The sequence below is a fragment of the Lathyrus oleraceus genome, chromosome 3 (assembly GCF_024323335.1).
Source record: "Lathyrus oleraceus cultivar Zhongwan6 chromosome 3, CAAS_Psat_ZW6_1.0, whole genome shotgun sequence".
NCBI classification, from domain to species: Eukaryota; Viridiplantae; Streptophyta; class Magnoliopsida; order Fabales; family Fabaceae; genus Lathyrus; species Lathyrus oleraceus.
The window spans coordinates 436,920,742-436,992,830 of record NC_066581.1 but is presented as its reverse complement, the minus strand read 5'-3'; positions in this window follow the sequence as shown (position 1 = coordinate 436,992,830).

The following is a 72,089-nucleotide window of genomic DNA, read 5'->3' as shown; positions in this document are numbered from 1 at the left end:
GCTTCCCCTATTTAACCATCTCAGACCGAGATGATGACGACGATGAGTCTTCATCTTCTCGTGGATAAGATGATTAAATATATAGAGGAATCCTAATTTTGACCACGAAATCAGCATACCCTGGGAATGAGCAAGGACTGAAAAGTCCTTAGCTCCATCAACATCTGAACCATCCTATGGTGGAACCATAGTGCTACCTTGTTGGTTAATTTCAGCCCGTCTGGGTGAAACTTGTGTATGATTTCCAAGCTCTTACATTCATATTACGGGAATTAGGTAGGAGTTTGACGATCCTCCAGTTGTTGTTTGATGTAACCTTAGTAGAATCCCTTTGATAAAACCCTGAATAGAAATCTGATAAAACCCCTATGATAAATTCTGATGAAAAACCTGAGTTAAACTCCTGAGAGTATTTCCTAACGAAACTCTTGTTGGAACCCCTAGTGAAACCTTTGATAATTAGTCTCAACCTCTTCGGGTGAGAGTTGCATATGATTTTTATGGTTCTAAATCGTGTAGGACCCTAGTGATACCTTGATCACTCATAATGGAACCCCTTGATAAAATCCCTTGACATAAAATCTTGATAAAAATCCTTGATAAACCCCTTGGTAAAATCCTTGATAAACCCATTGATAACATCAATTGACATAATCCATTGATAGAACCCTTTACATTGATGAAACCCTGGTGTGTTAGAACGTATCCCGCCTGTGGGACATGTTGGTGAACTAGGGAATGTGAGAGGTGAAGACCTGCTCACTGGTTGATAACGGTCATTCAGGATGACTGGCTACTGGATAGATTCCTCTTAAAGATTCCTAGCGAGAGAGGTTGCTGGATAAGTCCTTTAATGAAAAGTGCTTATGGGAGCGTTACCTACTGGGGGAGGTTAGTAAGTGTTCCCACTTGGAGAAATGTATTGGTATAGTTGGGGATTGAACCTCTAAAAGTGGTCACAAATCCTATGCCATGTATTATGTATTCATGTTTACGTGTATGTATATTTTGAATTGATGTATGTTAGATGCATGACGTAATTTTTTTTGGGCTAACGTTGTAGCGGTAAATTCATGATCATCAAGCTATGGATAAGCTAGACATCAAATAATAAGAGTCGCCACCGCACTTTTATTGTTTCTAAGGGAAAAGGGAAAAGTACGAACAAAATCCAAAAGTAAGAAGTTTTCATATCAAAACTAATAAAATTCCAGAGATTACAGATAAGGGGGTTGGTTACACAGAGGGAAGGTGTTAGCACCCAAAGTGTCCTAGGTACTCTTAGGGAGCCCTTTTTTTTGTGCATGTGTATTTTGTACAAATGATGTTGCAAGCAAATAGAATGGGGGGATGAGAAAAGAATTCATTAATTATATTTTTGTGTTTGACAAGACCTTCGGACTTGTGCGTACGTACCAATATAAAAATGAGGGATCAAAACCTCGTAGTTCGTGGTATAAATTTCAAAGTGGATACATTGCTTTTAACAAAATTTAAGTTTGAAAGGTACAAAGGCCTAAAAAATGGTTTGAATGAGTTAGTTCTTTTTGGCTTTGGAAAATTTTAAGTCAAGTATGGTCAAGTCTATTTACAAGTTTGATTAAGAAAAGAAGTTTGAAAATGCAATGGCTTAAAGCCAAAGTTTCTAGTTTGCAATATGGTCTATGTTTGGAAAAAACAAGCACAAACAAAGAAGTTTTTTTTAAAGGAGGGAAAGATTTTGAAGTTTAAGAAGTGGGGAAGAGATGAAGAGACTAATCCTAAGCATAAATTTAAAAGTTGAGAGTTGAAAAGATCTGAGTTATGGGTTGCAATCCAATAGACAAGAATGTCATATAGAAACCCAAATTCCCTTGGACATTAGAATCAAGCAAAAAATAATGCACAAAATATCAAATTGAAGAGCAAGGCATAAAATAAAGATAGACACATCCAGGCTTAGCAAGTCCATGATATTTTTCAAATTTGCCCATGTAGCAGATGAATTCTACAATGCCACAAGTCACAGGTTCAAAATAACAACTTCACAATGATCATGTTGCAGATGAACTCAAATGGATCTTCAATGATGTATTAGATGAAGTTTCAAATTACAAGCACTTGGTTACATGAAAGTTGGCATTGGCCAAGTCCTTTGCATAGGGAGTATTGCCTAAATTCTAAGTCCAATAGTCTCAAATCTATCCAACAGTCCACACAAGGTGTTTTTTTTAGGGTTTTTGTTCTTATTATGTACATTAATGGTCAAAGACCACACAATCAAACACAATATAAACAAACAAAATATATCACAAAATATGGTCCAAATGGACAAAGTAAAAAAATGACATTAACATAAACAATTATAATGATATGAATAATGGTAAATGAATAAGGCTTAAAAAATAAAGTGCATTAAAGTAAATGACTTGAAATTAAATGTTAGTTGTTAATGAGTCAGAAGTTAGTATGCTTTTGCTTTTTTTTAAGTCATTCTTTGGAGAACACTCAACCCACTTACCACAAGCATGGATTCTTGAACCAAGACATCTTCCAAAGGAATGAAAAAAGGTCAAGTTTCCACACAATACCATGAAAGAGGGGAGACTTACAATCTCACTAACTAGAATGCTATGCCCTTTGTGTCAAAATTTAGCACTATATTAAGCAATCGTAATTGGACTTATGTAGAAGTTAGAACTATTTAAAGTCTGGCAATAGAATTTTGGTGTTAATGCATGTTAGAGATATAGTATAATGGACTATGCTCATGAAACATACCACACACAAAAAGAATATGCAAAAGTGGTGTCCTAATCTCATCCATACTTATGTTGATTTTGCAATCAACTAACCTTAGGAAGTAGAGATATCATAGGTCCATGACATGAATGCATAAAGAAGGGGAATGAGATGAAGAGGGAGGGAAGATAGATCAAACTCAAATTGGACAAAGGAGGCCTTTTACCAAATTAAGATCATTCATTCATTTTGGGAGATGGAATGTACATTCCATAAATCCCCTAAATCCAATGATCTTAACCTAGCAAAGTCAAATTAATCTTGACATGGGACTAACAACACAAGTCAAACTTACAAAGTCAACTAAAATGGCTCAACACAATTATTTGGCATTTATTCAATTTAAAAATTCTAAAAAATAATGCATTAAATTAAATATGGTTGGTCAATTTCCTAAAACCTCAACAAAATACCAAAGAAATGGCCATGAGATTTATCATAGGCCAAACAATGTCAAATGACCTTGGAAAAAAAATTTCAGAATTTTGGGAAACTTAAAAGTATTTTTAAACAATTAAAAATAATCATAAAATTAACTAAATCATAAAAAATATTAATAATGATCCAAAAAATAATTTTAATTCAAAATGTGAAAGAGGATTTTATTAAAAAAAAATTGGTGAAACTCTCATATTTTTTGGATAAATGTTAAAATTAATATGAATTAATAAAAATCAAAGAAATAAAATGAAAATCAGAAAATACAAAAAAACGTGGACCACTTGATCTCCCTCATTAATTGAGGTGGAAGATCAAGTGGACACAAACGCGCGTTCCATGATGGAACTTAGTCAGCGTGCCACACAACTGGTCATCCAAACCAACGCTTGTGATTAAAACATTTTAAACTGGATCAATGGTTCAGGACCACGCCACATCATTGCCGGAGCAAAGCGTCGGTCGTCTTCTCAGGCGACCTTGGCCGGACTGGTCCAATCATTACCATGACATAAATGAAAAAGGAGGACATGATCTGAAAGAAAAAATGGCGTAGAGCCCGAATCTGACCTTAATTTTAACTAACTCCAAATATATAGAAAGATATGAGGAGTTGAATTTTGAGGTGTGTCAACTGAGTTGCTTCGATTTGACCTCAAAGAAACTCAATCTTCTTGCCTACATTGGTAGGACTTCAGACCACCAAAGATCCAAGAGAATTGATGATAATTGAGTGAGAATCGAAAAGAAGAAAAAATCTGAAAAATACCTTCAACATTGTGCAGAACTTGATCTCTCTTGCTTCAATTCTTGTTTGATCTTGCTCCAATAGCTTGTAGAAGTGGATTAGGAATGGTAAGAAACTTTGGATCCTGGAGTTTTTGAATCTCCAAACAGTGAGATTCAAACTCAATTTTCAAGTGAAAATTATCAGGTTTTCCTTTGAATTGAGAGGGTTTGAAGAGTGGAGGCGAAGCTGGCACGCAAGGATCCCCTTAAATGAGCTCAAAAGGTCTATATTTAGAGCAAATTCAAGTGTTATTTGCACACTTGCAATTTTTTCCAAATTTGGCAATGTCATGTTCAAGCTTGCATGGGCGTGTACAAGCCCATGAAGCAATACACTAAGGTCCAAAACCAACTGAATAAAGCTTGATTGGCAAGGCAATGTGAAATGATCATTTGAAGTTTTGATTTTACCAATTGATGCAGGCCTGTTAACACCATGCACAGACCTAACAAACTTGATCCAAAATGAATGAATTAGGACTCTTTGGAAAGCTTAGATCAAGAGGAACAACTCTTATGTTGAACACTTTTCTATTTGGAACTTGGGTCATGGTGAATTTTGAGGTGGAAGTTTTGAAATTTCAACATGTTGAAACGTTTCTAAGTGTCAAGTCATATACTTCAATGTTCCATCTTACTAAAAATTTTATGTGAGCTCCAAATGAGAAAAGTGCCTTCATCAAAGTTGTAGTGCTTTCAAAGACCTTCAAAATGGTAACCAATTTGACATTATTTGGATTTAGAATGAGAGAGTTATGCATTTTTGAAGTTTAGGAAACTCACTTGTTCAATGGTATTGGTCCAAAATGACCTATAATGTATCCTCATATCACATGCTCATAAAAGTTTTAGGAGATGGGGTCTAGGGAGACCCAGTTGTGATTAGATGAATTCATATGGCCAACCACCATCAACAAACTTACTAACTTACAATTCTCTTGACTTTTTAGGCTCATGGTAGATCATATATGCATAAGATGATGATTTTTGAAGTGCCCCTTGAGAAATTTGATCAATTGATGTGGAATCTTGTTGAAGAAGTTACTCAAGATACCCAGACAAACTAGGGTTTCCAAGGCAAACCAACTCCAAACTCTTGAAGAAATCTTGATCAAAATAACATGCAAAGATGATTAGGACTCATATATGATGCTTAGAGACATTGTGGATCATTCCTTGGTTGTGCTCTTAGCTATGAGGGTCTTAAACCCTAGATATGAACTTGATAGATCAATGGTGATCACGCCCTACCTACAAAAGAGTTAGGAAAATACAAAGACATATTTTTGGTATTTTGGTTAGTGAAATGATAATATACAAGTATGATACAATCACATGGTGCTTGGTGATCTCTCCCCAAACAAACCCAATGAAATAGGGGTAAGGAGGATGTCAAGGTATGATCCCAATGCTAATGCATATGATGAAATTGCATGAGGGATCTTAGGGTCAAAATTGGGGTCTTACAGCTGCCCCTATTTAAGAACATTCTAATTGAGGAGGTGAAGGTTAAAATCTTCATATCGACTCAGTAGAATGGGCTTAAATAACAACATATAGAAACATATTTTGGTCCCTAAGAGACCTCATGATGCATAGGATATGAATTTAAAAGCAAATTCTCTGTGGGGAAATGTTGCCACAAAGGAAAAGAAATCAGAGCGACCGAAAGTCCGCAGGAGCACAAGCCATTCCGTAAGGAAAGCTCACTGGGGAGACAGAGCTCTGAAGGGATAAAAGGATTATGCGTAGGCCATGCTACGACTTTAAAGTGTTGGGTGACTAGAGGAATTCCATAAAATGGGAAGACTCAGTCGAGGAAAGAAAAACATCTGCAGGGGAAACGAGTAGATCAGGATAAAACTGAAGTACTTGAATCATGCAAGAACAACAATTTCACTAAGGAAATGCGCACTCCACTCAACTAGGGAAGAAATAGACTTCAACACAGGAGGAACAAACATTTATTATCCACTACCGGTTAATGGGTAAGGAGATAATAAAGATCTTACAAAGAGGACACTCGTCATAGGTTAAGATGAACATATCAAGGATGACTCGGTGGGAACCGCCAGGAGGGAGTATTCATTACGGGTTACTCGGTAAGAATAGCCTTGTTGGGGAAAACTGCAGAAATAGGATTTACAACTACTAGTTATTGGGCAGAAGACCAAAGATGAGAATATCTGTCATCGATTAAGGTGAACATATCAAGGATAGACTCAAAGGAAATAAAATCTATCATAGGTTAAGATGAACATATCAAAGATAGACTTGCCTGGGGTTGCCAAGGAGGATATCCGTCATCGGTTAGGATGAACATATCAAGGATAAACCAACTGAACAAAAAGTAGGAATTACATCTATCAAATGCTGGATAGAATGCCATCAAAGGGAAAATCTGTCACCGGTTAGGATGAACATATCAAGGATAGACTCTAGGAGGAGAGAAATAGGAATTACATCTATCAGTTACTGGATAAAACACTATCAAAGAGAAAATCCGTCGTCGATTAGGATGAACATATCAAGGATAGACTCTACAAGGGGAAAGAAAAGCAGGATTTACAACTACCGGTCACTGGGCAAAAGACCGCAAAGAGAAGGAAACTTGTCATCGGTTAAGATGAACATATCAAGGATTAACTCTCTGGGGAATGAAATAGGGATTACAACTACCTTTTACTATGTAGAACACCAAAGATGAGAGTATCCGTCATCGATTAGGATGAACATGTCAAGGATAAACTCAAACAGGGGAAGAAAATATCCATCATCAGTTAGGATGAACATATCAAGGATATACTTCCTAGGGAAACATAAAACGAGTTTGTTGACTCCTCTAGGGAGAAAATAGGGGTACTTTTACCGGGTATTGGGGAAGAAGTAACAAACAACAAACTAAGAAGAATATTACCAGTTACTGGATAATAAACTCTTAGGGGGCCCAAAACATCTGTCTAGGTAAGATCTAGAAAGAAACAGTCAATCAAGACTCCACCCAATGAGGATAATCCTCAAGGGGGAGTGGTTCCATCCAGATAATCAATTGGGGAGGAAACTGAAATAATAATCATCCACGAGGAAATAACTCAATGGGAAAGGAGAAAGGTTAAAGTCTTTCTACTTAAGGGGCTGACACTCTATATTTGAAAAGAGGACAAACTCACCAAACCCGTATGAGGCTAGAGTACCACCATAACAGAGAATAAGAATCGCAAGAATGAGTCAACAAGTGCTATGATGCAATCATGAAATTATATGAATATATATGTATATGTATATGTATATGTATATGTATATGTATATGTATATGTATATGTATATGTATATGTATATATGATGATTATGCTGACAAAATGATCGCAAAGGATACAAGAGTGTCGCAGATTTGAATCATCGATACAATTCTTGGTCATTCCACAAAAGAGGGAAACAACTGCTAGAGAAAAGAGAGATCAACATCCCAAAGGCTCAAACCTAGCCGGGGAAAGAGGCGATCTGCTGAGGAAAGCCGTTATCGAGTCTGCGGGGAATTTTAGGTCAACACCATGTCAAATGGAAGACAACCATGCAGAGGATAAACACAAATAGCTGCTCAGAAACCAGGAGGAAACTCTGACTGGGAGCAAGTCTAAAGTTCTGTCAAAATCATGCAAATTGCCGTAACGAAATGTCCGCACTCAGTTGGGGAACAAATATTCCGCAGGGGATTAATCAACAAACTTGGATGACTACTTTACTGGGGGAATAACAAATAATCAATCATCTGGAGAAATCAACAAACACCGAGTGCTGAACAATGCTGTCAGGGATGAAAGAGAAATTGTACCTACTGCTTGGGGAGAACCAATACTGCTCCACACTAAGGGCTTACTGCTTTCGAACCACTGTTGATATTCCTTTTAAATGAGATCGATTGCTTAAAATCCATGCTTTTATATGTTTGAGAAAACATGTTTTGATTAAAACTTTAATTTTCAAAAATGATCATAATAAAATTTAAAACTATTTGGCTGAAATAAATAAGAGTAGAAACAATTGGAAAAAGCTCAGCTTTATTTAATAGAATGGTAGTCTGTAAATGACAAGACTCCATAGATCTTTACAAGGTTAAAAATGGTAATTTACATGGAAAAGGGTTACATTGAATACCAATGACCACTAATCCCTCCACCAACTCTTGATGTCCACTGTGCTTTTGGCCGCTACTGGGGATGATGGATCACCGTCGACCGTTGTGCTCAAAGTTTTCAAATCTGAAGATCAGCAGGATGCAGTTACTTGCCATAATCCCTAATTTTGCATAAATTTCCCCAAGACGGGGTACTCAATTTATCGGGATAATTCTCTTCTGTTTTATGTCTCTAACTTTTGCCTGGATCGCCCTTTCAGGTTTTCAATCCACCGAGACGCTCATTTTTGCCTAAGCCCCCCTTTCGGGTTATCAACTTAGCGAGTTGTTCTTTTCTTCTTAGGCGAAATATTTCTTGACTGCATCTGCATTCACAGGACGAGTGAACTCTTCACCATCCATAGTTGTAAGAATCAAAGCATCGCCTGAGAAGGCTCTCTTAACAACATATGGGCCTTCATAATTAGGAGTCCATTTGCCCCTATAATCTTGCTTGAAACATAGGATCTTCTTTAGCACAAGTTCACCTTCTCTAAACACACGAGGTCTGACCTTCTTATCAAAAGCTTTCTTCATTCTCTGTTGATATAACTGACCATGACACATGGCAATTAACCTCTTCTCTTCTATCAAATTCAGCTGATCAAACCTAGTCTGACACCATTCTGCCTCAGTCAACTTGGCTTCCATGAGCACACGCAATGAGGGGATCTCAACCTCTACAGGGAGTACTGCTTCCATACCATATACCAGAGAGAAAGGGGTTGCCTCTATTGAAGTGCGGATGGATGTACGATAACTGTGCAAAGCAAATGGTAGCATCTCATGCCAATCCTTATATGTTACGACCATCTTCTGAATAATCTTCTTGATATTCTTGTTTGCAGCTTCAACAACCCCATCCATCTTGGGTCTGTAGGGAGAAGAACTATGATGTGCAATCTTGAAGTCTTTGCAAAAAGCTTCCACCATATTGTTATTCAAGTTCGATCCATTATCAGTAATGATCTTGCTTGGCACACCATAACGACATATAATCTGATTCTTGATAAACCTTACAACAACTTGCTTGGTTACATTCACATACGATGCCGCTTCAACCCATTTTGTGAACTAATCAATTTCCGCCAAAATGAAACAATGTGTGTTTGAAGCTTTGGGCTCAATCATGCCAATCATATCAATTCCCCACATGGAGAAGGGCCATGGGGAGGAAATGACGTTCAACAGTGTCGGAGGAACATGAATCTTATCTGCATATATTTGACACTTGTGTCATTTCTTCATAACTTGCAACAGTTAGATTTCATTGTCAGCCAATAGTAACCTGCTCGCAACATCTTCTTCGCCATTGCATGTCCATTGGAATGAGTACCAAAGTAACCTTCATGGACTTCAGTCATTAATAGGTCTGCTTCGTGTCTATCCACGCATCTGAGCAGAACTATATCGAAGTTTCTCTTGTACAATACATCACCATTTAGGTAGAAATTGTCGGCTAATATTCTCAAAGTGTTTTTATCTTTCAAAGATGCCTCAGACGGGTAAATCTGACTTTGGAGGAAACATTTGATGTTATAATACCACGATTTCTCATCTTTGACCTCTTCAACAGCAAACACATGAGCTGGCCTATCAAGACGCATCACAGTCAAATTGGGAACCTCATTCCAATACTTCACTATAATCATTGATGCCAATGTTGCAAGAGCATCTGCCATCCGGTTTTCATCTAGAGGGATATGATGAAACTCAACCTTTGTAAAGAAAGTTGAAATCCTCCTCACATAATCTCTATATGGTATTAAACCGGGTTGATTTGTCTCCCATTCACCTTTGATCTGATTCACCACCAAAGCTGAATCTCCACAGACATCTAAATGCTTGATTCTGAGATCAATGGCCTCTTCAAGCCCCATAATGCAAGCTTCATATTCTGCCATATTGTTTGTACATTTGAAAGTCAATCTAGCTGTAAATGGAAAATGCATGCCTTGAGGAGTAATAATCACTTCCCCAATGACATTACCATACTGATTAACAGCTCCATCAAATACCATGCCCCAATGGGAACTAGGCTCTGGCCCTTCTTCAAGCAATGGTTCATCACAATCCTTCATTTTCAAGTACAAGATCTCTTCGTCGGGAAAATCATACTGCACGGTAATCTTCAATTGGTTGGTGAGCCAAATGATCAGCTAAGACACTACCTTTGATCGCTTTCTAAGATCGGTATTCGATGTCATACTCTGATAACAACATCTGCCAATGGGCAATCCTCCCAGTTAAAGCATGCTTCTAAAAAATATACTTGATTGGATCCATTTTGGATATCAACCAAGTTGTATGATTCAACATATATTGACGGAGACGCTTAGTAGCCCAAGCCAATGCGCAACAAGTTTTCTCTAGCATAGAATACCGAGTCTCACAATCGGTGAACTTCTTACTGAGGTAGTAAATTGCAAATTCTTTCTTTCAGTCTCATCTTGCTGGCCAAGAACACAACCCATACTATCTTCAAGCATAATCAAATACATGATCAATGGTCTTCCTTCAATAGGTGGAGACAGAATCAGAGGCTCAAGCGGATATTCCTTGATACTATCAAAAGCTTTCTTGCAATCTTCGGTCCAATCACAAGACTGATCTTTCTGTAGAAGCTTGAATATAGGTGCACATGTGGCAGTCATGTGTGAAATGAATCTTGAGATATAATTCAAGCGACCGAGAAAACCTCTGACTTGCTTTTCAGTCTTGGGCGCATGCATCTCTTGTATTGCTTTGACCTTGGCGGGATCAACTTCAATACCCTTCTCGCTGACAATAAAGCCTAATAACTTACCAGAACGAACACCAAAAGTACACTTATTGGGATTCAAGCAGATTTTATACTTCCTCAAACGCTGGAATAGCTTCAGCAAATGCTCAACATGTTCCTCTTCATTAATGGATTTAGCAATCATATCATCAATATAAACTTCAATCTCTTTATGCATCATATCATAAAAAAGAGTAGTCATTGCTCTTTGGTAAGTTGCACTAACATTCTTCAAACCGAAAGGCATCACTCTATAACAGAATGTTCCCCAAGGTGTAGTGAATGTGGTGTTCTCCATATCTTCGGGTGCCATCTTGATTTTATTATATCCGGGAAATCCATCCATAAACGAAAAGACTTTGAATTTAGCAGTATTGTCTACGAACATATCAATGTGTGGCAGAGGGAAATCATCTTTTGAACTGGCTTTATTCAAATCTCTATAATCAACACACATGCAAACTTCTCCATCTTTCTTTGGCACATGCACAATATTGGCCACCCATTACGGATACTCAGCGGTCACACGGAAACTGACATCAATATGCTTCCGCACTTCTTCTTTGATCTTCATTGCCATATCAGGATGCATTCTTCTCAACTTCTGCTTGACTGGCGGGCATTCTGACTTCAACGGAAATCTATGCTCCACTATCTCAGAATCCAAACCAGGCATGTCTTGATAGGACCAAGCAAACACATTTGAATACTCTCGGAGAAGATCAATCAACCCTTTCTTAACTTTTGGACACAGTCGAGCCCCAATCTTGACTTCCTTCACATCATCCTTGCAACCCAAGTTGACTAACTCAATATGTTCTTCGAATGGCTGAATGGCTTTTCCTTCATGCTCAAGAAGACGAGACAATTCATCACTTACCTCTTCATCACATTCCTCCTCAGCCTCAAACACAGGGAATTCAAAATTTGGAGAAGGAGAAGGATCATTGTATTCAATGGGGTTAGAAACCAACCTGCATAATGATTTGATATTTTGATTTTAAAGAGGTGAATTTGTGACCAAATATTATGAAGATGGACAATTATATTGTTTTATTTATGTTTTTGTGATTACCATTTTCAGAATAAAGCAAAAAGTAAAAACAAAAAATCATAGATGTGAATGAATAGAATTAAACTTTATTAATGATCAATTTGAAATGCCCAACAATGTTCACTTCTCCCTTAGGCATAGGAGAAGTATTTTTAAAAACAAATAAAAGTAATTACTTAGATCGATGCATAACTACAGGAATATCAATAGCATTCCAATTGTTGCAAGCCTTTCCATGCGTCACAAAATTGGTGCAGCCTTCCTCCTCGTCATCCTCTAGCACAGCAGCTAAGTGTTGTTCATTGCCATGAATGAACTCTCCGCTACGGAAGCTGAGTTGCATATCCTCTGATCTAGCAGCTGACAACCCTCTTTGGAAACCCAAACCAGTTCTATTCTTATTATCGACGACCTCTACCACTCGCCCCCACTGATCAATAATTCCTTCTTCGACAATCTTCCTTGCATCTTTTAATGAGGACATAGGTGCCCTAACTCTCTTTTCAGAAGAAATAGATAAGGCTTGGAACGGAGTTCCAACCTCATCCTCAGCTTCAACATAAGATAAAGATGACAGGTGGCTAACAAACAACACCTTCTCCCCGCCAACAATGACTAATTTCCTGTTCTTGACAAATTTGAGTTTCTGATGCAACATGGAGGTAACAGCTCCTGCCTCGTGGATCCATGGCCTTCCCAATAGACAACTGTAGGCCGGGTGGATATCCATTACTTGAAAAGTAATTTGAAAATCACTCGGACCTGTCTTCACCGGAAGGTCCACTTCACCTATCACTGTCTTTCGTGAACCGTCGAAAGCTTTGATGATTACACCACTATATCTCATAGGCGCTCCTTGATATGAAAACTTTGATAATGTTGACTTTGGCAGCACATTCAACGAAGATCCGGTGTCAACAAGTACATTGGATAAAGCGTCATCTTTGCAATTCATGGAGATATGCAAAGCCAAGTTATGATTCCTACCCTCCTCAGGGATTTCTTCATCACAGAAATTGAGATTGTTGCAGGAAGTGATGCTAGCTACAATATGATCAAATTGATCATCCACCATAACATCATGTTCCACAAATGCTTGCTCTAGAACTCTTTGTAGTGCTTCTCTGTGCGCTTTAGAATTCATTAACAGAGACAGTACTGAAATCTTTGAGGGGTTTAGAGCAGCTGCTCCACCATATTGAACTCACTTTTCTTTATCAATCCAAGTACCTCATCATCATTGTTAGTCTTCAGATTGCTGGATTCACCAGACTGACGCTTTGAAGCACTAACTGGATCTACTGCAGGCACTTCCACCTTCTTACTAACTGTTGAATCTTCCACATCTTTTGGGAACACCGGCCCAAACACTCGACCACTGCGGGTCACCTTGGTGTAGCGGTGTATTCGTCGCTATATGATTTATTGATTAAACCATAAGCAAAGCATACAAAGAAATCGAGTCGCCACCGCACTTTTATTTATCCAAAGGATTGGCTAAAAAGCGAACAAAAGCCTAAGAAGTTTTACACATAGAAAACTAATGAAAAGATCAGAGAATCTGGGTAAGGGGTAAATTACGCAATGGGAAGGTGTTAGGCACCCATCACGTCCTAGGTACTCCTAGGGAGCCCTTTTCACACTTGTTGTACAAGAAAAAGTTTATTTGTTTATGACATATTGTGCAAACATGAATGGGAAGATGAGAAAGGAATATACAGTTTTTATTATTTTTGTGTTTGAACGGATGAACCCGTTGCCTACGTACCTTCCATCAAAGGTAAGGATCAAAACGCCGTAGTTCGGCTAAAAGATTTCCAAAAATTAGTGAATTTATTTTAAGACACAAGCACTAAGGCTTTTCATTACCAATGGGAGAAAACTCAACCTGAATCAACAATCCACCATGCGAGGACGGCTTCAACATACTAGTGAGGGGTTAACCCTATAATAAGTATGGAAGACTTACAATCAACTCACTAAGGACAAGGTAAGATTTACATCAACCACTATGGTAATTGAAACCTATGGCTAATGTATGAAAGCATATCAACAATGGACGAAGCCACAAAACAATTGAATGGGTGAAGTTAATTGATTATGAGTATTTACAAAAGGATGGTCAAAGTATGATTAAGATTCGATTTGAAGAAGTGTTATGAAATGGAGTTTGAAAAGTCAAGGACTTAGGGTCCAGGTTTCTAATTTGAAAAGAGATGAGAATGTTTGCACAACATGTATTTACAAGTTTTAAAAGTCAACAAGTGAAAAGGGGTTTTGAAACAAAAAGGATGTGAATGGAGGAGTGTAAAACTTCCTAGAAGTTCACCTCTTGGAATCATATAGAAGATGATTCAAGTGTGTCCTTTGGAATGAAGCAACAATGCAAGTAAGCAAAATAAAAGCAAGGTGATACCGGATGCCATCAATGGACTTATACCAATCTCACAAACAAAGGCGGATACCGGATACCAATAAATGGATTTACACCAATCTCCTAAGACAAAACAATGATACCGGATGCCAATAAATGGACTTATTCCAATCTCACAAAACAAAAGCGGATACCGGATACCAATAAATGGATTTACACCAATCTCCAAAGAATCAAGACATGGATGCCAGATGCCAATCTATCTGGGCTTATACCAACCTCCAGAGGATGATCATAGGAATACAAAAGCCAACAACATGGACTTATAATTGCATCCTCACGTACAACAAACAAATAAAGCACTAGGCTAAGAGGACATAAGTGGCCAATGAAATGGTCTTATACTTTATCCCTTCCAAATCATAGGGACAGTGGCCAACAACTGGACTTATAACTGATTCCTCAATGGGCAAACTCAAACAAGTCACAAAGATATGAAATGATGATCATGCACTAATGAACAATTAATGATGATAAACGCACAAAGGCAAATAAGCAAACATGTACAGATGCATCAAGCAATCAATCAAACAAAGTCATTTAGCACACACTATAACCAGGCAATTAGGCTCAGGCAAAGGTTGGACTTTAAAAGTCAACTGGAATGGGTAAGTGGTGCTCTTAACCTTAACATTGAGAGTTAAGGTGAAGCAGATGAAAGGATATGAGGGGTGTGCCTCATTACTCTTATCCCTGGTCAGGGAGAGCATTGAATATCAGAAGGTGTGGGAGTTCAGAAAGTTGGAACTCTCTCCACAAGTTAATGACTCGATAGATCTTGGGTTTTTACTCACTATGCATCAACACATGTGGTGTGAGCAAGGTGAGTGACACACAGAATAGTAGGAGATGGACTATACATCTCTTCTATCTACCAATTGCCTTATTAAAAGGACTTTCCTGCTTGGGGATAAAGATAAACAATCACAAACATTGCCTCTTAAGGAGGACTTCAGACAGGTGCCTGGCCAAGTAACAAGCCAGGTCTTCCAGACTACATGGAGACAAGAGATTCTACCTCAATTCTTAAGCTATCAATCAAAGCAAAAGCAAGTTCACGATGGAACTATAGCAACTAAGGTACCTGAAATCAATCAAACATAATCAGTATACCAATCACAAAGTCAAAACAGACAAGATAAGAACCAACAGTCAACACAATCAATCACATGTGCAAAGCACAAACTCAAATCAAATGATCTAGAGGCCTACAAAACAAATCAAGTTAGTCCATAACAATCAAATAAACCAAACTCAATCAACTTGAATTAATCTCCTTAAAGCAATTGCTTCTTCAACCTGAAAATCCAACTCAAACATGAGAAGCAAACCCTTAGGCCAAAGCCTAGGGTCAAAGGAGGAGAAATAGACCAAAATAGAACATGAACATTAAACAAAATCAAGATTAATCAAATAAGAACAAAGTCCAATTGGTCTCATATCAAAACTATGCACCAAATTCATTTTATAAACAAATCATGTCAAACTAGGCAAGTTGGAACACATTGGAGTAAACAAAATGATCACAAGCATATCAATACCCAAAATGGCTCAATAAATTCCAAGAAAAATAATGCTTAAACAGAACACATTCAATGAGCAACATACCAAAAAACATGGCATTTGGAAATGAGGAAGCATGGAAATTAAATTCACCAAGTCATGGTATGCATATACAAGCTCATACAAGGCCACAAATGGTGCATCAACTTCAAGCAATCATAAAACAGAAACCAAACATGATAAATAAATGAAACCAAAGCCATGGAAAACTTCAAGATGTCTATAATACACATGCCAAATTGTAGGTCCATCCAATAAACACCAAGGATTTCACAAATCATATAAGATCATGACTCACAAAAGGTCCACAATTGGTCAAACAGAGGGAAATTTCTCAAACAAATAGAAAATGCATTCAAAAATTCCAGGAAAAATCACAAGCAAACTTAACATCCATAAGTATCAACATGCAAAAATCCAGAACATTTCAAGTTCAATAGGCATGGCAAATAAAATCAAGAACATGAACAAGAAATGGTGTGACATACATTGTCACACCTTCAAAGATCACATCATAACTCACAATCCAGGAAGGCAAGAATCACAAACCATATACCAAAATGTTCATCAAGGTGTCTAGATTACACATGTAAAATTTCAAGAATTTTGGATCAACCATCATGATTTCACAAATGAAATGGCAAGCCATATGCAAGAAATGACATGTGAACATAAACCCTAGGCAATTATTTTTTCCAACCGTGCACAAATCTGGCAAAAATATCCAAAACATTCTATACATCATGATCAACATTGTGGAAAAAACCTCATGTCATTTGGATAAGTATTTTAGGAATTATGATTTTTTGAATGGAAAGGAAAATTAAAAAAACATAATGAAGTAGTACATGAACATATGAGGTCAATAGACATAAAATGGAAGGGCAATTATTGGAAATGCCACGGAGCAGGATCGAACCACGTTCAAATTTAAATGGTGGCGCTCACTTAATGAAACGCACCGTTTCATTAAGTGAGGTGTCACGTGGTAACTGGCTATATGGCGTACAAACACGAGTTTCATGCAAAAGCAAGGCAAAACGGATCAAACGATTCTTGGAAATCAAAACCCTACGCGTTCATCACACATTCAACCTGTTCATCATCATCAAGAACGAAACCTCACAGAAATGCATGAAAGCTATATCAATCGAACCGGTCTTCATCATACATCACTAATCTAGCATTGATTTCACTTAATTCTAACCACATGCAAAGAATCGATCGAAATAAGTTTTGGCATCAAAAATTCAAATCCACATAACTTGCTCAAATCTTAATGGAATTTCATGATCCAAGTTGCAGTGTCATCTACATGCTAAGATCTACAAGAACCACATGATGATTGTGAGAATTCGAGCAATCGAGTTTTACCTCTATGAAGATGCAGCAACTGATTTTGTTGGATTCAAAGCTTGGAAATATGAAACAGGTGCTCAATGATGCTTGGATGAGTGTGTGGAATCAAGACTTCAGCTCAACAGTGCTTGAATTCGAAGAAATATCCAAATGCCATGAACATGCTCAAGCTCCAACAGTTCCAATTCTTCAAGAATTCTTCACAATTCTTCTTCAACTGATCTTCACAATGCCTGCATATGATGATTAGAGCAAGGAGCAAGCAAGAAAAATGATGAAAATCGATGGAAGAAGTTGAGAAAAATTTGAGAGAATTTGAGATGAAAAGTGTTTGGATCTGAAATTGTGAATGTGTTCATTGCAGAATTCTGTTAGGATTAGGACTTTATACCACTTGTTAATCACACTTGTTAAACATGATTATGCAAAATGGATTGGATTAAGTGAAATAAGCATGTTAATGGAAATTGGCCAAAATGCCCTTATGATCATGTGCCAATGGAACAGTGCGAAAGTCAATTGCAGCAAGTCCAAAATTCTGTTTTAAGGCCATTGCAATTGGTTTGGAGTGAAAATTGTGCATACTTTTCAAAATCACTTTTTCCCATCAAAATTCAAAATGAATTCACTTGAAAAATGCACTTTTTGTATGATGATTTTTGATGAAATGTAATGAATGGTTTGAATAGAGGGGATCAAAAGAAATTTGCTCAAAAAAGAATCACATGAATTGGCCATTTGATGCAAAAGTTATGCCTCCTTGAAGTTCAAAAATTCTTGACAATGATTTGATCATAATTTGCCAACCACAAATGAGAAATGGATGTTCTTGGACTTTTTGGAAAGGTAAGAGCAAGATCTTCAACTTTGATGTTGGACAAAATTTGATTTGAAGCTTGCTTGATGATGTAAGGTTGAGGAGAAGACCTTTCCATTTTTGGCAGTTGGAAATTACAGGTCACTTGCTATTTTTGGAAACTTTTTGTCTGACCTCTAATTCTTCAATGTGGATGTTTGAAATGTTGTATGAGGCTTGTATGGACATGAATGAGACCTTTCCAACCATCTTCCACCATCAAATCCTTGATTAAATGCACAGTTGACCACAATTGACTTTGCTAGGGTTTTGGTTGACTGAGCCATGTTCTGATGAATTTCAAGCCTCTTCCACTTGAGATCTTGATTCAAAATGATGTCACAACTCATATGAACTCTTGATGAATGATCATGGTGCCCAAATTCTTCAGAATGGCCACCATCTATTGCTCAATGAATGCCTTTGACTGGTTTGACCTAATGTTGCTTCATCTGCAAGTAACAAGGTTAGATGACAATATTTTTGTACTTTTGGTTAGTAAACAAATGAAAAGCAATGATATACAAATGCAAAACATGCTTGGTGATCAAGAACCACTCTCAAAAGACAACCCACCCACAGGGAAGCAGGCAAGGTGCACAAAGATCCTTGAGGTAATGATATGATATGATATGATGCCATGAGGGATCTTAGGGACAAAATTGGGGTCTTATAGATGCTCCTATTTAAGGTCATTCAAGCCGGAGAAGTGAAGTTTAGAAATCTTCATCTCGACGCGGTAGAATGGGCTTTAAATAACAGTAATGAGACAAATTTTGGTCCCTAAGAGACCTCATGATGCGGGTGTATGCATGTAAAAGACACAGACTCTGTGGGGACATGGTTCGCACAGAAGAAAAGACGATCCATTGGAGTAATACACTCACCAAGAACAGAGACTCTAACAGGACTCTTATGGGGATAAAAGGAAAAGAAATGCGTGAGCAGGACACGACTCTGATTTAGGGGAAACAGAAAACAGACTGGAAACTTTACTGGGGAAGTAAAGGACTCACACTGGGGAAAAGAAAATTCCAAAGGACGATACATCCACTGGAAAGACACAAGCTGACTCAAACTATCCATAAAGGATACTTCGGATAAAAAATCCGGACTCGGACTAGGAAACGATTCACAAAGAACCTCCCTGCCGGGGAAAATTGCGTATATTGGGGAAAACGCCAATACAGCAAAGGGTAAAAATCACCACGGGATACTCCACTGGAGAATATCTAACAAAGAGACTCTCACGGGGAAAAGCAACAAGGAAATGAGGTGTTACCGGTATAAGGGTAACAAACTTAGGAAGAATGAATATCTAAGACTGGTATAAGGGTGAGAGATATCAATCAACCAAACATCTGAGAAAGACCTGAAAAAGGTACATCAACCCAGGAACATCTGACTCCACAGGGGACCAAAGTCATAATAGGGAGCAGACAGGAAGGAACACCAGGGATACCGAGGCATATAATAGGTGACCGACCGAAACGTGAATTGGTATATATGCCAAAACACTCATCATCCGAAAGGAGGGCTTGAAAAAGCAAATCGACTTACAGGATGGACATTCGAATCCACAAAGGGAAGACGAATCTTACTCAACTGGGGACACAAACCCAAAGAATGCATGAGATATAATATCCATTACCGTCAAAACATGGATAGAATACTCGCATGAGATATATTATCTATTACCGTCAGAACGTAGATAATACACTCGCATGGTAAGAAACACCAAGGATACCGGTTACTGGGTATATAATAGGTGATCTACCGAAAACGTGGATTGGTATATATGCCAAAACACTCATCATCCGAAACACAAACTGGTTAAAGGATGGACATTCGATTCTACAAAGAATATGAATCTTACTCTAATGGGGATAATCAACGAGGGTTCCAACCAAAGAGCGCATGAGACATATTATTCATTACCGGCAGACCGTGAATAATACCCTCGAAAGGAAAAGACACCAGAGATACCGGTTAGGGCATATAATAGGTGACTAATCAAGAAGAGAGACAATTGATACCAAGCCTCAGGGTAAACGAAAGACAACTCAAAGGGATACATTGCAAGCATCCGGCAATTATCCGAAACAACAAATATTCGATTCCGCAAAAGGAAAATAACGAATCTTACTCGACCAGGGAAACACAAAAGGTTTCAACTGAAGAGTGCATGAGATATATTATCCATTACCGTCAGAACGTGGATAACATACTCGCATGGAAGATTATCCATAATCGGTTACTGGGTTAACAAAGGATAAATCGACCGAAAAGAGAGGCATCGGGATACCAACTAGGTATATAAAGATGACCAATCAAAAGGAGCAACAACATTACCAACAAAAGGGTAAATGACAGGCGATCTGCTGAGGATGAATTGCAAGCATCCGGCAATTACCCACAGGGCTAGCTGGGGATACATTGATAAACAATCAATGATCCGGGGAACAAATCACTAGCAAATGGTGAAAAGACCCACTGGCGACTTCAAAAGGAATAACATTGCAAGCATACGGCAATGATCCAGAAGACAACTTGCTGGGAATACAATTGCTAGCAACCGGCAATTATCCACAAGCAAAGAGAGGAATATAAACATCAAATATTGAATGAAGATAACCACAAAGAGTAACCATCATCGGTTAGGATGAACAACAAGGTTAACTCTGCAAAGGGAGAAATTAGGGTTTACAACTACCGAATACGGGGTAGAATACCAAAAATCTGGCTGAGGAAACAAGAGGTTTACCACTACCGACTACTGGGTAGACAACCAAAGACTCAGTTGGGATAAAATTGCAAGCATCCGGCAATTATCCAACTGTACCACAAGGTACAAAACTCCGATGGGGGAGAAAAACCAAAACATGAGATTTACAACTACCGAATACGGGGTAGAAGACCACAGACTCCACTGGGGACAGGGTGAATGAAGGCCAAATACTGAGCACTTATTCAACTTATACCACAGGGAGACACCAAATCTGTTGGGGATAAAACCACAACAACACAAAATCTACCATCAACTAGAACGAACCACAAAAGTTACCTCTGCTAGGGGAAAAGAGATAGGACTTACAACTACAGAATACGGGGTAGTAGCCATACTCTGGTGGGGATACACACGAATTAGGGTTTACATCTACCGACTACTGGGTAGAAAACCAACAACTCCACGTGGGGATGGGAAAAATCACAAATCCGCACGGGAAACAATAATAGGGTTTATAACAAACCACAAACTGCTGGAGAGCAGGCAAACAGGATTTACGACTACCGACTACTGGGTAGAAAACCAACACTCTTGCCGAGGGATAAAAGGTATATAACCACAAATTCCATCAAGAAGAAGGAACATAGGACTTACAACTACCAGTTACTGGGTAGAGGCCCAAAAAAAACTCCGCTGGGGATAAAAAGAATTATTGCCAGTTACTGGGCAGTTCATTCATTTATTCCACAGGGAAGCACAAGAACAGTTGACAAAACGCCAATTCGGGATTAATCCGAAAGGACAGACTGAATCAAAACTCGTCCTATGAGGATATAACTCAATAGGAACATCCATCCCAACCTATGTGTTGGGAGGAAACGGAAGCAACCGTCATCCACGAGGACATATCTCAGTGGGGAACTGCAGAAGGAAAGACAAACGCTTTCTGCTTACGGGGCTGACTCTATATGGAGAGATTAAACACCCAACATTTTGCTTAAGGAGATCTATAAAGAGATCTATATCACCCATAGCAGGAGAACAACAAACAAGAGATATATGGCAAACAATGCAACATGAATATCTGAATATTTTATGAATATGCATAATTTATGTTTGATGAATGTTGACAAAACAGACATATCTAACACAACAGGCCCAGGAATCACACGCCCGGTACTATACTTCCAGGGGAAAACCAACTGGAAAGCCAATCTGCGGAGATCCACATGCTAAAAAGCAAAGATCCGCGAGGAGGCAAAACAAGAGATATCACAGAATCTCTGAGTGATGGATCCATAACCAACCCAACCAGGGTACAGAAAGTCACAACAGGCAAACAGCCACCAAGACCAATCTGTAGGGGAACGAGAGAATCTCGAGATTCTGCAGGGGATCCCAGTATCAATTGAGAAACAAAAGTTCACGGCACAAACAAGAACTGCCGCAAAAGCAACTCCAAACAACTCCGGGGAACAACCTACTGCAGGAGAATCATCCAAGTAGAATCTAACTGCACAAGCAAATCTACTGGGGAAAGCTGTCAGCTATCCTTCTAGAGAACAAACCACTGAAGGAGAAAGCACCACACAAGTAGATTCTGCAACACGCCACTCTACTCGGGGAGAACATACATCCGACGGATCGCACAAGTAGAATCTGTAATAAGCCACTCTACTGGGATCACAAGCAGATCAGGAAATCACTCCAATCTTTGGGATGCTAGAGCCACCAACCGACCCTACTGGGGATTGAGAGAGTTTTCAACAGGCAAAAACTGCCACAACAACCATTCTGCAGACTAAGCTGGGGAAAATGGAAAGCAACCATGCTGAGGAGACAGATAAAGTACAGGGATGTCAACCCACTAACTGAATCTTCCAAAAACAACATCCATGCTGGAGAGAAACTGCTGCTGGAGAAAAACTGGGCCTTCAACAACACTCTGCTTGCGACTATACTGGGGAACAACCCCACCAACAACTCTGCCTGGGGAACACCCCAACAACAAACTCTGCTTGGGGAACAACCCCAACAACAAAGCAGGAGAAAGAGGATACAACCAAGCCAGGAATATGAACAAATGTCTTACCTGTTAGAAATCATGCCACCCTCGGGAGAGCACTGAGAGATTCTTAAGTATCCTTTCATCATTGTGAATGTTCACTTTGTTTAAAACAACAATTTGAAAAAAATTCATTTGTTTAAAACAATGATATTTTATCAATTAAAACATGAAAAAAATTTGTTGAATTGAAACAAATAAGAGTGCAAATAATTGGATAAAAAGCTCAAATTGATTTGATGGAATGGTAGCCTGCAAATGGCAAGACTCCATAGATCTGTACAAATTTGAAATCAGTGATATATATTGGAAGAGGGTTACATTGAACATAATGATCCTTTCTCTACCAATTTGAATCTCGATGTATGCGAAGCTTCAGTCGACAACGAATCGAGAACCTCTGACGAAAAGACAGCTGCGGAACAGAAAGTCTTGTCAGGACGCAGTTACTTGCCAAATCCCTAATTTTTGCCTAGATTGCCCCAAGGTGAGGTACTCAATCTAGCGGGATGCAAATATCTCTTTTTTCAAGTCTCTAACTTTTGCCTGGATCACCCTTGCGGGTTCTCCACCAAGACGCTCATTTTTGCCTAAGCCGCCCTTTCGGGTTTTCAACTTAGCGAGCTATTCTGTTTTTCTTTTGCATATACCTTTTATTTTTAGGCAAAGTATTTCTTGACTGCCACTGAATTCACAGGACGAGTGAAATCCTCCCCATCCATTGTTGTAAGCATCAAAGCACACCTTGAAAAGGCTCTCTTAACAACATATGGACCCTCATAGTTTGGAGTCCACTTGCCCCTGGAATCGGGCACGAAAGACAAGACTTTCTTGAGCACGAGGTCACCTTCTCGGAACACACGAGGCTTGACCTTCTTATCGAATGCTTTCTTCATTCTCTGCTGATATAACTGACCATGGCACATGGCAGTTAATCGCTTCTCTTCAATCAAATTCAGCTGGTCATAACGACTCTGAATCCATTCAGCATCAGTCAACTAGGGATTTGAGGGTATACTTTTCTTTTATTTTTCTTTTCTTTTGAAAAAATTTTCCCGATTTTTTGCTTTTTTTCATTTTTTCACCCTTTTTTTTTTTACATTACATTTGTAATGCCCCAGCTTAACTGTTTTGCTGATTCTCATGATACAGCTGAGTGAGCTTCTCTTTGTGCTCAAGAAAACGGGTAATCTCATCAGAAATCCCCTTCAACATCATCTTCCTCTGCTTCAAATACAAGGAATTCAAAATTGGGAGATGGCATTGGATCATTATGTTCAATGGGTTTAGAAATCCCTGCATAATGATTCTGGATAATGAAAAGCTTTTGAATTTAAACAAGCAAATCATTTATGCAGATGAAAAGATTGCTTTCATTTGTTTTTCAGGGTTCTTTGTGATCACCGATTTCATGCAAAAGCAAAAAGTGAAAACAATTGGAAAAGCAAATGTTTAACAATGCATTAATTGAATGAAATATCATTGTATATGATGCCAGCAATGTCATCACTTCTCCTTTTGGCATGGGAGAAGGGTTTTAAACAAAGTGAACCATTACTCTGATCTATGGATGACCGTAGGAACATCTACAGCGACCCAATTGTGGCAGACACCACCAGATATAATGAAATTGTTCAAGTCCTCTACATCCTCTTCCAAGATAGCAGCAACTTCCTCAGGTTGATCAGCGTGGATGAAACCTCCACTCTTGAACAAACCAAGTTCATTAAATGCCCCAGAACAGTAGCCAATGCCAGCCCGGGATTTATTGTCTTCAAGCTCAATCATCTTCCCTAATCCAGCAACTGCACCACATTCAATGGCCAGTTTCGCATCACGGTAGGAAGCAAATGAAGGGGACTTCTTCTCAATTGGTTCATCAATAGATAAAGCTTGGAAAGGCGTTCCAACTTCATCCTCAGCATCAATGTATGAGAAAGAAGACAAGTGGCTAACCAGGAATAAATCCATCAAAAGCACTCTGTCTGGAAAATTCCTCCTTGAGTTCACAACTTTCTTGCTCAAAACAGTCCATAAATCTGGCAGAGTTGGCTCTGGTGTAGTACCGGCGAAGTGCGTCTCCAAAATAAATGAAGATCACAGGGTCAGACCACAGGACAGGAGACCGGAACAAAACACCCGCTTATGCAAATGATGCATGAAGTGTTTGTGCATATGCTCTGTTTTTATTTCAAAGAAACTCAAGGGCTTGATTTGCAAACTTTGAAATATTAATCCTTTTGATCATATATGAGAATATCTCATCAGATATATCAGGTGAAAATTTTTTCCGGTTTTTTCCATGTTTGAAATTTTTTGCAAATAAACTCCTTTAAGTTCCTTGAAAATTTTCTTTTTATCTGATGATATGGATGCAGATGAATGCATGGATGCATGAATGCAACAATCACACTCAAGGATCAAGCAAGTCACACCAGACAAAGGTCATGGGAAAGCTCATAGTATCCTTAATATCAATCATCCATTTTGGTGGATTTAGGTTTTCACCTTATCAACACCCAAGTTCCATTGATATTAACGGTACATGAACCGGCTCAAACATCCTTAATATCAACCATCCATTTTGGTGGATTATGGTTTAAACCTTATCGATGCCCAAGTTCCATTGATATTAACGATGTCTGAACGACTCAACCATGAATCACGGGTTTGCTGAGAGTCACGAGCATGGAGTCTCGGTTAAGAACCACCCAAAGGGAGTGTACTAGGGTTTAAACCTGCCAGACATGTTCTACCAGAGGTTCCCATAATCATCGTCCCATCTTTCGAATATTGTCGGAGGAACGAATACTCGTATTCCAAAAATATTCTCAAGAGAGACTCTTATGAGTGTAGTATCGCGTAACAATTGCATCAGATCTGACATCTGAACGACCTCCGCACTACGTCCTAAAAATAGGCCAAGATGGGCTTGGTAAACTAAGGTCCTTGGCTTCTAAGGCACATGATTGAAAGAATAATGCCTAACCACAAATAACTTGTGTGACATTATTAATCCAACATGACCTCCACCAAGTGAATGGACTCGCAAGTCAACTGGCTAAGGAATACTCCACACCAGTCAACAAGACTATGCCATTCTCCTATCCTAGAGTGCACTCGAGTTCGGGTATAGAACTCATCTCACAGAGATCACCAAAGCAAACAACAATTGTATATCAAGCAATTCAAACATTACAATCAATACAGTTATCCCAAATCGTACAAAAATATGTCAAATAACACATAAACAAATATCACACAACAAGGGTGAAAAGTAGGCAATACCACCAGGGAAGGTCTAATGTACTCCCCAGCAGAGTCGCCACTTTTCTGTAGCGGTGTATTCGTCGCTATATGATTTATTGATTAAACCATAAGCAAAGCATACAAAGAAATCGAGTCGTCACCGCACTTTTATTTATGCAAAGGATTGGCTAAAAAGCGAACAAAAGCCTAAGAAGTTTTACACATAGAAAACTAATGAAAAGATCAGAGAATCTGGGTAAGGGGTAAATTACGCAATGGGAAGGTGTTAGGCACCCATCACGTCCTAGGTACTCCTAGGGAGCCCTTTTCACACTTGTTGTACAAGAAAAAGTTTATTTGTTTATGACATATTGTGCAAACATGAATGGGAAGATGAGAAAGGAATATACATTTTTTATTATTTTTGTGTTTGAACGGATGAACCCGTTACCTACGTACCTTCCATCAAAGGTAAGGATCAAAACGCCGTAGTTCGGCTAAAAGATTTCCAAAAATTAGTGAATTTATTTTAAGACACAAGCACTAAGGCTTTTCATTACCAATGGGAAAAAACTCAACCTGAATCAACAATCCACCATGCGAGGAAGGCTTCAACATACTAGTGAGGGGTTAACCCTATAATAAGTATGGAAGACTTACAATCAACTCACTAAGGACAAGGTAAGATTTACATCAACCACTATGGTAATTGAAACCTATGGCTAATGTATGAAAACATATCAACAATGGACAAAGCCACAAAACAATTGAACGGGTGAAGTTAATTGATTATGAGTATTTACAAAAGGATGGTCAAAGTATGATTAAGATTCGATTCGAAGAAGTGTTATGAAATGGAGTTTGAAAAGTCAAGGACTTAGGGTCCAGGTTTCTAATTTGAAAAGAGATGAGAATGTTTGCACAACATGTATTTACAAGTTTTAAAAGTCAACAAGTGAAAAGGGGTTTTGAGACAAAAAGGATGTGGATGGAGGAGTGTAAAACTTCCTAGAAGTTCACCTCTTGGAATCATATAGAAGATGATTCAAGTGTGTCCTTTGGAATGAAGCAACAATGCAAGTAAGCAAAATAAAAGCAAGGTGATACCGGATGCCATTAATGGACTTATACCAATCTCACAAACAAAGGCGGATACCGGATACCAATAAATGGATTTACACCAATCTCCTAAAACAAAACAATGATACCGGATGCCAATAAATGTACTTATTCCAATCTCACAAAACAAAAGCGGATACCGGATACCAATAAATGGATTTACACCAATCTCCAAAGAATCAAGACATGGATGTCAGATGCCAATCTATCTGGGCTTATACCAACCTCCAAAGGATGATCATAGGAATACAAAAGCCAAAAACATGGACTTATAATTGCATCCTCACGTACAACAAACAAACAAAGCACTAGGCTAAGAGGACATAAGTGGCCAATGAAATGGTCTTATACTTTATCCCTTCCAAATCATAGGGACAGTGGCCAACAACTGGACTTATAATTGATTCCTCAATGGGCAAACTCAAACAAGTCACAAAGATATGAAATGATGATCATGCACTAATGAACAATTAATGATGATAAACGCACAAAGACAAATAAGCAAACATGTACAGATGCATCAAGCAATCAATCAAACAAAGTCATTTAGCACACACTATAACCAGGCAATTAGGCTCAAGCAAAGGTTGGACTTTAAAAGTCAACTGGAATGGGGTAAGTGGTGCTCTTAACCTTAACATTGAGAGTTAAGGTGAAGCAGATGAAAGGATATGAGGGGTGTGCCTCATTACTCTTATCCCTGGTCAGGGAGAGCATTGAATATCAGAAGGTGTGGGAGTTCAGAAAGTTGGAACTCTCTCCACAAGTTAATGACTCGATAGATCTTGGGTTTTTACTCACTATGCATCAACACATGTGGTGTGAGCAAGGTGAGTGACACACAGAATAGTAGGAGATGGACTATACATCTCTTCTATCTATCAATTACCTTATTAAAAGGACTTTCCTGCTTGGGGATAAAGATAAACAATCACAAACATTGCCTCTTAAGGAGGACTTCAGACAGGTGCCTGGCCAAGTAACAAGCAAGGTCTTCCAGACTACATGGAGACAAGAGATTCTACCTCAATGCTTAAGCTATCAAGCAAAGCAAAAGCAAGTTCACAATGGAACTATAGCAACTAAGGTACCTGAAATCAATCAAACATAATCAGTATACCAATCACAAAGTCAAAACAGACAAGATAAGAACCAACAGTCAACACAATCAATCACATGTGCAAAGCACAAACTCAAATCAAATGAGCTAGAGGCCTACAAAACAAATCAAGTTAGTCCATAACAATCAAATAAACCAAACTCAATCAACTTGAATTAATCTCCTTAAAGCAATTGCTTCTTCAACCTGAAAATCCAACTCAAACATGAGAAGCAAACCCTTAGGCCAAAGCCTAGGGTCAAAGGAGGAGAAATATACCAAAACAGAACATGAACATTTACCAAAATCAAGATTAATCAAATAAGAACAAAGTCCAATTGGTCTCATATCAAAACTATGCACCAAATTCATTTTATAAACAAATCATGTCAAACTAGGCAAGTTGGAACACATTGGAGTAAACAAAATGATCACAAGCATATCAATACACAAAATGGCTCAATAAATTCCAATAAAAATAATGCTTAAACAGAACACATTCAATGAGCAACATACCAAAAATCATGGCATTTGGAAATGAGGAAGCATGGAAATTAAATTCACCAAGTCATGGTATGCATATACAAGCTCATACAAGGCCACAAATGGTGCATCAACTTCAAGCAATCATAAAACAGAAACCAAACATGATAAATGAATGAAACCAAAGCCACGGAAAACTTCAAGATGTCTATAATACACATGATAAATTTTAGGTCCATCCAATAAACACCAAGGATTTAACAAATCATATAAGATCATGACTCACAAAAGGTCCACAATTGGTCAAACAGAGGGAAATTTCTCAAACAAATAGAAAATGCATTCAAAAATTCCAGGAAAAATCACAAGCAAACTTAACATCCATAAGTATCAACATGCAAAAATCCAGAACATTTCAAGTTCAATAGGCATGGCAAACAAAATCAAGAACATGAACAAGAAATGGTGTGACATACATTGTCACACCTTCAAAGATCACATCATAACTCACAATCCAGGAAGGCAAAAATCACAAACCATATACCAAAATGTTCATCAAGGTGTCTAGATTACACATGTAAGATTTCAAGAATTTTGGATCAACCATCATGATTTCACAAATGAAATAGCAAGCCATATGCAAGAAATGACATGTGAACATAAACCCTAGGAAATTATTTTTTCCAACTGTGCACAAATCTGGAAAAAATATCCAAAAACTTCTATACATCATGATGAACATTGTGGAAAAAACCTCATGTCATTTGGATAAGTATTTTAGGAATTATGATTTTTTGAATGGAAAGGAAAATTAAAAAACATAATGAAGTAGTACATGAACATATGAGGTCAATGGAAATAAAATGGAAGGGCAATTATTGGAAATGCCACGGAGCAGGATCGAACCACGTTAAAATTTAAATGGTGGCGCTCACTTAATGAAACGCACCGTTTCATTAAGTGAGGTGTCACGTGGTAACTGGCTACATGGCGTACAAACATGAGTTTCATGCAAAAGCAAGGCAAAACGGATCAAACGATTCCTGGAAATCAAAACCCTACGCGTTCATCACACATTCAACCTGTTCATCATCATCAAGAACGAAACCTCACAGAAATGCATGAAAGCTATATCAATTGAACCGGTCTTCATCATACATCACTAATCTAGCATTGATTTCACTTAATTCTAACCACATGCAAAGAATCGATCGAAATAAGTTTTGGCATCAAAAATTCAAATCCACATAACTTGCTCAAATCTTAATGGAATTTCATGATCCAAGTTGCAGTGTCATCTACATGCTAAGATCTACAAGAACCACATGATGATTGTGAGAATTCGAGCAATCGAGTTTTACCTCTATGAAGATGCATCAACTGATTTTGTTGGATTCAAAGCTTGGAAATATGAAACAGGTGCTCAATGATGCTTGGATGAGTGTGTGGAATCAAGACTTCAGCTCACAGTGCTTGAATTCGAAGAAATATCCAAATGCCATGAACATGCTCAAGCTCCAACAGTTCCAATTCTTCAAGAATTCTTCACAATTCTTCTTCAACTGATCTTCACAATGCCCGCATATGATGATTAGAGCAAGGAGCAAGCAAGAAAAATGATGAAAATCGATGGAAGAAGTTGAGAAAAATTTGAGAGAATTTGAGAGAATTTGAGATGAAAAGTGTTTGGATCTAAAATTGTGAATGTGTTCATTGCAGAATTCTGTTAGGATTAGGACTTTATACCACTTGTTAATCACACTTGTTAAACATGATTATGCAAAATGGATTGGATTAAGTGAAATAAGCATGTTAATGGAAATTGGCCAAAATGCCCTTATGATCATGTGCCAATGGAACAGTGCGAAATTCAATTGCAGCAAGTCCAAAATTCTGTTTTAAGGCCATTGCAATTGGTTTGGAGTGAAAATTGTGCATACTTTTCAAAATCACTTTTTCCCACCAAAATTCAAAATGAATTCACTTGAAAAATGCATTTTTTGTATGATGATTTTTGATGAAATGTAATGAATGTTTTGAATAGAGGGGATCAAAAGAAATTTGCTCAAAAAAGAATCACATGAATTGGCCATTTGATGCAAAAGTTATGCCTCCTTGAAGTTCAAAAATTCTTGACAATGATTTGATCATAATTTGCCAACCACAAATGAGAAATGGATGTTCTAGGACTTTTTGGAAAGGTAAGAGCAAGATCTTCAACTTTCATGTTGGACAAAATTTGATTTGAAGCTTGCTTGATGATGTAAGGTTGAGGAGAAGACCTTTCCATTTTTGGCAGTTGGAAATTACAGGTCACTTGCTATTTTTGGAAACTTTTTGTCTGACCTCCAATTCTTTAATGTGGATGTTTGAAATGTTGTATGAGGCTTGTATGGACATGAATGAGACCTTTCCAACCATCTTCCACCATCAAATCCCTGATTAAATGCACAGTTGACCACAGTTGACTTTGCTAGGGTTTTGGTTGACTGAGCCATGTTCTGATGAATTTCAAGCCTCTTCCACTTGAGATCTTGATTCAAAATGATGTCACAACTCATATGAACTCTTGATGAATGATCATGGTGCCCAAATTCTTCAGAATGGCCACCATCTATTGCTCAATGAATGCCTTTGACTGGTTTGACCTAATGTTGCTTCATCTGCAAGTAACAAGGTTAGATGACAATATTTTTGTACTTTTGGTTAGTAAACAAATGAAAAGCAATGATATACAAATGCAAAACATGCTTGGGGATCAAGAACCACTCTCAAAAGACAACCCACCCACAGGGAAGCAGGCAAGGTGCACAAAGATCCTTGAGGTAATGATATGGTATGATATGATGCCATGAGGGATCTTAGGGATAAAATTGGGGTCTTACACTTGGTAACATCAGCAATCCTCAGAACAGAATTGGTTGTAGGTAATGGAACCTCTTGACCATCCTTCACCATAGTTGCATTATACTGATAAGAAACAGCCTTATCAGATGCATACGGGACTGGACCCGCCAACTGTATGACCAACGATGATACCGATCTTTGGCAGATACTGTTAATGTTGCTTCTATCATACTTAATCACCACTCTCTCGGGATTCTTAAACACGGGAACAATCACATTGACATCGTCATCTATGTGTCGGGATTGAACAATCTGAATCATACCCCCATCCATCAATCATTGAATGTCTCTTTTCACAATCTCACAACCTCTTGAATTAACACTGAAGATAGCACAACCATCATGGTCATACTCACAATTGCTCACTAAGCAAATGTCCTTATGCATCGTCACCAAGGACCTTCAAATGAAATGGATGTCGACCACTTTGAACTCCTCAGCGAAGTCGTCCACCATATTGACAGATGAATTTCCATGGGCTGGTAGTGGGATAGCTTTCACGTTGGGTGCACGGTCCTTAAAGGACACCATTCCACTTTTCATTAGCTTCTAGACTTCATATTTGAGTGGATAACAGTTCTCAATGTCATGTCTGGGTGCTCCTTGATGAAAAGCACAGCGGAGGTCTGGTTTGTACCACCAATGAAGTGGTTCAGGTATTTGTAGAGGATTTCTTGGTTTGAGTAGGTTCTTGAGAACCAACGATGGGTAAAGATCTACATAGGTCATCGGAATCGGGTTGAAAGAGACCTTCTTCCTTTCAAAATGTTGTTGTTGATGATTGTTGGTATTGTTATTGTTGTAGGTGTTTGTTCATTCTTGTGGTTGTTTTTGTTGACGTTGTTGTCGTTGAACTGGTGTTGACTGATTTGCTAAAAACACAGGAATTATTGACGATACCTGATGATGATGTTGACAGGATGATTGACTTCTTCTGATTTGAGGCCTTCTCTGCCTCCCACTGGAAATTGCATTGGTTTCAATGTCCTTCTTCTTACCAAAAATGTTGTCGTACCTCTTGCTGGACGATACTTCCTCCTTAGACAACCGTCCTTCTCTGACACCTTCTTCTAGCCTCATCCCCATATTTACCATTTCGGTAAAATCACCGGGGGCACTGGCGATCATCCGCTCATAGTAAAATGAGCTAAGGGTCTTCATGAAAATCTTGGTCATCTCCTTTTCCTCTAAAGGAGGGTTGATACGAGCAGCGAGTTCTCTCCACCTCCGTGCATACTCCTTACACGTTTCCTTGTCCTTCTGAGACAGTAATCTCAACTTATCTCGATCAGGAGCCATATCAATGTTGGATTTGTATTGCTTTACGAATGCTTCACCCAAATCGTTGAAAGTGAGGATGCTCGCACTATCCAACACCATATACCATCCAAGCGCAGCGCCGATCAGACTATCTTGAAAGTAGTCGATCAACAGCTGATCGTTGTCTGTTAGGGTGGACATTTTACGAGCATCCATCACCAAATGACTGAGCGGATATGTGTTCTCTTTTGTATTTTTCAAAGTTAAGCACTTTGAATTTCACCGGAATCTTCATATTCGGCACCAGACAAAATTCAGCAGCACTCTTCCCAAATAGATCCTTACCTCTCAAGGTTTTCAACTCCTTGCGCAGCTCAAGAAATTGATCTTTCATCTCGTCCATTTTCTCATATACATCTGGGCCCTCAGACGACTCAGAATGATAAATGGTGTCTTTCACACGAGGCAAAGTGTGCACGATAGGCGGTGGCACAAACATGATTGAGCTAGATATCGGCATAGAAGCAAATGTAGGAGCAAAGCCTTCAGGAAATAAGTTCGGAGGCATTCCCTACGGGAATCCAGTAGGCATCGAAGGCACGAAATGAGCAGCAGTTGTAGGAACAGTAGAGATAGCTACCTCTGAAATAACAGTCCTCTAAGGAGGAGGAGTTGCGAGTGCTGGAGAAGATTGGCTATGTGCAGCTATAACTGACTCCATCATGGCAGTCAGGCGGGCGATCTCCACTTTCAAATCTCTATTATCTTGCTCGAGATGTTCCATAATTCTGGAGTGATTGGCGTGAGTATTGTACCGATGAGTCAGCTTGACTGAAGCACAGAAGAAACATCAATGAGACATCTGGAGAAAGAGAAATCTGCTTATGCAAATGATGCGTGAAATGTAATGCTTGATTGTTTTTATTTTATTTTCAAGGAACTTACTATATTATTTGCAAATATGTATATATATATATATATATATATATATATATATATATATATATATATATATATATATATATATATATATATATATATATATATATATATATATATATATATATATATATATATATATATATATATATATATATAAATTTAACAATAATTGCAACAGTTTGATATGACCATAAAATTCTCTTTTATTTATATAATTGGAAGGATTACACTGAGTACAATTTCAGAAACAAAATTAAAAATACAAGAGAAAAGGAGACTAGTCATCCTAAGGATTCCTAACAACAATGTCATAAGATCTGTCTGTAGGCGCGTACTTCCTTTGAATGAGTCGGATCTCTGACTCAAAAGAAGCCTTCATCTAAGTCTTCTCGAGGACAAGCTGATCAACAATCTTCTTCCAAGCAATGGAAGGCTGAGGCATACTAGAGGAAGATAAAACCTCTGGTTCTCTCTGTCTCTTCATCACTCGGTCTTCAAGTAGCTCAATAAGTTCATCTTTGTCCTTAGACTCAAGCTGAAACTCCTCATGCTTTTTGCTCAAAGCATGGAACTGATCTTCCCACATATCCTTCTCTCGCTTCATCTTGGCGAGTGCGTCTTCCAACTCCTCTATATCTTGGTTAGGGAGAGTTAATGGCTCAACCACAACCATAGATATAGGTCTTCCCAAGGATAAGGCATATTCAATTCCAAAGCCCTCTTCTTCACCCAAAGAGTGTAAGCTTCCAAAGCTACACAATTGCACAGACCAAGCTCGAATCATCCTTTCCTATGCACATTATGCCAAGCATGCATAATCTTCAGCTTCAAATGTTGGGGATCTTTACCCTCTTGATAGAAAATACCTCCTAACTGAGTGTTATTAGGCTTGTCTCTCAAGGGGAACCCAAGTTGACGACGAGGCAAAGTAGGGTTGTAGTTAATTCCTCCTTGTGTACCAATGAGAGGCACATTAGAGAATTCACCACAACTATCAATAATCTACAAACTACTCAAAGAAGGATCATACCAAGCTATATCATCATTAGTGAGAGACATAAGTCTCTGAGACCACCCTAGACATTGTTTGTTCTCCACAAAAGCAGGTGGTGAGGTAAGTGCGAAATAAACCACTTGTACAGAAGAGGAATGCAACAGACAATAGTTTCGCCACCCTTAGAATTCCTTAGATGCAAAGATGAGTACATATCACCCAACAAAGTAGGCACATGATTCCCAATCAAGAAGATTCTAATGGCATTAACATCAATAAAACCGTCAATGTTAGGGAACAAAGCTAATCCATAAATGAGCAACATAAAGATAGCTTCAAAAGCATTCACACTACCGGCTTGAGCAAAAGCAGTAGCTTCTTTGATGAGGAAATCAGATGGCAACCCAAACAATCCTCCTTTCTTAACCCAATGAGCCTCAATCTCAGACTTCTTCAAGTGAAGAGCTTCAACTATAAGATGAGATCTAGGAATCTCTTCCAATCCACTAAAAGGCACTTTGCTAGAAACAGTTATTCCCAAAATATGGGCATAATCCTCCAACATAGGCACAAAATGATAATCCAAAAAGTGAAGCAACGGTAGAGAGGATCATAAAACTGAACCAACACACTCAAGAGTCCTTCAACCACATAAACAGACAAGATAGACAGAAGCTTCCCATGGTGTTGTTTGAAGTCCAAGGGATCTAATACAAAAGATGCTAGCTTCCTTAACTCTTTCAAGTCGGAACATCTGAAACTGTACTTCTTAGTATTCCTTCGTCCATAGTCCATGGTCTGAAAATATTTGCAAATAACACCTCAGTTCCTTGAAATTTTTGTGTGATGAATGTGATGATGCACGTGAATCCATGAATGCAACAATCACAAACAAAGGATCACACAAAAGGCAAACAAACAAAGGTCAAGGGATGAATCAAGTCATTGTCAAGATCAATCATCCATTTTGGTGGATTATGGTTTACACCTTATCGACACCCAAGTTCCATTAATATTGACAAGACTTGATTGGATTAACCAAGAATCAAGGGTTTGTTGTAAGTCACAAGCATGGAGTCTGGGTAAGAACCATCCCAAAGGATTGAACTAAGGATAAAAACCTGTAGATCATGTTTTAAAAAGCTCCCAGAGTCTTAATTCCATCTATCGGATATTACAGGTTACGATGACTGGCTCATCAACCCATAATATTCTTAAGAGAAACTCATCTGAGTGTAGTATCGCATAACAACTATTATCAAGTCTACACTTGAATAGTCTCTACACTACGTCCTAAATAGGCCAAGAGGGGGTAAATGTTCTACGGTTCTCAGCTTCTCGGACCCCAAATCAGAGATAGTAATGCCTAACCATAAATACTGGTGTGACATATCCAAATCCAAAAAGGTCTCCACTGAGTAGATGGGTCTCAAGCCAACTTGTTAAGGACTACTCCACACAAGTCGAACATGACTATACCATCTTCCTATCTTAATTGCACTCAAGTTCAGGTTAGAAGTTATCTCACCACTCAGAGATCACCAAGCACAACAAGCAGATTATATCACACAAACAAATATACATACATCAAATATACAATTATAATCACACAAAAAAGTAGGCTAAACCCATTGGAGACTACTCCCTAGCAGAGTCGCCACTTAATTTATGTAGCGGTAAATTCATGATCATCAACCTATGGATAAACTATACATCAAATAACAAGAGTCGCCACCGCGCTTTTATTATTTCCAAGGGAAAAGTATGAAGAAAACCCAAAAGTAAGAAGTTTTCAAATCAAAACTAATCAAATGCCAGAGATTACAGGTAAGGGGGTTGGTTACACAGAGGGAAGGTGTTAGCACCCAAAGTGTCTTAGGTACTCCAAGGGAGCCCTTTTTTATATGCATGTGTATTTTGTACAAATGATGTTTGCAAGCAAATAGAATTGGGGGATAAGAAAATAATTCATTAATTATATTTTTGTGTTTGACAAGACCTTCGGACTTGTGCCTACGTACCAAAATAAAAATGAGGGATCAAAACCTCGTAGTCCATGGTATAAATTTCAAAGTGGATACATTTCTTTTAATAAAATTTAATTTTGAAAGGCACAAAGGCCTAAAAAACGGTTTGAATGAGTTAGTTCTTTTTGGCTTTTGAAAATTTTAAGTCAAGTATGGTTAAGTCTATTTACAAGTTTGATTAAGAAAAGAAGTTTGAAAATGCAATGGCTTAAGGCAAAGTTTCTAGTTTGCAATTGTAAGACCCCAATTTTGGGCCTTAAGATCCCTCATGGCCCATATCATATCATATCATAACCTCAAGGATCATTGCATGCCTTTGCTTCCCTCCTAGTGGGTAGTTTGCCTTGTGAGTTGTTTCTTGATCACCAAGCATACCTTGCATTTGTATATCTTTGCTTTTCATGCGTTTATTAACCAAAAAGTACAAAAATATTGTCAGTCTAACCTTGTTGCTTACAGTTGAAGCAATCATCAGCAATTAGGTCAAAGACAGTCAACAGTCAGTCAAAGCAATGGATGGTGGCCATTCTTGCAGAATTTGGGCACCATGATCAATAATCAAGAGTTCATACATCTTGGGACATCATTTGAAGTCAAGTTCTCAAGGAATTAGGGTTTGGAATTCATCAGAAGTGGTCCAGTCACTCAAAACCCTAGAAAAGTCAAACTTGGTCAACTGTGATTTAATTAGTGATTTGATGGATGGAATTGATTTGAAGGAGCTCATTCATGCTTGTACAAGTCTCATGTATCATGTCAAACCTCATCATGGAAGAATTTGAAGTAGAAACAGAAAATTTCCAGAAATAGCAAGTGGACCTGTAATTTCAACTGCCAAAAATGGAAACTTCTTGATCTTAAACTTACATCATGATACAAGCTTCAAATGAATTTTTGCCCAACATGAAAGTTGAAGATCTTGTTCTCCCATTTTCAAAAAGTCCAAGAACACCCAAATCCCATGTGTGGTTGTCAAGATATGATCAAATCATTTTCACAAAATCTTGAACTTCAAAGAGCCATATCTCTCAAACCATAAGGCCAAATTTGGTGGGGTTTTTTCCTACAAACCACATTTTTCCTCCTCTTTCCAAAAATATAAATTTCATTCATCAAAAACCTACCATTCAAAATGGCATTTTTGGACCTATTTCATTAAAAAGACAAGTTTGACCAAACTTTGACTTTTTGATTCTTTGACTTTTTCTTAATTTGACCAATTGGGAAATGTTTCATATGGTATTTGAAACTTGCTCCAAGTTTAAAATCATGTTCATACCACCATTTTACCTCATTTTGGACCAAAGTTGCAAACTTGGTGTTTTTGCAAATAGTTTGAAAAGAGTAAAAACAAGGTACAACAATTCTTGAAGCAACATAAAACAGCATTTGTAAAGGTCCTATGCAGCCTGTTTCCAAGGCCCAAACGTGCAGCAATACCCCTCCTATCCACTTGTTTCCAAATTAGCAAAATGCAAAATGCTTCATTTTAACAAAACCAGTTTAGCACTTGTTAAACCAACTCTAAACAGACTATATAAGCAACTTTTTCTGTCACTTCAGAACCCTAGAAACAGAAGCAGCCACGACCATTTTTCCTCACTCTCTCATTCTTGCAACTTGGCTCGAGTTGAATTCCTGCCCAAAAGTTCCACAAAACCTCAATCACCCTTAGTTCCTTCATGCTCTAAACAACATTTTGAGCTCGTTTTCACCATCAAATCATAGCTGGAACCTTCTCTTCTCACTCTGTTTTTACCAAGCTCCAACAATGGCCAAGCACGATTTGAACATGTTCATGCATAGCTGAGAAAAAGGCATCAAGCATACATCAATATCAACCACTGTGCTCATCTGTTTTTGTCTGCAACCTCAAAAGAAGCCCTGCATCCATTTTTTCTTCATAGCCAAGTAAGTTTTCGACCATCCTTTTTCTCCAATCCATGACATGTATAGTATAGATCCTAGCTTGCTGAGTCTAATGAAGTTTGTCTCTTGAAATTTGGTTGACTGGTTTGCAAGATATATGAGAATGAAATTTTGTGTCCATTTGCATTTTTGTTCGATTCTACTTCCATGTTGTGTTACACTGAAAAATAATGATGGATTTGCTTTCACCATGCCCTAATGCTTCTATTGATATGCTGTTCATCCATTTCTGGGACTTTTTGTTCATGATCAAAATTTGATGTTCATGCTTTCTCTGCTCGATTCATGCATTTGATTGTGTTGTATGGAAAATGGATGCTGGATTGTTACTCACCATGCCTTGATGAACACATTGCTATGTTTGATTTTAAATTCTGGACTTGAAAAAAATTCGATTTGAATGAGAGGGATGAAGCTTGCGCTGCCATGTTGCCAAACCCTAGTATTGCATGAAAACCCAGAAAATTCGAAGTTGATTGACTGCTGTTTGCTATATGTTGCATGATGCTGTACCAATGCCATGATATTGTGTGATGTTGCTTGAAGTTTGTTTTTATAATGATGAACACATACATGTTGCTGTTGAAACCCTAGAGCCATTTCCCATATTTTCTGGTTGGCTGCTATTGTTCTATGTTGCATGAATATTACATTTGTGTTACCATGTTGGTCTGCATGATTTTGTTTGAGATTTGTTGGCCATGATAATCGATTGAAGTTGAGCATTTGAGCTGCCCTGCTGCATAAACCCTAAGGGTTTCTAAAAACAGAAAATATGAGGTTTCATTGGTGTGTTTACTGTTCCATTGGCTGAGAGCCAATAGGAACATTTCCTTTCCTCCACCCAAAACGCACAGTTTGGTTTAGTGAGCTCAATATTACCAGTTTGCCACTGCGTTGACCATTAGTTGACTTGTTCACCATGTTGTTTGCTCATGTTGCTTCAATTATTTACTCAAATTCACAAATTCATTTCTCTCTCAATTTTCATCCAAAAATCCTGAAATTTTTCCCATCATGTTCATGATTGAGTCTAGTATTTGATTATGAATTTTAATAAATTTTTCATTGGTTGGATTTTTGTTGATAATTGGTTTTCCAACATGCATGCTCAAATGATATCTCTTGCCATTTCAATTGTGAAATACTCATGTTGAATCCAATGAGCTTGAATTTTTTTGTGGTGAAACTAGACTCATTGGCCTTTGTTTCCATATAGAGTTTATGCATTTCCCATTTGTGGTTTGTGAGTTACAAATTTTTGAAGTTATGTGTTGCATTTGATGCTATATGAATGATATGCATTTTTATGAATTTTGTTCACATGCTTCCCTACATCCAAATGACCTCAAATTTTGCATGAATCATCTATCACATGTCTAGTTTGTGTATGAATTTTCTTGGAATTAATCTTGCTGTTTTACATTTATTTTGAGAATTTTCTTCCATGCTTTGTCATTTGTTGACTTTTTGTGCTACACATTGCCATATCCTTTGTGAAATTCTCATATCATATTGTATGTCCATGAAATTTCATATGTGATAACTAGACTTCTCAAGCTTTGTATTGGTGTTAACCTCACTCATTTCTCTTCTGTTTTCAAATTGATATGATTTTTTGAAGTTGACCCATGCTTGTTGACTTTCATCATGCTTACTTGAATTTGGTTTGACTTCATGATTTTACTTGACTGCCTTCCTCTCATCCAAATGCCATGAAATTTTACATGTCTACCATGCTAGATGTTAGGATTGAGTGGGATTTATTTCATGATTTTTGAGAATGTTTGGGTTGACTTTTGAATGAAGTCTTGTTGTTGACCTATTTGTGCTCTTTCTTGCCATGCTTTGCATCCTTTTGCATATGAAATGACATTGATGCATGATTTTATTATGAATCCAATTGAGATTGCTTATTAAATGTTTGAACATGAATTGGGTTGACTTTCCTTTGCTGTTTGACTTTTTTCTTTCACCTTTGACCCTAGGCTAGTCCTAGTGGTCTTTTGAGCTTACAATTGAGCTATTGTTTCAGGTTGAGCACCAATGCCCCAAAGACCTTTCAAATTTGATTGAGTTGATTTGTAAATATCATGTACTAATCTTTGTTTTGTAGGTGTGACTCACATACTTGAGTCTTTGGCTTGTTGCCTTGGCACCTCTGTTTATGGTTGACTGTTGTTTATCCTTTTCTTTTGGTTTGAACTGTTGACTTGTTTACTAATGAGTTTGACTTTTTCAGGTACACTTTAGTTGCTTTAGTTGCTTGCTTTGCTTTTTAGCATTTGCTTTGAGGTATAAACCTTTCTTCTTCATGTAGTCTGGAGACCCGGTCGGTTATTTGACCGGGCAAACTGTCTGAAGTCCTCCTTAAGAGGCAATGCCTGTGTGTGTTTAAATTTGTCCTAAGCAGGAAAAGTCCTCATTTGAGGCAATTGGTGGAAGGTAGGGATAAGCAATCTATCCCCCACTATTCAGTGTGTCCTCTCTTTGCTCCCATTACATGGTTGAAGCATTGAGATAAAAACCCAAGATCTAATCGAGTCAATAATGGGGAAAGAGTTCCATCTTTCTGAACTCCCTCACTTTCTATTATTTGATGCTCTCTCTGATCTGAGATAGAAGCAATGAGGCACACCCCTCATCTCCTTTTCATCTGCTTCACCTTAGCCTCTCAATGGCAAGGTTAAGAGCGACCCTTCACCTATTACAGTGGACTTCCAAAGTCAAACCCTCTTGTGTGAGCCCCCCATTGTTTGGCTATAGAGTGTGCTGTTTGATATTCATTGTTTGATTGATTGCTTCATGTGCACTTGCTTGCTTATATGTTATGCATCTATCATCATCAATTGCCATTAGTGCATGATCATCTCATTTGCTTTTGTGATGCTATCATTGTTGCTTGCCCATTGAGGACAATTGTAAGTCCATCTCTTTTGGCCTTTGCTCCTGTGATATGGAAGGATAGAGTGCAAGACCTCCTTGGTCACTCATATCTCCTGTCATTGCTTTGCTTTGTATGTGAGGATACAGTTATAAGTCCCTGTAAGTTGGCATCTGTTGTCCTGTGATCATAATTTGATCTGTTTGCTTTGTATGTGAGGTTGCAGCTGTAAGTCCCTGCAAGTTGGCATCTGTTTTCCTGTGATCATAAGTTGATTTGTTTGATTGCATGAGAAATTGCAATTGTAAGTCCCTGCAAGTTGGCTTTTGCTTTCTCATCATCTCATGTTGCATAGTTCTTGTATGTGAGGATCCTTGTAAGTCCCTGCTATGTGGCATTGGTATTCCTATGATCATGTGTGTGGGGTTAACCTAAGTCCAGACAGATTGGCAGTTGACTTCCACATTTCATATCCCATTTCTTGTTTTCTTCTGTGGAGATTAGTGTAAGTCCATTGAGTGGCATCTGATATCCCATTCTGTTTTAGGAGATTGGTATAAGCCCAGTGATTGGCATCCGATATCCGCCTTTTGGATTTCATCTTTGTTTGTTTTCTATTATCCATTGCATTCCAAAGGACACACTTGAATCATCTCCCATATGATCTCAAGAAGTGAACCTTCTAAGAAGTTTTATTATCCATCCTCATCCATTCATCATTCATTATGTCCTAGACTTTTCACACTGTACCTTTTAAACTTGACATAAGTGTTGTGCAAACTTCTTCATGTTTTTTCTAACTAAAAACCTGGACCCCAAGTCCTTGACTTTTTTTTAAAACTTCATTTTCATAATACTTCTTTGAATCAATCCTAATCATACTTTGACCTCATTTTCATAAACACAATCAATTAACTTCACTCATTCACTTGTTTTGGCTTTGTCCATTAATCTTTTCATGCATTAGCCATAGGCTTCAATTATCATTGTGGTTGATGTAAATCTTGCCTATCCTTAGTGAGTCGACAGTAAGACTTCCGTACTGAAAACAGGGTTAACCCCTCTAGTGCGTCGAAGCTATCCTCACATGGTGGATGTTGTTCTTGGTCGAGCGTTCTCCCATTGATAATGAAAAGCCTCAGTGCTTGTGTTTAAAATTGAATCCACCAACTTTCGGAAATCTTTTAGCCGAACTACGGCGTTTTGATCCTTACCTTTGATGGAAGGTACGTAGGCAGCGGGTTTATCCGTTCAAACCCAATAAAAAATGTATATATTCTTTTCTCATCATCCCAATCATGTTTGCACAATACATATGTCATAACAAATATTAACTTAGCATAACAAGTGTGAAAAGGGCTCCCTAGGAGTACCTAGGACGTAGTGGGTGCCTAACACCTTCCCATTGCGTAATTTACCCCTTACCCAGACTCTCTGATCTTTTTATTAGTTTTCTACGTGTAAAACTTCTTAGGCTTTTGTTCGCTTTTTAGCCAGTCCTTTGGATAAATAAAAGTGCGGTGGCTGTAGCGGTGTATTCGTCGCTATATGATCTATCGATTAAATCATAAGCTAAGAGATACATTGAAATTTCGAGTCGCCACCGCACTTTTATTTATCCAAAGGACTGGCTAAAAAGCGAACAAAAGCCTAAGAAGTTTTACACGTAGAAAACTAATAAAAAGATCAGAGAGTCTGGGTAAGGGGTAAATTACGCAATGGGAAGGTGTTAGGCACCCACTACGTCCTAGGTACTCCTAGGGAGCCCTTTTCACACTTGTTGTACAAAATTGTTATTTGTTATGACATACACATTGTGCAAACATGATTGGGATGATGAGAAAAGAATATACAAGTTATTAGGTTATTGGGTTCGAACGGATGAACCCGTTGCCTACGTACCTTCCATCAAAGGTAAGGATCAGAACGCCGTAGTTCGGCTAAAAGATTTCCAAAAGTGGGTTAGGTTCAATTTTAAACACAAACCCTAGGTCTTACGTCATCCACGGGAGAAAACTCAACCTTATACAAACAACAACGTCCACCATGTGAGAACAGCTTCAACTTGCCAGGGAGGGGTTAACCCTATAATAGGCAAGGAAGACTTACAATTCAATCACTAAAGACAGAAGGTGAGATTAACATCAACCACTAAGATAAATCAAACCTATAGCTCATGTATGAAAAGATTAATGGACAAAGCCAAAACAAGTGAATGAGTGAAGTTACTGATTATGATTATGAAAATGGAGTCAAGGTATGATTAAGGTTAATTCAAATAAGTATTATGAAATGTAGTTTTTGAAAAAAGTCAAGGACTTGAGTCCAGGTTTTTGGTTAGAAAAACATGAAAATGTTTGCACAACACTTACGTCAAGTTTAAAAGATAAAGTGTGAAAAGGTTTAGGACATAACGAATGATGAATGGATGAAGGATGGATAGTAAAACTTCTTAGAAGGTTCACTTCTTGAAATCATATGGGAGATGATTCAAGTGTGTCCTTTGGAATAGCAATTAATAATAACAAACAAGCAAAGCAAGCAAAAGCGGATATCGGATGCCAATCAATGGTCTTATACCAATCTCCTAAAACAAAACGGGATATCAGAAGCCACTCAATGGTCTTACACTAATCTCCACAGGCAAAGAAATAAAAGCGGATACCGGATACCAATAGATGGATTTACACCAGTCTCCTAAAACAGAAATGGATATCAGATGCCACTCAATGGTCTTACACTAACCTCCTCAAAAGAAAAACAAAGATGAAATATGGAAGTCAACTGCCAATCCATCTGGACTTAGGTTAACTCCACAGTATGGTCCTAGGAAATCCAATGCCACATTACAGGGACTTACAATGGATCCTCACATACAAGAACAAAAGCAACAATATGATCACAGGAATGCAAATGCCAACTTACAGGGACTTATAATTGCAACCTCTCATACAAACAGATAAAACAAACTATGATCACAGGAAAGCAGATGCCAACTTACAGGGACTTATAACTGCAACCTCACATACAAATCAAACAGATCAAATTATGATCATAGGACAACAGATGCCAACTTACAGGGACTTATAACTGTATCCTCACATACAAACAGATAAACAGAAGATATGAGTGACCAATGAGGTCTTACACTCTATCCTTCCATATCACAGGAGCAAATGCCAAAGCAATGGACTTACAATTGTCCTCAATGGGAAAACAACAATAACAAAAGTCACACAAACAAATGATATGATCATGCACTAATGGCAATTGATGATGATGATAAATGCATAACATATAAGCAAACAAGTGCATATGAAGCAATCAAACAATCAATGAATATCAAACAGCACACTCTATAGCCAAACAAATGGGGGCTCACACAAGAGGGTTTGACTTTAAAAGTCCACTGTAATAGGTGAAGGTCGCTCTTAACCTGGCCATTGAGAGGCTCAGGTGAAGCAGATGAACAGGAGATGAGGGGTGTGCCTCATTGCTTCTATCTCAGATTAGAGAGAGCATCAAAGAAAGTGTGGGAGTTCAGAAAGTAGGAACTCTCTCCACATTATTGACTCGATTAGATCTTGGGTATTTATCTCATTGCTTCAACCATGTAATGGGAGCAAAGAGAGGACACACTGAATAGTGGGGGATAGATTGCTTATCCCTACCTTCCACCAATTGCCTTACTTGAAGGACTTTTCCTGCTTAGGACAAATTTAAACACACACAGGCATTGCCTCTTAAGGAGGACTTCAGACAGTTTGCCCGGTCAAATAACAGACCGGGTCTCCAGACTACATGAAGAAGAAGTAAGTATACCTCAAAGCAAATGCTAAATAGCAAAGCAAGCAAGTTCAAAGAACTTAGGCAACTAAAGTACCTGAAAAAGTCAAACTTATTAGTAAACAAGTCAACAATCAAAATCAAAAGAAATGAATCAATAGTCAACCACAGAGGGACCAATTGTGCAAGGCACAAAGACTCAAGTTACATGGGTCACCTACAAAACAAAGGTTAGCACATGATAAACAATTCAACTCAAACAAATTTGAAGGATCCTCAAGGCATTGGTGCTTAACCTGAAACAGATGAACTCAACATAAGCTTAGAAGACCACTAGGACTAGCCTAGGGTCAAAGATGAAAGAAAAAGTCAAGGCAGCAAGGAAAAGTCAACCCAAACCAAGTTTAAACATTCAAGAAGCATTCTCAATTGGATTCATAATTATATCATGCATCATGGTCATTTCATACACAAATGAATGCAAAGCATGGCAAGAGAAGCATACAAAAGTCAACAGCAAAGACTTCATTCAAAAGTCAACTCAAACAATCTCAAAAATTATGAAATAAATCACACTCAATCCTAACATCTAGCATGGTAGACATGTAAAATTTCATGGCATTTGGATGAGAGGAAGGCAGTCAAGTAAAATCATGAAGTCAAACCAAATTCAAGTAAGCATGGTGAAAGTCAACAAGCATGGGTCAACTTCAAAATATCATATCAATTTGAAAACAGAAGAGAAATGAATGAGATTAACACCAATGCAAAGCTCAAGATGTCTAGTTATCACATATGAAATTTCATGGTCATACAATAAGATATGAGAATTTCACAAAAGATTTGGCAAGGCATAGCACAAAAAGTCAACAAATGACCACATATGGAAGAAAATTCTCAATCAAATGGAAAACAGCATGATTAATTCCAAGAAAATTCATATACAAACTAGACATGTGATAGATGATTCATGCAAAATTTGGGGTCATTTGGATGTAAGGAAGCATGTGAACAAAAATTGGGAAAATGCATGTCATTCATATAGCACCAAATGTAACACATAACTTCAAAAAATTGTAACTCACCAACCACATATGAGAAATGTATAAACTCTACATGGAAACAAAGGTCAATGTGTCTAGTTTCACCACAAAAAGTTTCAGGCTCAAAGGATATGGCATGAGTATTTCACAAAAGGAATGGCACAATGTATCATTTATGCATACATGTTGGGAAAATAATTATCATTTAAAATCCAGCCATTGAAAAATTAATTAAAATTCACAATAAAATACTAGACTCATTTGTGATCATGATGGAAAAAATTTCATAATTTTTGGATGAAATTTGAATAAAAAATGAATTGTTTAAGTTGAGTGAATAATTGAATGCAATATGAACAAAAGGCATGGCAAATGGGGTCAAACAAAGTCAACCGTGGCAAATTTTGTAATTCTGGGCTCATTAATCAAAACTGCAGCGTTTTGGGCAAGGAAATGAAATGTTCCTATTGGCTCTCAGCCAATGGAACAGTGCAATGCGCCAATGAACAAGTTTTCTGAGTTTTCACATAAACCCTTAGGGTTTCTAACAGCATGGCTCATGGAAACAACATCAAATAAACCAGTTTCTATCAAACAATCACAACAGCATAGCATCGAAATGTATCATGCAACATGAGCAACAACAACAGCCAATGTTCATGCAACATAAAAGCATGATTTCTGGAAGAAAAATAACAGGGTTTCAACAACATCAGCATTCATGTTTATCAACCAAGTTCATCATCAAAACAAAAAAAAATCGAATTGCATCAATCACACAGCAGGGCATTAACAGCATGGTTTTCGAACTCATGATTCAAACATCAGCATTAACAAAAAAACAATTTCGAATGAAGTGCATCAACATCATGGCAATGGCTTTGGTGATATCATGTAGCAAAAATAACCAACACACACATGTATGAAGCTGGGATTTCTGGGAAAAAACAACAGGGTTTATCATAACAGCAATATTCATCACCATCATGGATTCTCTAAGCATGTTCATAAGGTTTTAAACAGCAGCAAGCAATTAATTTCGATGAAGTCCAACAACAGCACATAAACAGCAGGACATTGGTACAGGAGCATCAATCAATACCAACCAAAACACGAAATTCAAATTTCTGGAAATTAAAACATGTAAAGCTCATGAACAGCAGGGTTCTAGGGTTTTAGAAACAACAGCATACAACCATCATCATCATTCAAACAGCAACCAAACAACAGCATACAATATATTTCACATGGATGATGTTTGGTTCAAATAACAGCAGCATTCATCATCCTTCATCATTTAAATCATCAATCATAAACAAATTTCCAGTAGACCTATTCACACAGCATGGCAACTAAACAAAGATGAAACATACTGCATCCTAGCAACAACCAAACAAACAACCAATCGAGCAAATGCTGGGCAGGTTATGTTCAAACAACAGCAAAGCATCATGTTCATCATGCAATCAAACAGTATACACATATTAGTGTTCACATAGCCACCAGGCAACAGTATGCAACACAATACATATAGTTTTTCTGGGCAATGTTCAAGCATAACAGCAGGGCTTCATGTTCAACTCATAAGAGCAAGCTTCAAACAACATCACACAATAACATGGCATCGGTACAGCAGGTTCATGTAACACACAAACAGCAGTCAATCAACTCTGAATTTTCTGGGTTTCCATGCAATACTAGGTTTCACATACAGCATACAATTCCAACATCAATTGTTCATCATTCAAGCATCAACTGTAACCAATATCAACAATCAAAACAAAGCAATGTAACCTCATCATTAAACAACATCAGCTATCAACCAAACAAACACAAACATGGGAAATCTGGGCAGGGCAAGGTTGCAGCAGCAGCATAAATTCATCATCAGTCTACAGCGTGGCCAACAGCATAGCAGCAAATACAAACAACAATAGCAGGCAACACTAGCAATATGTGAACAGGGCAAGTTTGCTGGAAAATTACTAGGGTTTCAACAACAGCATGGCCATGGAATCTTCATGTTATCATCAACATCAAAACCAAATTTGACCAGCACACAAACAACACATTATTCAGCCACAAACAAGTGCAAGCATGAAAAGTTTCTGGGCAAGTAATGTTTAACATGAACAGCATACATTCATCATCATCATGCATCTTGAAAATTCGAAATGTCCAGAAGTCCAAATCAAGTATACCAATAGCATCATCATGCATCATACAACCTAAATATGCTATTCATTTTCATCAAATCAGCCTGAACAAACCAAATCGATAGGAAACCATTTGTACATGAAAATGAGATTTCAGGTTTAAAGCAATATAGTCAACCATTTAACATGATTCAAGCTACAATGGAACAAGCATGGGAAGGACTACAAGACACATGGCATGTTTTGATGAAAAGAGAAGGTCGAGGGCTTACTTGTTTTTGAAGAAAAACTGGAAATAGTGATGGAATGATGTTGCTGTGCTTGAAAAGATGCATGTCCAAGTTGGAAATGATGATTGTTTGAAGCAACTTGACTTAATCAGCTCAAATCCGGCTCGAGTTCACAAATGCCATGGCTGATGCTTGGTAAAAACAGAGTGAGAAAATGAAGCTCCAGCTGGTGATTAAAGACCCAAAAGGTTTCCAAAGGTTGGTAGGATGTTGAAGGATGCAAGGGAACTCGTGGTCTTTGAGGGTTTCTTTCAAATCGAGCCAAAATGCAAAGTTGCAAGAGAGTAAAGAATGGAGTTTTTCTGTTTGGTGGCTGTGATTCCCTAGGGTTCAAATGACAGAAAACTTCCCTTATGTAGTCTGTTTAAAGCCCTTTAATCAAATGGTAAACTTGTTTATGCTTAATGACACATTTTGCAATTTTGCTAATTGGCATGTAAGTGGAGATTGGAGGGTGTATGCTACTCGAGTGGGCTGGTGAAATGCTGCAGAAGGACAACATGTTTTGCTGTTTGTTGCTGCTTCATGAATTGCTGGCTTGTACTCTCACTTATGAAGCCATTTGCATATTTGCCAACTTTGAATTTTTGTCCAAAATGGTAGTGTAATGGTGGTATGGTTATGATTTTAAGCTTGGAGCAAACCACAAATATGATTTACAACATTTCCAAATTGGCCAAATCAAGAAAAAGTCAAAGAAGCCAAAAGTCAAAGTTTGGTCAAACTTTGAATTTAAATGAAAAAGGTCCAAAAATGCCATTTTGAATGGTAGGGTTTTAATGAATGAAATTTATATTTTTGGAAAGAGGATGAAAAATGTGGTGTGTAGGAAAAAACCCCACCAAATTTGGCCTTATGGTTTGAGAGATATGGCTCTTTGAAGTTCAAAAATTGGTGAAAATGAATTGATCATATCTTGACAACCACACATGGGATTTGAGAGTTCTTGGACTTTTTGAAAATGGGAAGACAATATCTTCAACTTTCATGTTGGGCAAAAATTCATTTGAAGCTTGTATCATGATGTAAGTTTAAGATCAAGAAGTTTCCATTTTTGGCAGTTGAAATTACAGGTCCACTTTCTATTTCTGGAAAATTTCTGATTTGACTTGATTTTCTTCCATGATGAGGTTTGACATGATAGATGAGACTTATACAAGCATGAATGAGCTCCTTCAAATCAATTCTATCCATCAAATCACTGATTAAATCCACAGTTGACCAAGTTTGACCTTTCTAGGGTTTTGGATGATTGGACCACTTCTGATGAATTCCAAACCCTAATTCCTTGAGAACTTGATTTCAAATGATGTCTCAAGTTGTATGAGCTCTTGACTATTGATCATGGTGCCCAAATTCTGCAAGAATGGCCACCATCCATTGCTTTGACTGACTGTTGACTGTCTTTGACCTAATTGCTGATGATTGCTTCAACTGCAAGCAACAAGGTTAGACTGACAATATTTTTGTACTTTTTGGTTAGTAAACATATGAAAAGCAAGAATATACAAATGCAAGGTATGCTTGGTGATCAAGAGACAACCCACAAGGCAACCTACCCACTAGGAGGGAAACTAGGGCATGCAGTGATCCTTGAGGTCATGATATGATATGATATGGGCCATGAGGGATCTTAGGGCCCAAAATTGGGGTCTTACAGATGCCCCTATTTAAGGTCATTCTAGCCGGAGAAGTGAAGTTTAGAAATCTTCATCTCGACGCGGTAGAATGGACTTAAATAACAATAATGAGACAAATTTTGGTCCCTAAGAGACCTCATGATGCGAATGTATGTATGCAAAAGACACAAATTCTGTGGGGAATATGATTCACACAGAAGAAAAGACGATCCATCGGAGTAATACACTCACCAGAAACAGAGACTCTAACAAGACTCTATGGGGATAATAAAGAAAAAGAAATGTGTGAACAATACACGACTCCAAACTGGGGAAAAAACAAAACTGACACAACGTGAACAAAACACGACTCTGATTAGAAAAAACAGAAAACAGACTGGAGAACTCACTGGGGAGTGAAGGACTCACACTGGGGAAAAGAAACCCAAAGGAAAATAAATCCATTGGAGAGACACAAGCTGACTCCTGAGGAGAAGCAAAGGAAAAAGCTTCACTGGGGAAGTAACAAAGAAAATGAGATGTTACCAGGCATACGGGTAACAAACTCAGGAAAATCTGACTCCACAGGGGGATCGAGGTCATAATAGGGAGCAGAAAGGAGGGAACACCAAGGATACCGGTTACTGGGTATATAATAGGTGACCGACCAAAGCGTGAATTGGATTTCACTTCCAAAACACTCATCATCCTGAAGAAAGCTAGAACAGCAGACCTGTTTATAGGATGGACATTCAATTCCACAAGGAAAATGAATCTTACTCTGAGGGGAAAACAATCAAAAAGATTGACTCAGGAGTGAACGAGATATAATATCCATTACCGTCAGAACGTGGATAGAATACTCAGATGAGACATATTATTCATTACCGGCAGACCGTGAATAATATACTCGAAAGGAAAATTATCCTGAACCGGTTACTGGGTTGTTTATAGGATAAAATCCGAAAACGTGAATTGGTTTTCACTTCCAAAACACTCATCATCCGAAAGGAGGGCTTGAAAAAGCAAATCGACTTACAGGATGGACATTTGAATCCACAACGGGAAAACGAATCTTACTCAATTGGGGACACAAACCCAAAGAGTGCATGAGATATAATATCCATTACCGGCAGACCGTGGATAAGATACTCGCATGAGATATATTATCTATTACCGTCAGAACGTAGATAATACACTCGCATGGTAAGAAACACCAGAGATACCGGTTGCTGGGTATATAATAGGTGATCTACCGAAAACGTGAATTGGTTTTCACTTCCAAAACACTTATCATCCAAAACACAAACTGGTTAAAGGATGGCTATTCGATTCTACAAAGAATACGAATCTTGCTCAGTTGGGGAAAATCAACAAAGGATTCCAACTAAAGAGCGCATGAGATATATTATTCATTACCGGCAAACCGTGAATAATACACTCGAAAGGAAAAGACACCAGAGATACCGGTTACGGGGTATATAATAGGTGACTAACCAAAAGGAGAGACAATCGATACCAAGCATACGGGTAAACGAAAGACAACTCAAAGGGATAAATTGCAAGCATCCGGCAATTATCCGACAACAAGAAAAATATTCGACTCCGCAAAGGGAAATAACGAATCTTACTCGACTGGGGAAACACAAAAGGCTTCGACTGAAGAGTGCATGAGATATACTATTCATTACCGGCAGACCGTGAATAATATACTCGCAAGGAAGACTATCCACAACCGGTTACTGGGTTAACAAAGGATAAATCAACCGAAGAGAAAGGCATCGGGATACCAAACTTGGTATATAATGATAACCAATCAAAAGGAGCAACAGACATTACCGACAAAAGGGTAAATAAAAGGCGATCTGCTGAGGATAAATTGCAAGCATCCGGCAATTATCGACAGAAGACTAGCCGGGGATGCATTGGTAAACAACCAATGATCCGGGGAACAAATCACTAGCATACGGTGAAAAGACCCACTGGGGATAAAATTGCTAGCATACGGCAATTATCCACAAAAGACTTGCTAAGGATATAAGTGCTGATCTGAGCAACTTATACAAGCAAAGGAAAATCAACATCAAATATTGAATGAAGATAACCACAAAATTAGGGTTTACATCTACCGAATACGGGGTAGAAGACCAAAAACTCCGCGTGGGGATAGAACAAATCACAAATCCGCACGGGAAACCAAAATAGGGTTTATAACAAACCACCAACTGCTGAAGAGCAGGAAAATAGGATTTACAACTACCGGGTAGTGGGTAGAAAACCAAAAACTCTGGCTGGAGAATAAAAGGTGTATAACCACAAATTCTGTCAAGAAAGCCAGGAAAGATAGGACTTACAACTACCGGGTATGAGGGTAGAGGCCCAAAAAACATTCCGCTGGGGAACAACCCACTGGGAAGTACAAGATATTTGACAAATAGCCATTTCGGGAATAATCCGAAAAAACAGACTGAATAAAGACACGTCCTAATGAGGATGTAACTCAAATAGGAAAATCCCTCCCAATATATGTGTTGGGAGGAAACGGAAGAAACCGTCATCCACGAGGGTATATCTCGGTGGGGAACTGCAGAAGGAAAGACAACATTTTCTGCTTATGGGGTTGACTCTATATGGAGAGATTTTAAACACCCGACATCTGCTTGGGGAGATCTGTAAAGAGATCTATATCACCATAGCAGGAGACGCTACAAACAAAAGATATATGGCAAGAAAATGCAACATGAATATCTGAATGTTTAATGAATATGCATGAATATGCGTGATTTATGTTTGATGAATGCTGACAAAACAGACAATTCTAACACAACCAGGTTCAGGAAACAAACATCCGGTATTATACTTCCAGGGGAAAAACCAACTGGAGAGCCAATCTGCGGAGATCTATATGCTGTAAAGCAAAGATCTGCAAGTACTGCCGAAGAAGCAGAGAATCAGAAATATCAGGAAACAACCCAATCAGGGTACAGAAAGTCACAACGGGCAAAACAGCCACCAAGACGAATCTGTAGGGGAACAAGAGAAATCCCAAAGTATCTGCAAGGGATCCCAGCGTTGACTGAGGAACAAAAGGGTGCATAAGCACGAACTGCTGTAGAAGCAACTCCACACAACTCCACTGGGGAACAACCCACTGAGGGAGAATGATATCATCCAAATAGAATCTAACTGCATAAGCAACTCTACTGGGGAAAAACTGTCGGCTACTCTCTTGGGAACAAACCACTGAGGGAGGACAGATCAAACGAGTAGATTCTGCAACAAACCACTCCACTTGGGAGAATATACAGCAAACTGATCACAACAAGTAGATTCTGCAATATAAGCCCCTCTACTGGAGATCACAAACAGTCAAGAGATCAAATCCGTTCACTGGAGGCAAAAGCCATCATCCGACCATACTGGGATTGGAAGAGTATTCAACAGGCGAAACTGCCACACCAAACACCCTGCAGACCAAGCTGAGGAAAAGATGATTGTAATACGGGGATGTCAACCCGAAACAACCACTGAGTAAGAAAATAAATCCTGCTCTGCTGAAGAGAATAAACTCTGATGGAGAGATAGCAACAATTCCGCAGACGACTTTGCCGGGGAGAAGGTAAAGCACCGGGTATCAAACCACTGACTTACCGAGTCTTCAAAAGAAAACAAACGTGCTGAGGAAACAGACAAATCCTGCTGGCACACTGCATGGGGAAAAGAGGTAATAACTCCACTTGCAACTCTGGTGGGGATATTAATAACAGCTCTACTCGCGACTCCGAGGGGAGTATCAATCAATGGCTATACTCATGACTGCGCTGAGGAGACAAATAAAGTCTGGGGCACGACCCACTGGAGGAAAGTAACGGGGCACCAGGATGACAAACCATCAACCGCCGAAACTTCTCAAGAAACGCCCATGCTGGGAAAACTGCTGCTGGAGAGTACGAAGTCTTCAACAACACATCACTTGCGACTGTACTGGGGAACAACCCCAACAACAACTTTGTTTGAGGAACAGCCTCAACAAAGATCTGAAGAAAGAAGATACCACCAAACCAGGAATATGAACAAATGTCTTACCTGTTGGGAATCATGCCACCCTCGGGAGAGCACTGAGATATTCTTAAGTATCCTTTCAATCTGGTGAATGTTCACTTTGTTTAAAACAAAAAATTTTGAAAAAATTGATTTGTTTAAAACAATGATATTTTATCAATTTAAAACATGCAAAACATTTGTTGAATTGAAACAAATAAGAGTGCAAATAATTGGATAAAAAGCTCAAATTGATTTGATAGAATGGTAGCCTGCAAATGGCAAGACTCCATAGATCTGTACAAATTTGAAATCAGTGATATATATTGGAAGAGGGCTACATTGAACATAATGATCCTTTCTCTACCAATTTGAATCTCGATGTATCCGAAGCTTCGGTTGACAACGAATCGAGAATCTTCTGACGAAATGACGACTGATGAACCAGAAAGTCTTGTCAGGATGCAGTTACTTGCCAAATCCCTAATTTTTGCCTAGATTGCCCCAGGGTGAGGTACTCAATCTAGCGGGATGCAAATATATCTCTTTTTTCAAGTCTCTAATTTTTTGCCTGGATTACCCTTGCGGGTTCTCCACCGAGACGCTCATTTTTGCCTAAGTCGCCCTTTCGGGTTTTCAACTTAGCGAGCTATTCTGTTTTTCATTTGTTTTTTCATTTGCATATACTTTTTTTTTTAGGCAAAGTATCTCTTAACTGCATCTGAATTCACAGGACGAGTGAAATCCTCCCCATCCATTGTTGTAAGCATCAAAGCTCCGCCTGAAAAGGCTCTCTTAACAACATATGGACCCTCGTAGTTTGGAGTCCACTTGCCCCTGGAATCGGGCGCGAAAGACAAAACTTTCTTGAGCACAAGGTCGCCTTCTCGGAACACACGAGGCTTGACCTTCTTATCGAATGCTTTCTTCATTCTCTGTTGATATAACTGACCATGGCACATGGCAGTTAATCGTTTCTCTTCAATTAAATTCAACTGGTCATAACGACTCTGAATCCATTCAGCATCTGTCAACTTGGCTTCCATCAAGACCCGCATTGATGGGATCTCCACCTCTACTGGGAGAACGGCTTCCATGCCATAAACAAGAGAGAAAGGGGTTGCCCCTGTTGAAGTGCGTACAGACGTACGGTATCCATGCAAAGCAAATGGCAGCATCTCATGCCAATCTTTGTACGTGACAGTCATCTTCTGGATAATTCTCTTGATATTCTTGTTAGCAACTTCAACAGCCCCATTCATCTTAGGTCTGTAAGGAGAGGAATTATGGTGTGCAATCTTAAATTCAGCGCACAACTCATCCATCATCTTATTGTTCAGATTGGATCCATTATCAGTAATGATCCTCTCTGGCACACCATAACGGCAAATCAGCTGGTTCTTGATAAACTTCACAACCACCTGCCTGGTTACATTCGCGTACGAAGCGGCTTCAACCCATTTGGTGAAGTAATCAATTGCTACGAGAATAAACCGATGTCCGTTGGACGCTTTCGGCTCAATCATACCGATCATGTCGATTCCCCACATAGAGAAAGGCCATGGTGATGAAATCACATTCAGGAGTGTCGGAGGAATATGAATCTTATCCGCATAAATTTGACACTTGTGACATTTCTTCACATACTTGCAACAGTCAGACTCCATTGTCAGCCAATAGTAGCCTGCTCTCAACATTTTCTTAGCCATGGCATGTCCATTGGAATGAGTACCAAATGAACCCTCATGGACCTCAGTCATCAATAGGTTTGCTTCGTGTCTATCCACGCATCTGAGCAAAACCATATCAAAATTTCTCTTGTACAGCACTTCTCCACTGAGGTAGAAACTGCCTGACAACCTTCTCAAAGTTTTCCTATCTTTCACAGATGCCCCAGGCGGGTAGACCTGGTTCTGGAGGAAATTCTTGATATCAAAATACCAAGGCTTGTCATCTTTCACGTCTTCAATTGCAAAAATGTGAGCTGGTCTGTCCAAGCGCATCACAGTAATATTGGGGACATCATTCCACCATCTGACAACAATCATGGAAGCAAGCGTTGCAAGGGCATCTGCCATCCGATTATCCTCTCGAGGAATATGATAAAATTCAACTTCTGTAAAGAAAGTTGAAATTCTCCTTGCATAATCTCTGTATGGGATGAGACCTGGTTGATTCGTCTCCCATTCACCTTTGATCTGATTGACAACCAAAGCTGAATCACCATAGACATCAAGATACTTGATTCTCAAGTCAATGCATTCTTCAAGTCCCATAATACAGGCTTCATACTCCGCCATATTATTCGTGCATTTGAAGGTTAGCCTTGCTGTAAACGGAATGTGCGAACCCTGGGGATTAATAATCACTGCCCCAATTCCATTTCCATATTGATTAACAGCGCCATCAAACACCATCGTCCATCTGGAACCAGGTTCTGGACCTTCATCAAGTGTAGGCTCATCGCAATCTTTCATCTTCAAATACAGAATTTCCTCGTCCGGGAAGTCATACTGAACAGACTGATGATCTTCAATCGGCTGGTGCGCTAAGTGGTCAGCCAAGATACTACCTTTGATAGCTTTCTGAGCTCGATACTCGATATCATACTCAGACAACAACATCTGCCAACGGGCAATCCTCCCAGTTAAAGCAGGCTTCTCGAAGATATACTTAATTGGATCCATTCTGGATATCAACCAAGTTGTATGATTAATCATGTACTGGCGCAAACGCTTAGCTGCCCAAGCTAAAGCACAACACGTCTTCTCAAGCATAGAGTACCGAGACTCACAATCAGTAAACTTCTTACTGAGGTAGTAGATAGCAAACTCCTTCTTCCCTGATTCATCTTGTTGACCGAGTACACAACCCATCGAGTCTTCAAGAACTGTTAAGTACATAATCAGAGGTCTTCCTTCCACAGGCGGAGACAAAATCGGAGGTTCGGACAGATAATCTTTGATACTGTCGAAAGCTTTCTGGCAATCCTCGGTCCAATCATGAGACTGATCTTTCCGGAGGAGCTTGAATATCGGCGCACATGTGGCAGTCATGTGGGATATAAATCTGGAAATATAGTTCAAGCGGCCAAGAAAACCTCGGACTTGCTTCTCAGTTTTGGGTGCGGGCATCTCTTGTATTGCTTTGACCTTTGCAGGATCAACCTCAATACCTCTTTCGCTTACCACAAAACCCAACAACTTGCCGGAACGGACTCCAAAGGTACATTTGTTCGGATTCAGACGAAGCTGGAATTTCCTCAAACGCTGAAAAAGCTTCAACAAATGCTCGATATGCTCAACTTCCGTTCGGGACTTAGCAATCATATCATCAACATAGACTTCTATCTCCTTGTGCATCATATCATGAAACAAGGTAGTCATAGCTCGTTGATACGTGGCTCCGGCGTTCTTCAAACCGAAGGGCATCACTCGATAACAGAATGTTCCCCAAGGTGTGATGAATGTTGTCTTCTCCATATCCTCTGGTGCCATCTTGATTTGATTATATCCGGAAAATCCGTCCATAAAGGAAAAGACTTTGAATTTAGCTGTATTGTCTACCAACATGTCAATGTGTGGTAGAGGAAAATCATCTTTTGGACTAGCTTTATTCAAATCTCTGTAATCAACGCACATACGGACCTTTCCGTCCTTCTTAGGAACAGGCACAATATTGGCCACCCATTGAGGATATGTCGAAGTCACCAGAAACCCCGCATCAATTTGCTTCTGAACTTCCTCTTTGATCTTCACTGCCATATCTGGATGAGTTCTTCTGAGCTTCTGCTTCACAGGCACGCACTCAGGCTTCAAAGGCAGGAAATGTTGCACAATATCTGTATCTAAACCCGGCATGTCTTCATATGACCAAGCAAAGATATCTGAATATTCTCGTAGCAAGCTGATCAAATCTTCCTTAACAGACTCTTCAAGAAGTGCCCCAATCTTCACCAGGCGCTCACAATCTTCAGATCCCAAGTTGACTGTTTCCAAGTCTTCGAGATGTGGCTGAATGATCTTTTCTTCGTGCTCAAGGAGACGGGTGATCTCATCAGGAATCTCTTCAACGTCATCTTCTTCTGCCTCAAATACAGGGAATTCAAAGTTGGGAGATGGCGTTGGATCATTATGTTCAATGGGTTTTAGGATCAACCTGCATAATGATTTTGGTTAAGAAAAACTTCAGAATTTAAACAAGCAAATCATTATGCAGATGAAAAATGTTGCTTTTATAGCTTTTATTTTTGTTTTTATGGTTTTTTGTGATCACTGATTTCATAAAGAAAAGCAAAAAGTGAAAACAAAGGAAAAACAAATGTTTGGCAATGCAAAAATTGAATGAAAATATCATTGTATATATGCTTTGCCAACAATGTCATCACTTCTCCTTTTGGCATGGGAGAAGGGTTTTAAACAAAATGAACAATTACTCTGATCTATGGATAACTGTAGGAACATCCACAGCGACCCAATTGTGGCAGACACCACCAGGAATAATAAAATTGTTCAAGTCTTCTGCATTTTCTTCTTCAATGACAGCAGCAGCTTCCTCTTCTGCAGGTTGATCAGCATGGATGAATCCTCCACTTGTGAACAGACCTTGCGCATTGCATGCCCCAGAACCATAGCCAATGCCAGCCCGGGATCGATTATCTTCAAGTTTAAGCACTCTCCCTAAACCAGCGACTGCACCACATTCAATGGCCAGCTTAGCATCACGGTAGGAAGTGAATGAAGGAGACTTCTTCTCGATTGGTTTATCAATAGATAAAGCTTGAAACTGAGTTCCAACTTCATCCTCTGCATCAATGTACGAGAAAGAAGACAAATTACTGACCAGGAGAGCCTTTTCTCCCCCTACTACAACCAATTTCTTATTTTTCACAAACTTCAGCTTCTGGTGTAGGGTGGATGTCACGGCGCCAGCCTCGTGAATCCATGGTCTGCCCAAGAGACAACTGTATGATGGGTGAATATCCATTACTTGAAAAGTGATCTGGAAATCACTTGGTCCTATCTTGATTGGGAGGTCAACTTCCCCAATCACGGTCTTACGCGACCCATCAAAAGCTTTCACAACAACCCCACTCTGCCTCATAGGAGGACCTTGATATGACAGTCTGGAGAGTGTGGATTTTGGCAATACATTAAGGGACGATCCAGTGTCCACCAGTACATTGGACATTGCATCAGATTTGCAATTCATGGATATGTGTAAAGCCATGTTGTGGTCTCTTCCCTCCTCAGGGAGATCAGCGTCACAAAAGCTCAGAGTGTTGCAAGCGGTAATGTTTGCAACAATACTATCAAATTGTTCCAGGGTGACGTCATGATCAACGTACGCCAGGTCCAAGACTTTCTGCAGAGATTCTCTATGAGGCTCTGAATTCAACAACAGAGAAAGAATGGAAATCTTGGAGGGCGTGTGTAGAAGCTGGTCTACAATATTGTACTCACTCTTTCTGATGAGCTTCAGCATCTCATCAGATTCTTCATCAACAATGCCACTCGGGCCAACTGAAGAAATGGGAGTCTTTGGTACGGAGGAGGAAGGCTGGGCAACATCAAGTGCCGGATTCTGAACATTCACAGAGTTCCCTACAGGGTGCACAACAGTGTTAGAAGGGACAGCCTTAGCAGGCGCAGAAAATACACGACCACTGCGGGTCAACCCACTAACATCAGCGATAGTGGTCACGGAAGTAGACGGCAGAGGTACTTCAACCCCATCCTGGACAGCAACAGGATTGTACCGGAAAGGTACGGCTTTGTCGGATGAATACGGCACAGGGCCGGCTGGCTTGATAGTCAAAGCAGGGGAAGCCTTCGGCTTGTTGCTATTGTAGCGAGTAACAACAGGCTCAGGCAATTTGAACACCGGGGAGATGACACTCACTTCGGGCTCAAGAACATCAACATTGCGATTCTGGAGAATCTCAATGGTACCTTCATTCAACAATTTCTGAAGTTCAAAGCGTACTTGATCACAACCCAAGCGGTTAATAGAACAGACGCGGCACTGGTCATGGTTATGCTTCAAATAGCTGTGCTGACACAGCATCTTATGTAATCCAACCAATGACTGCCGGATATGACTGATGTACTTCACCTTGTATTTCCCAAGGTCTTCCTGGATCATGTTCACAGACTTCCCATGCGAAGGCAATGGGTTCCTGGTGACATTCGGATTAGAGTCCTCAAAACTCAGAATTCCGCTTCTCATAAGGTCTTGCACCTTATTCTTCAGCGGGAAACAGTTTTCAACGTTGTGGCCCGGAGCACCGGAATGGTAGACACAATGCTGGTCTGGTTTGTACCACCATTGCGGGTTTGCAGGAATAGCAGGAGGATCCCTGGGAGAAACCAATTTCCTCTCCAACAAGGAGGGATAAAGCTCGGCATATGACATCGGAATTGGGTCGAAACTGACCTTTTTCTTATCATAGTTCACATTTGCTTGATTGGTTGTACTTCCACGAGGCTGGTAAGCCTGTTGCTGTGGACGCTGCTGTTGCTGTTGATATTGCGGTTGTGGATATTGCTGCTGATGCTGATACTGTTGAGCATTATCCTTGAATACAGGCGCCACATGAGCCACCTGATGCTGATGTCCGGCACGATGTGCAGGCTTCCTCTGAACAGAGGGTCTTCGATGCTTGGGCTGAGACTGCACAGCATGCGCTTCACCCTCTTTCCTCTTAAACGCTCCATACCGCTTAGAGGAAGAACCATCATCTTTAGCCAACCGTCCTTCACGGACACCTTCTTCAAGACGCATCCCCATGTTCACCATCTCGGTGAAATCAGAGGGAGCGCTGGCCACCATTCTCTCATAATAAAATGACCCAAGAGTTTTCAGAAAGATCTTGGTCATCTCTTTCTCTTCTAATGGTGGAGTGATTTGAGCTGCCAGCTCACGCCATCTCTGGGCGTACTCCTTGAACGACTCTTTGTCCTTTTGTGACATAGACCTGAGTTGATCTCTGTCAGGCGCCATATCAACATTGTATTTGTATTGCTTGACGAAAGCTTCGCCAAGATCATTGAAAGAGCGGATGTTGACGCTGTCCAAGCTCATGTACCAACGAAGAGCAGCACCAGACAAACTGTCTTGGAAATAGTGGATCAAGAGTTGATCGTTGTCGGTCTGCGTGGACATCTTCCTGGCATACATGACCAAGTGTGCCAAAGGACAAGTGTTCCCTTTATATTTTTCAAAGTCTGGGACCTTGAATTTAACTGGTATCTTAACACCGGGAACTAGACAAAGTTCGGTTGCTGACTTGCCGAAGAGATCTTTGCCTCTGAGAGTTCTCAATTCCTTTCTCAGCTCGAGGAATTGATCGTTCATAGCATCCATTTTCTCGTGAACATCTGAGCCCTCAGATGCCTCAGAATGATAAATGGTGTCGTCTACCCTCGGCATGGTATGCACGACAGGAGGAACGGGAATAGGGACCGGGCTAGATGCCGGCATTTGAGCAAAGGTAGGAGCTGGCAGATCAGGCATGAAGCCAGGAGGCATCCCCCAAGGAAAACCGGGAGGCATAGCATTTGGCTGATGGGCACTAACAGGCACTGTTGAAGTAGCTATTTCGGAGATAACCGTCCGCTGAACCGGAGTTGCTGGTTGAGGAGCAGGCTGATTCTGGGCAGCAAGAAGTTGCTCCATCAGAGCGCCAAGTCTGGCGACTTCATCTCTCAGAGTCTGGTTCTCTTGTTCCAACTGCTCCATGATCCTTGCAGAGTTGACCCTCGTATAATACTGGTGAGTCAGCTTGTCTTCAAAATAAATGAAGAACAGAGGGTTAGAACCGGAAGACCAGAAAAATGGGTACCTGTTTATGCAGGAATGATGCATGAAATGCTTGTGCAAATGCTTTGACTTTCAAGGAACCCTTAGGGTATTTGTTTGCAATATTTTGAATATTTAAACATTTTGATTGCTCATGGAAAATATTTCTTTTAAATATATTGAGACAAAGAAATACAGCATTTTTGATTCAATTATTACAAAGAGGAAAGGTAAATGACATCCTATGGATCCCTATTAGCTCGGGATGCTGGAAGACGAGAAGTGCACAACTTCTTGATCTCTCTCTCATAGGCAGCCTCCATATCAGCTTTCTCCTTTGCAAGTTGATCATACTTCCTTTTCCAGAATTTGGAAGACTGAGGAAGCCGAGAAGTCCAAGTGTCGTTCGGATCGTCGATCACTCGGTGCTCGAGAAATTCAATCATAGCATCTTTCTCCTTGAGCTGCTGCAGCAATTCCTCTCTCTCGCGGATCCAGGCACGCGAAAGGTCTTCTTCTCTCAACTCCTCTACACGTTGGGTAGGGAGGGTTGAAGGCCCAGCCACATCCAACAGTGTAGGTCTTGGATGATCATATGGCATCAGGTAGGTAGCAGCCCTCTGTCTGACCCAAGAGGTGTATGGTTCCAAAGCAATGCAGTTCTTCGGACCCAACTCATTCCTACTCTTTATGCGAATATTGCGCCAAGCGCGGACAAATCTGGCTTTCAGGCCTTGGGGATCTTTACCCTCCTGAAAGAATACACCTTCTAACAGAATGTTATGGGGTTTATCCTTTAGGGGGAACCCAAGCTGACGACGTGCAAGCGTAGGGTTGTAGGTAATCCCACCACATGTACCAAGAAGAGGCACGTTGGGGAATTCACCACAAGAATTAATGATCTGGACGGTGTCATACACGCGATCATACCAGGTGATATCATCATTGGTGAGAGACATGAGTCTCTGAGACCACCGTAGACATCCCTTGTTCTCCTGGAAAGCAACTGTCTGTGGCAAGTGCGAAATAAACCACTTGTACAGCAGGGGTAAACAGCAGACAATAACTCCTCCATTCTTCATATTCCTCTGATGCAAGGAGACATATGCATCACCCAACAAGGTCGGAACTGGATTAAGGACTGAAAAAATCCTAATGGCATTCATGTCCACGAACTTGTCGAAGTTGGGAAACAGCACCAATCCATAGATGAGCAGTACGAATAGAGCCTCAAAGGCATCCTCACTCATGGCCTTCCCATAGAAAATGGCTTGAGCAATAAGGAACTCGGAGGGAAAACCCTGAATTCCGCCTTTGGTAGTCAGATTAGCTCTAATCAGATCTTCATCTATATGCAACAAGCTGGAAATCTCTCGAGCAGAGGGAATACTCTCTAAGCCACTGAACGGCACTTGATCCAGAATCGGAATCCCAATAAGGTGAGAGTATTCTTCCAAAGTCGGCAACAGCTGGAAGTCCGGAAATAAGAAGCAATGATAGAGCGGATCATAGAACTGAGCAAGAGTGCTCATCAATCCCTCATCCACCTGAGTAGTCAGCAATGGCAGAAGCTTCCCATAACGAGCCTTGAAACCCAAGGGATCTAGTACATATGATGTCAGATTCCTTAACTCTTTTACATCAGGCTGCTTGAAGCTGTATTTCTTTGTATACCTTTTCGGTCTTTCCATGTCTGAAAATTTTGCCAATAAACCCTTTAAGTTCCTTGAAAATTTTTTTTTTTTTTTTTTGATGACATGAATGCGGATGAATGCGTGAATGCATGAATGCAACAAACACACTCAAGGATCAAGCAAAGCACACCAAACAAAGGTCGTGGGAAAGCTCTATGCATCCCTAATATCAATCATCCATTTTGGTGGATTTAGGTTTTCACCTTATCGACACCCAAGTTCCATTGATATTAACGGTACATGAACCGGTTCAAACATTCCTAATATCAACCAGCCGCTTTGATGGATTTAGGTTTTACACCTGATCCGGGATCCATTGATATTAACAATGCTTGAACGACTCAACCACGAATCACGGGTTTGTTGAGAGTCACGAGCATGGAGTCTCGGTTAAGAACCACCCAAAGGGAGTGTACTAGGGTTTAAACCTGCCAGACATGTTCTATCAGAGGTTCCCATAATCATCGTTCCATCTTTCGAACATTATCGGAGGAACGAATACTCGTATTCCAAGAATATTCTCAAGAGAAACTCTTATGAGTGTAGTATCGCGTAACAATCGCATCAGAACTGACATCTGAACGACCTCCGCACTACGGTCCTAAAAATAGGCCAAGAGGGGTTTGGTAAACTAAGGTCCTTGGCTTCTGCGGAACATGATTGAAAGAATAATGCCTATCCACAAATAACTTGTGTGACATTATTAGTTCAACATGACCTCCACCAAGTGAATGGGCTCGCAAGTCAACTGGCTAAGGACTACTCCACACCAGTCGACAAGACTATGCCATTCTCCTATCCTAGAGTGCACTCGAGTTCGGGTATAGAACTCATCTCACAGATCACCAAAGCAAACAGCAAATGTATATCAAGCAATTCACACATTACAATCAATACAGTGATCCCAAATTGTACAAAAATATGTCAAATAAAGAATATCAATATAGCACAACAAGGGTGAAAAGTAGGCAATACAACCAGGGATTCTGGTGAGAGTTCCCCAGCAGAGTCGCCACTTTTCTGTAGCGGTGTATTCGTCGCTATATGATCTATCGATTAAATCATAAGCTAAGAGATACATTGAAATTTCGAGTCGCCACCGCACTTTTATTTATCCAAAGGACTGGCTAAAAAGCGAACAAAAGCCTAAGAAGTTTTACACGTAGAAAACTAATAAAAAGATCAGAGAGTCTGGGTAAGGGGTAAATTACGCAATGGGAAGGTGTTAGGCACCCACTACGTCCTAGGTACTCCTAGGGAGCCCTTTTCACACTTGTTGTACAAAATTGTTATTTGTTATGACATACACATTGTGCAAACATGATTGGGATGATGAGAAAAGAATATACAAGTTATTAGGTTATTGGGTTCGAACGGATGAACCCGTTGCCTACGTACCTTCCATCAAAGGTAAGGATCAGAACGCCGTAGTTCGGCTAAAAGATTTCCAAAAGTGGGTTAGGTTCAATTTTAAACACAAACCCTAGGTCTTACGTCATCCACGGGAGAAAACTCAACCTTATACAAACAACAACGTCCACCATGTGAGAACAGCTTCAACTTGCCAGGGAGGGGTTAACCCTATAATAGGCAAGGAAGACTTACAATTCAATCACTAAAGACAGAAGGTGAGATTAACATCAACCACTAAGATAAATCAAACCTATAGCTCATGTATGAAAAGATTAATGGACAAAGCCAAAACAAGTGAATGAGTGAAGTTACTGATTATGATTATGAAAATGGAGTCAAGGTATGATTAAGGTTAATTCAAATAAGTATTATGAAATGTAGTTTTTGAAAAAAGTCAAGGACTTGAGTCCAGGTTTTTGGTTAGAAAAACATGAAAATGTTTGCACAACACTTACGTCAAGTTTAAAAGATAAAGTGTGAAAAGGTTTAGGACATAACGAATGATGAATGGATGAAGGATGGATAGTAAAACTTCTTAGAAGGTTCACTTCTTGAAATCATATGGGAGATGATTCAAGTGTGTCCTTTGGAATAGCAATTAATAATAACAAACAAGCAAAGCAAGCAAAAGCGGATATCGGATGCCAATCAATGGTCTTATACCAATCTCCTAAAACAAAACGGGATATCAGAAGCCACTCAATGGTCTTACACTAATCTCCACAGGCAAAGAAATAAAAGCGGATACCGGATACCAATAGATGGATTTACACCAGTCTCCTAAAACAGAAATGGATATCAGATGCCACTCAATGGTCTTACACTAACCTCCTCAAAAGAAAAACAAAGATGAAATATGGAAGTCAACTGCCAATCCATCTGGACTTAGGTTAACTCCACAGTATGGTCCTAGGAAATCCAATGCCACATTACAGGGACTTACAATGGATCCTCACATACAAGAACAAAAGCAACAATATGATCACAGGAATGCAAATGCCAACTTACAGGGACTTATAATTGCAACCTCTCATACAAACAGATAAAACAAACTATGATCACAGGAAAGCAGATGCCAACTTACAGGGACTTATAACTGCAACCTCACATACAAATCAAACAGATCAAATTATGATCATAGGACAACAGATGCCAACTTACAGGGACTTATAACTGTATCCTCACATACAAACAGATAAACAGAAGATATGAGTGACCAATGAGGTCTTACACTCTATCCTTCCATATCACAGGAGCAAATGCCAAAGCAATGGACTTACAATTGTCCTCAATGGGAAAACAACAATAACAAAAGTCACACAAACAAATGATATGATCATGCACTAATGGCAATTGATGATGATGATAAATGCATAACATATAAGCAAACAAGTGCATATGAAGCAATCAAACAATCAATGAATATCAAACAGCACACTCTATAGCCAAACAAATGGGGGCTCACACAAGAGGGTTTGACTTTAAAAGTCCACTGTAATAGGTGAAGGTCGCTCTTAACCTGGCCATTGAGAGGCTCAGGTGAAGCAGATGAACAGGAGATGAGGGGTGTGCCTCATTGCTTCTATCTCAGATTAGAGAGAGCATCAAAGAAAGTGTGGGAGTTCAGAAAGTAGGAACTCTCTCCACATTATTGACTCGATTAGATCTTGGGTATTTATCTCATTGCTTCAACCATGTAATGGGAGCAAAGAGAGGACACACTGAATAGTGGGGGATAGATTGCTTATCCCTACCTTCCACCAATTGCCTTACTTGAAGGACTTTTCCTGCTTAGGACAAATTTAAACACACACAGGCATTGCCTCTTAAGGAGGACTTCAGACAGTTTGCCCGGTCAAATAACAGACCGGGTCTCCAGACTACATGAAGAAGAAGTAAGTATACCTCAAAGCAAATGCTAAATAGCAAAGCAAGCAAGTTCAAAGAACTTAGGCAACTAAAGTACCTGAAAAAGTCAAACTTATTAGTAAACAAGTCAACAATCAAAATCAAAAGAAATGAATCAATAGTCAACCACAGAGGGACCAATTGTGCAAGGCACAAAGACTCAAGTTACATGGGTCACCTACAAAACAAAGGTTAGCACATGATAAACAATTCAACTCAAACAAATTTGAAGGATCCTCAAGGCATTGGTGCTTAACCTGAAACAGATGAACTCAACATAAGCTTAGAAGACCACTAGGACTAGCCTAGGGTCAAAGATGAAAGAAAAAGTCAAGGCAGCAAGGAAAAGTCAACCCAAACCAAGTTTAAACATTCAAGAAGCATTCTCAATTGGATTCATAATTATATCATGCATCATGGTCATTTCATACACAAATGAATGCAAAGCATGGCAAGAGAAGCATACAAAAGTCAACAGCAAAGACTTCATTCAAAAGTCAACTCAAACAATCTCAAAAATTATGAAATAAATCACACTCAATCCTAACATCTAGCATGGTAGACATGTAAAATTTCATGGCATTTGGATGAGAGGAAGGCAGTCAAGTAAAATCATGAAGTCAAACCAAATTCAAGTAAGCATGGTGAAAGTCAACAAGCATGGGTCAACTTCAAAAAATCATATCAATTTGAAAACAGAAGAGAAATGAATGAGATTAACACCAATGCAAAGCTCAAGATGTCTAGTTATCACATATGAAATTTCATGGTCATACAATAAGATATGAGAATTTCACAAAAGATTTGGCAAGGCATAGCACAAAAAGTCAACAAATGACCACATATGGAAGAAAATTCTCAATCAAATGGAAAACAGCATGATTAATTCCAAGAAAATTCATATACAAACTAGACATGTGATAGATGATTCATGCAAAATTTGGGGTCATTTGGATGTAAGGAAGCATGTGAACAAAAATTGGGAAAATGCATGTCATTCATATAGCACCAAATGTAACACATAACTTCAAAAAATTGTAACTCACCAACCACATATGAGAAATGTATAAACTCTACATGGAAACAAAGGTCAATGTGTCTAGTTTCACCACAAAAAGTTTCAGGCTCAAAGGATATGGCATGAGTATTTCACAAAAGGAATGGCACAATGTATCATTTATGCATACATGTTGGGAAAATAATTATCATTTAAAATCCAGCCATTGAAAAATTAATTAAAATTCACAATAAAATACTAGACTCATTTGTGATCATGATGGAAAAAATTTCATAATTTTTGGATGAAATTTGAATAAAAAATGAATTGTTTAAGTTGAGTGAATAATTGAATGCAATATGAACAAAAGGCATGGCAAATGGGGTCAAACAAAGTCAACCGTGGCAAATTTTGTAATTCTGGGCTCATTAATCAAAACTGCAGCGTTTTGGGCAAGGAAATGAAATGTTCCTATTGGCTCTCAGCCAATGGAACAGTGCAATGCGCCAATGAACAAGTTTTCTGAGTTTTCACATAAACCCTTAGGGTTTCTAACAGCATGGCTCATGGAAACAACATCAAATAAACCAGTTTCTATCAAACAATCACAACAGCATAGCATCGAAATGTATCATGCAACATGAGCAACAACAACAGCCAATGTTCATGCAACATAAAAGCATGATTTCTGGAAGAAAAATAACAGGGTTTCAACAACATCAGCATTCATGTTTATCAACCAAGTTCATCATCAAAACAAAAAAAAATCGAATTGCATCAATCACACAGCAGGGCATTAACAGCATGGTTTTCGAACTCATGATTCAAACATCAGCATTAACAAAAAAACAATTTCGAATGAAGTGCATCAACATCATGGCAATGGCTTTGGTGATATCATGTAGCAAAAATAACCAACACACACATGTATGAAGCTGGGATTTCTGGGAAAAAACAACAGGGTTTATCATAACAGCAATATTCATCACCATCATGGATTCTCTAAGCATGTTCATAAGGTTTTAAACAGCAGCAAGCAATTAATTTCGATGAAGTCCAACAACAGCACATAAACAGCAGGACATTGGTACAGGAGCATCAATCAATACCAACCAAAACACGAAATTCAAATTTCTGGAAATTAAAACATGTAAAGCTCATGAACAGCAGGGTTCTAGGGTTTTAGAAACAACAGCATACAACCATCATCATCATTCAAACAGCAACCAAACAACAGCATACAATATATTTCACATGGATGATGTTTGGTTCAAATAACAGCAGCATTCATCATCCTTCATCATTTAAATCATCAATCATAAACAAATTTCCAGTAGACCTATTCACACAGCATGGCAACTAAACAAAGATGAAACATACTGCATCCTAGCAACAACCAAACAAACAACCAATCGAGCAAATGCTGGGCAGGTTATGTTCAAACAACAGCAAAGCATCATGTTCATCATGCAATCAAACAGTATACACATATTAGTGTTCACATAGCCACCAGGCAACAGTATGCAACACAATACATATAGTTTTTCTGGGCAATGTTCAAGCATAACAGCAGGGCTTCATGTTCAACTCATAAGAGCAAGCTTCAAACAACATCACACAATAACATGGCATCGGTACAGCAGGTTCATGTAACACACAAACAGCAGTCAATCAACTCTGAATTTTCTGGGTTTTCATGCAATACTAGGTTTCACATACAGCATACAATTCCAACATCAATTGTTCATCATTCAAGCATCAACTGTAACCAATATCAACAATCAAAACAAAGCAATGTAACCTCATCATTAAACAACATCAGCTATCAACCAAACAAACACAAACATGGGAAATCTGGGCAGGGCAAGGTTGCAGCAGCAGCATAAATTCATCATCAGTCTACAGCATGGCCAACAGCATAGCAGCAAATACAAACAACAATAGCAGGCAACACTAGCAATATGTGAACAGGGCAAGTTTGCTGGAAAATTACTAGGGTTTCAACAACAGCATGGCCATGGAATCTTCATGTTATCATCAACATCAAAACCAAATTCGACCAGCACACAAACAACACATTATTCAGCCACAAACAAGTGCAAGCATGAAAAGTTTCTGGGCAAGTAATGTTTAACATGAACAGCATACATTCATCATCATCATGCATCTTGAAAATTCGAAATGTCCAGAAGTCCAAATCAAGTATACCAATAGCATCATCATGCATCATACAACCTAAATATGCTATTCATTTTCATCAAATCAGCCTGAACAAACCAAATCGATAGGAAACCATTTGTACATGAAAATGAGATTTCAGGTTTAAAGCAATATAGTCAACCATTTAACATGATTCAAGCTACAATGGAACAAGCATGGGAAGGACTACAAGACACATGGCATGTTTTGATGAAAAGAGAAGGTCGAGGGCTTACTTGTTTTTGAAGAAAAACTGGAAATAGTGATGGAATGATGTTGCTGTGCTTGAAAAGATGCAGGTCCAAGTTGGAAATGATGATTGTTTGAAGCAACTTGACTTAATCAGCTCAAATCCGGCTCGAGTTCACAAATGCCATGGCTGATGCTTGGTAAAAACAGAGTGAGAAAATGAAGCTCCAGCTGGTGATTAAAGACCCAAAAGGTTTCCAAAGGTTGGTAGGATGTTGAAGGATGCAAGGGAACTCGTGGTCTTTGAGGGTTTCTTTCAAATCGAGCCAAAATGCAAAGTTGCAAGAGAGTAGAGAATGGAGTTTTTCTGTTTGGTGGCTGTGATTCCCTAGGGTTCAAATGACAGAAAACTTCCCTTATGTAGTCTGTTTAAAGCCCTTTAATCAAATGGTAAACTTGTTTATGCTTAATGACACATTTTGCAATTTTGCTAATTGGCATGTAAGTGGAGATTGGAGGGTGTATGCTACTCGAGTGGGCTGGTGAAATGCTGCAGAAGGACAACATGTTTTGCTGTTTGTTGCTGCTTCATGAATTGCTGGCTTGTACTCTCACTTATGAAGCCATTTGCATATTTGCCAACTTTGAATTTTTGTCCAAAATGGTAGTGTAATGGTGGTATGGTTATGATTTTAAGCTTGGAGCAAACCACAAATATGATTTACAACATTTCCAAATTGGCCAAATCAAGAAAAAGTCAAAGAAGCCAAAAGTCAAAGTTTGGTCAAACTTTGAATTTAAATGAAAAAGGTCCAAAAATGCCATTTTGAATGGTAGGGTTTTAATGAATGAAATTTATATTTTTGGAAAGAGGATGAAAAATGTGGTGTGTAGGAAAAAACCCCACCAAATTTGGCCTTATGGTTTGAGAGATATGGCTCTTTGAAGTTCAAAAATTGGTGAAAATGAATTGATCATATCTTGACAACCACACATGGGATTTGAGAGTTCTTGGACTTTTTGAAAATGGGAAGACAA